The following is a 72,089-nucleotide window of genomic DNA, read 5'->3' as shown; positions in this document are numbered from 1 at the left end:
ATGGTAATTTAGATCCTGCTAAAAAGAGGATGTACTTAAAATCCTCACAGAACTCCTATTTTTAACCAAGTTGTACCCTGATTTACAGAACAAGATTTATTCTGACTTTTTTGCGAGATACTTTCTGATTCACAGACCACACAAATATTGAAAGTTTGACTCCTAACTGGACTTTGAGATTTGAAACTTCATGAGATAATATCAAACACCTAAAATGTCATCATGAGATTAAGAGACTTTTTTTTACCAGCCAGATTTTAGGGTGGCTTAATCTGAAAGTAAATCTTGTTTTAATTTGTACAAATGGCAGTACTTCTATGTGCCACCAACCTATTTATGATTTGTATCCTATATGCTGCAGATGCCATCAAAAATCCCGGTTTTTAAAATGATTTCTCATGTCATGGACCAAACCCATTTTTATTTGGCTCAGGGCAAAGGGAAGAATACAACATTGCCATCAACAGATGCACCACCAAACAACCCAGTTCTGTCTAACTTGGTTCTTGACATCTGTGTGCTATTTCTGTCAAACTCAATCAAACTGAGTGTTAATTTTTGAAGCAAAACCCCTATGATCATTTCACGTGTGATGTAAGCCAGATCTAACCTCACGACCGTCACAGGCCAGATGTCAATGACCCAATTTTGCATGCCGTGCAACCCCCTATCAGTAGCCATCGCTTTCCCCATGCCTCATTCCAGCTCATGTGGATGACTCATTCTTTGTGAAAGCTGTTACAGATACCGAATACAATATTTATACAAAATACAGCCTTGTTGCAACTTTAAGTAACTTAAGATATAGCACAGAGTGGCAAATAGATCCCAGAGCATATGTCAGGTAAGTATAAAACCTCCTGTCCAGACAGGAATCTAATTTTAGCAAATCCAGCTTTCTATGCTTTCACGAAGCCCTAGTCCAACTACAATTGAATGCAGAGAGTCCCACATGAGAAGCTTCAGTAAGAAATTTGTGCTTGGCTAATGCAATTATGGAGCTTTCCCTAATTGCTCACTCACTTGGAATACAAAATGGAGTAATCTGAGTATTTCAGGGCCTTTCTACTCCGATTATAGTTTAGGCTCTACTGGGACGAGATTTTGACCTAGATTTCTGCGTTCACCTGAGCTGAACTTTGGCTGTGATGGTTCACCAGCCTTGTTCTTCTTTGATTTCTTTTTCCTTTTTGTGTTTGCTCCTGAAGCAACGAATGCAAAATCTTTCAAGTGCAAATTTACTGTGTGTTTTGCTAACTAGTAAAGAGAAAACCAGGCCAATCAGAGACTTTAGACAAACTGGAAAGGAGTCATGTTTAATGAAAGGAAAGGGGAGGAGAAGGGTCAGAGTTACTTTGCCCACTGGTGGCAGCTATCTGTGTTTTGATCAGCAAGAGCACTGTATAGTAAGTTGGGAGAATGTCTTCTCTCCAGAAATGCACTTATTCAGAGTTGGTGGCAGCCTGAAACCTCTGCATATTTGTTCTCCTGATCGCACAATCTATTCTGCTTTTGCAGACTTCACCTTTCCCCGTGCAGAGAATGACTTTGGGTAAAATGTCTGAGGGGAGCATCCGCACTTTTTCACAGTATATCCTTTGTGGGATAATAGGGGGTTCACAGCTCACGGTGAACCTCATCTTGCACAGAAAAGACGTGCAAAGGATGCAGTGAGAGAAAAAAAAAACAGTTTAATAGACGTAGTCATGTGCAGGATTCAGATAACTAAATACAATAGGAGAGCTACAGAAGTATCAGCTGATCTGTGAAACTGTTGTTGGCTGAATTCAGTTCAAGTTAGTTAAAGGACATGTTAACAGAATGTTATATTGAAAGGTGCAGATCCCATTTAAAGCACTGAAGGAATCCTACTGCCTTATTAGTGCATAAACTATTTAGCAGAGCTGAATGGAAAAATTGGACTGGGAAAGAATTAGTCTGTCCATGTTTTGGTTCCCTGCCCCTTCTCATCTTCTGACAAAATTTTATTTAAGTTACATGTTTTTGATAGGTTTACTGGAATACTGATCCAGATATTGCTGGTCTCCCAACATATTTTCCTTTTGTGGTTTTTGTGTAGTGCAAGTCCATATAAATAGAAGATGCTTGATTCAGCTCTCTTGCGCACCAAGCCCATGGAATGCAAAAGGTTAAACGTAGTGAGGCTGTGACAGTGAGCTTTGGTCTCTGAACGCCAGTCCAAATGCACAAATCTATTTTTAGAATATCACATTTCCTTTCAGTTCTTTCTTTTCAAACCACAACCGTCATGCAAAGGCTGTGAGGTATATTACAGACACACACGGCCGAGAAAAAGATCGCATTAGCAGTGAAACAATAATCCCACTGCCAAATGTACAAATATTCACTAATAACCGCCGCCATCCTGCAGGCCCTGAGGAGTGCTTCATCTTCTTCTCCTGGCCTGAATTTTGACAGAGGGCTTCCCTTAAATGCATCCGCTTGGCTCTTCACATCTCCTCTCATCCCGCCTGGGCTCTGCATCTGCCTGAGCAGCACCACCGGTGATGCTCGTGTTGCACCAAGGGGAAAAGCAGAGGACAGGAGGCTCTCACATTGGCTTTTCTTGAGGCTTGTCTCATGATGGTTATTGGTAGGCAGCAGAAGACATGATGTGCATGCTTGCCTATGTGCGCAAGTGCCAGATGTTCCCCAGGTGAACTGTCCTGCCCTGGGAGAGCACCATAAACCGTGCTGCGGAGACCTGAAGGGAACAGCTATGAAATTAATTGATGCTTTCATATAAAAGGCATTTAATGTAAAACTGATAAAACCATTAAATGCATATTACGACGACTGCTGTTGCTTTATGCAGGCAAGAGATTTATTTGGGGAACAGTTTCCTATTGCCTATGCTGTTATCAGTGAATAATGATCAGGTGGCTTCATGCCTACATTCCAGGTAGATAATAAAAACAAAGCAAAAGGATTAATGTATTTTATCTTTTTCTCTTCCATTTCTAGGTGTGTGACTCCCCGCAGTGCTGCAGGAAAGCAAATAAGAGCAGTGGAATGGATCTGATAGTGCTGCTCCTGCGTGGCTGCGTATGCAGGGTGCTGATGCTTGTAAAGCTGTCGTCATTATATAGCTGCAAGTGTAAAGAACCTGTGTGAACATGCCAGTCCATCAGGATGATCTCAAAGCACATGTCTGCCAAGGTACAATCCCTGTAGGAGAGCCCTTGAGTCCTAAAACCAAGTCTCCAGCTGAAGCCTGTAAAAACTATATTCTTTGGATATGTGCATATGAGAAAACACAGGCACACGATTGCTGAATTGTCTGCCTATAGTGAACAGGATGCCACTAATCACTTAGAAGGCAAAGAAAACTGTGTTATCAATTTCATTAGGAACAGGACAGCAAGACTTTGATTTTCTTTCTGGCTCCCCAGTGTCCAGCTCCACAGAATGACTTGCACTATCCATGTGGGTAAACTATCAAAACGTGTTCTTATTTTATCCACAAATCAAGGCACCAGCTGGGTGACTTTCCATTTTTCTTTTCTTTTCTTTTTTTTTTTTTTTCTCTTATTTTTTTCTTTGTTTGCTGCCCCATCCCTGACTTGGAGGGTCAAATCCATGGCAAGTTCATTTCTGGGCCAACTCTGCCAAATTATATGATGTGAATTAATGTCTACTAGAGCTTGGAACAGCAAACTCTGATTTAAGCTCTTAGGTTGAACTTGTCTACAATCGTTGAGGTGAAAGGCCAGTTCATACCCATTAATTAACCTAATCCATCTCAATCTACTTTATTTTATATTTTTTAGAGTATGTGACCCTAAGAAATATATTTAGATAAAGCAATGCTGTTAAAATCCAGGAACATTGCTAAAGAAACTCACCACCCACCATTGGTTTATACTAGAGATCACTTCAACCATTTTTTAAATGCTAAGAACTAATTTAATCACGTTATTTGTTAGTGAGTCCCAACACACAGAGCATTTTTCTATCCAACTGATTCAAATAAGCATTCCATTAATGTCAGGGTTATTTTTGATTCTGACTTTTACTGTGTTTGTAGTAATATCATTAATAGGCATGCATTATTGCTAGACTCCCCCTGCATTTTCTTTCTACCTCCTCCCTTATTGTGACTGCAGCACTAAAACACATGAAAATGAGGGAGTGCAATTACATTGTGAAATCTGAACCTAAACACGACCTCTAACTACAGCTCTTAGGGGCTGGTGAGTATGTAGCAGCAGGCACAAAATATTCAGAAAATTAGCAAAGTTCAAACTTTATCTAAAAACATATGGGAATTTCTTAAAAGAATCTAATCTAAAAATAGGATTAAGACATATTACCAAATGTCTGTCCCCTAAATATTCATTTTTAAACTGAAGATATTTAATGACTGTGTAATATTTAATAAGTTATTAGTTGACCGTAGAGGCTTCTGAAATTGAAATTCCTTGGAAATGTCTATCACGATAATAATTAATAAAGATTTTAAAACTGCATCTTCATTGAAATGATTTTTCTGCCATATTATAAAATCACATTTTTTAAAAGGTCTGTTTTAGGGTTTTTTTTAATAATATACAGAGAAGAGAAAATTGTTCACGCTATAAGAATGAGCTATCTAAAGCTGAGTAGAAATGAACAGAAAGAAATCACAAAGGGGTTGTGGTTTCATTTGTAAGAATGAGATAAGTGTCTAAATATTTGTCATTTTTTATCTGAATGTTTTTATTCTAGAAAACAGTCTACAGAGTCATATAAATGAAGACGAGCTGCAGTTGTACTAGCAGAAGACTTCCAGGACAATCAGGAATGTGAGCACATGCAGATAAGCTGTGATCCAGTTTCAGGTTTGGATTTCTATTCCACTTTTTTTCTAAAACAGATCCACATTTGGGTTGAGTTTTTGTCTGTTGAAAATGGTGGCAAATTTGAGGGTTAAGACTGAGGTGGATATTAAGAAGTTAAGACCTGAAGTTAATACAAGTTGAGCCCAGAAAGAAGTTGCCTATCACAAGATAGGCCAAAGTCAGAGTTCTGCTGAGATCCTGAATCATTAACTGTCCTATAGAGAAGATGCCAGATGCCTTAAGTGAAGAATACCACCAGAGTACATTTTTTGTGATGTTTGGAGACTCATAGATGAGAGGAATATCAGAAGGATATAATAATAAGGATATAAGAGGGTTTTATTGGATTTCCTCCTCCTCTTCCCTCTTCTAATTAAAGTTTTTGATAAGTACAAGATATCTGTAATTCAAAACATAAATATTTTAACTGCATTTATAATTCCTAGATTTCTTTCTGAAACTGAAAGCTATATGTAATGTTAGTCATGTGAACTAGAGCTGCACCACTAAAAAACTGGTGGGGAAATCTGATGCCCTTCATCAGGAAAAGAGATCTTCTACAACACAGAGAGGGAAGGGCATCCAGCCAGGATGATAGAAGCAAAAATATTGGATTCAGGGAAATCTGTGAAACTCCTCTTTCATTTCCAGGATTTTATCCACTGTTGTAGCTAAAGGCAGGCTGTGAAAGATGAGAAAGGGGAAAAGTAAGGGGAAACTAAAGGAGCTGTGGCAGACTGGTAGTAACATTTGGAAATGGTGCTGCCTTCTTCCTCCCTTTCAGACCTGCTCAAGGCTGGCACATAAAAACCTGAGGCACAGCTATGCCTAGGGGGAAAATAGAGCTGACGTGTTTTACGGTTGTTGTTTTGAGTCACTGATAAAGCCAAGCACCAGGGAATACTTTGTTTGAAGCATGTGTGTGCTCCATTCTGAGCAGGATGGGAATTATCGGTTTATAAGCCAATCAGATAATCATGATGCAGAATGACTGGCAAGGGTGATGTTGATATTTTGGCTGAGGGATGAAGGGGACTGTTTCTTCTTCCTCTTCATGTACCTAAAGTCTTGGCTGTCAGCAAACTTGGGAATCCAATACACATCCAGGTTTTTATGTTTTTTTCTATTTTATTTTTTGTCCAGCCAGAGTAATTAGTTATAGGAAAGAAAATACAGTGTAGGCAAACATTCTTGGAGAGATCTTTCCATTCATTTTTTTTTCCTTCATCACTTGCCAACCTCAGGCAGAATGCTCTGCTCTTGGCTTCTCAAGCAGGAAGAGAAATAAAAAGATAAAGGGGACAAAAAGTGCTCTGTGAGGAAGACACAGCACCTCATACCTAAATCCGTTTGCTTTCACTGGTGAGAGTTGGAAGACATCAACCTGGACTGAATGCAATCACTACATACACTCTGTGGGGTTCGATGCCCTAATAATCTACAACACTACCCACAAATAGACAGCTAATAACAAAAATGAATGCCAGTCCAGCAAACAAAGTGCTAGGCTGAACTCGACAGGAGTGGATTCAAGCCCATTTCTACAAAAGATACTGCAGCATAAAGTGAGCTGCTTAAGATCACAAAGATATTTACAATTCCAGATTTACATTGAAATTACATATAGGAAAATACTTAGGTATAGAACATACATTCCTAATTATCAGGATGGGTCTGATTTCCTATTCTCCAATTGGTTTTCTGAGTGCAAATAGCCCTTTTTGGGATCAAACACAGCCCTGTGACAGAAATGGTTTCGTTTGTGGTTCTGCAGCCTTTGATTGCTAATGAATCAGTGCCTTTGCATTAGACATTCTACTTAGCTGGACCAAACTGGGAAGGATGGGCGAATTTTAACTGAGTCATTATTTTAAGAAACAACGTCTTTCTCCAAAGTTATTATCTTTGGGTGTGTACATCTGTTTGCTCCTGTGTGCACTTGGAGGGTGACTATGATCAAAGTTAGCACTTCTTGGATAGTATCTTCGCAGCTGATGCAATTTTGTCATGGCCAATATGATTCACTTGTATGAGAAATAAAAATATAGAATAAAAGGCTTTATTTGCATTCCAGATTCCATACAATTTTGCCTTACACATTCTTTATTCTGGCCCTATCTTCTTCTTGAGTTGCCAAACTAAAGTTTTGTACGGGACCATTAGAGAAAAAGTGAAAACAAAACTTTTATTGACAAGAACACTTTTTTTCTCTCCCTCTTCACCACTGGGGCCTCAGCTAAAGTGACCTGAGGCTAAATAGGCTCTCAAAGAAAGCCTTCTTGCCAAAGAAATGTCATTGCTGTTAAACAGTACTAATGAATGCATAGATTTAGAACCTTATTTACATTGAAATTTGTTTAGTAAGCCAACTTAGGTCTGAAAATTGGGACAAACTGTTTCCTCAATAATTTAATAACTCCAAAGACCTCGTCCATTTGGAAGAGCCAGAGTCTCACCATCCACTTACAAATGCAAAGTCACGTTTCCCAAAATTAAATAAAATGCTAATAATACAGTAGTTCCACATATCAGCAAGTAAAGTGGCTTTTAGCTCTGTGTTCAGCTGGAGACAGAGTGAATAACAGCAGTCAGCTTACTCTGTCCTAAGCAAAATGGTTTTATTCCATCAATTGCCTGTGTTTCAAGTGTTCTGAAGGGTTCACATTTATTTTCGTAACCTTCCTGAATTTGGCACCCCTTGCCAGTGCTGTTGGAACTTTCAAATCAGGAGCTATTAATTGAAACAGGCCAATTAACTCGCTTGGGTCACATTCCCTATCCGAACTGCTTTTAATGGTGCCACCCATTTTGTAGCAAACAAAAATCTATAAAGAAGCAACAAGGTCATTTACTTCAATGAGAGCTTTCCTGGGGAAAACATGTGTCTACTGGTTACCCAAATATGGGACACTCGGGCAAAAAAAAAAATAACATACCCATCAGTCAGATACGTCTCTGAAAGATATTTCCCTTCCTTTATAAAAGCCAGAAAACTTATTCCTATATCTTACAAATCAGTGTTTCTGCAAAATATGTTTTTGGTTCTAACCTTGGTCCATAACCTTGGTGCAGAGACTTGAATCTTTGTCTAGAAGGAAATTTTTCCAGAGCATGAAGAGCATGGAAACTACATTTAAAATCTGGGTCCAGATAGATATATAAAGTAATTTGCTGCCCTGTCCCTTAGGGTCAGAACTGAATTTTTGGGGACCACAGTTATCATCTAATGCAAAAACTGAAGGCTGCACTGTTTCTCAGCTTGAAGTTGAGTACTTTACTGAATATAATATCAAATGTACAGGACCCTATGAAACTTAACACTGCCTATGCATACTCTCTATGCCGCTGTCATGGGGCAAATATAAGAACTCTCCACCACAGATAGCTTGTTAGGCTTTGAGGTCACAGCATGGACCATCACCCGTCACTCTGGAGACTGCATCTTCTGCACTAGACTACACTTATTACACAATGAGTTGCAATCCCCAATTTATCAAACTAAGATCCCCCAAACAAATCCACCTTTCTTCACTGCAAGCTACTAGGAGATACATTTTTGAAGCTGAGCCTCTATCAGAATATGATATTACATGACACTGTAACCTTTTTCCCTCCAGAAAACCACCCTTTATGAATAAAACATAGGTGACCTTTAAAAACTTAGCAGTTGTACTAGGTGATTGCATATTAACAAGCTTTTTGAGGAACTAGGACAGGCACTGTATGTTTCAGTTAAGGACAGATAATAGAACTATTCAAATAATTTATTATTTTATACAATACAGGGAAATGTAAGAAAACTACCTCAACAAGAGTCTGCTTAAATTTTTGTAAGTATAATTTCATATAACTCCCTCCATTCATCTAAATTATACAGTCACTGCTAAATGGAAGACTTCCTTTGAAAGGACAACTCTGATTCTCCTTTGCTTCAAGTTTATGAACAGTGATGGTTTGAGGCTACTTGATCGGACAAGTTGCAGTGACTACCAAACATTTTTATAGGCAGTCAAAGGACATTTAAGATTTTCTGCCTTCCTTTGACAAGATAAAGGGTTTGGTTACAATGAGGGAACTGCTTAGCTATTACAGAAATTCAAATAATTATTTTAAAGCAAAATATTTTTGGGCCACTCCTAAATTAATCAGAGAGAATCTTTAGAAACTACACACAAATGAAAATGATGATAAACCATGCCTTTCTGCCTTGAGTTGAGTAGGACATACTTAAACATTTGCTATATAACCTACTTTCTCTGAATATTAGAACTATACCCAGATACAGAAAAAAAAAAAAAAAAATACTGACATTTGTCATTTTAGCATACAGGTTCCTTGGGATTTGTGAGGAGTTCCCAAGCTTGGGAGTGTTGGGGATGTTCCTAAGTTTTGGGAGTATCAAGTGTGGGTAACTTTTCCTACTGCACACAGACCAGACAGTGGTTCATCCTTTGAGCAGTGGGAGAAAGGAAAGGGAGAAGTGTTCCACAAGACCAATCTGATAGGTTTTCTCCAATGTGTCATTACGGTGTTCCAGAGCATCTGTGTTCCTGCCTTTCGAACTGGATGGGAACACAAAGTAATCAATTTCAGTTGAGAGCACTAATTTATCACCTTGCCATCTTTTATTGCAAGGTAGAGAATTTCTCTTTTCTACTTTCTAAATGCAAAATCAGGACAATAAAGTACAATCTCCCCCTCCCCTCCTTCCTCCAGCTCTTCTCTCTCCATATTTGTTTATAAGACCTTGTATTAAAATAAATGCACTGAGAAGCAGAATGATGATCCTCCATCATTCTGCGTAACAGGGTAACAGCCACACCACTTCTCCCCAGAAAGTGCATAGGAAGAGTTCATATTTTAGCCTCTTCTGTATTACAGAGAACCTTTTACTTAGACACACTCAGCTATTCACCAAACCATGTCAGCTATAGAAAATAAGCATCCTTTAGCTCATCTCCTATGAAAAAAAAAGAAAAAAAGAAAAACAAAAAAACACATTTTTTTCCATATCTTTGGCATAGATGCATTCTACAAAACCAAATGTTAGTGTGATGGACCCAGCCTTCAACTGCACATTGCAACTCCACATCCAAGAGACAACCTGAGCGAGGATGTGAAAGTAGGGCAGAAGCTCTTCCACGGGGTCTTTTGTGGGCACATGTGAGCTGGCTCTGTATGAGTCAATACAGCTTGAAGATATTTAGCTGCAAAAATACAGAGCCAAGTGTTCTAGGTTATAGCTACTCAAGCTATGGGCCACGCGAGTCCATATCTAAAGCAAAAGACCTAGTATGGTTTTATTTAACTCTGATGCCTATAAGCACACAGCACAGTACAGATGAAAGACAGACAAACTTCATGGGTTTTTTTTGGTTTGTTTGCATGTTTTGAGGGGGAAGAGGTTCTTTCAGATCTGACCTTCCCAAATCACCACCTCTTCCTACTATAGCTTTCAAATCATATCGGAGCATCCCCAGTTTTTTTTCCGGCTTTTAGTTACGTGGGTCTGTCTAGTCAAAACCAAACACATTTAAGCCCTCATATGTATAGATGAATAGATTATGTGCTTTCTGAACGCTTAAACATATGTCTCCTGATGCAAGATGGTAAAGGGCAATGTAGAAACAGTCAAACACTTCCTATTAAAGGTAACTAATACAGCTTTTTCTTGGTGTTCATGTTGTCCTGAAACACTATTTACTGGAAACACTATCAATTAACTAGTTCTATTTGTACTTTTCCTTGTTTCATTTGCTGTCCTTTCAGTCTGAGGACCTTTACTGTAAATGCTTAAGTCTTTCATCATCATTTTGCTTAAAAACAAATCTCAGTTTATGCACATAGATATATTTGCTTATTTTCAGATTCTTGCAACCTGGCATTCCCCTGCCATTCCTAATATTTCTTTCTGGGCCCCAATTTCCTAACCAAAGCACATTACAGATCTGATGCTTTCCACGGCCTAGTAGCACATCAATAAACAAAAGATTATTGTGCTTTGTCAGGTTTTATTTTGTAACATTATGGGAAATTCTCTGCTGCTCTGGATGAGTGCATAAACTCTTATTGCTTGACAATTAACAGAGCTAGTAATAGAAAATGCAATGTAATTTACCTTAGTACAAGGGATTTTGGTTAACAAAAATTAAACTATTGAACTCTCCTCTCATAGGAGAAGGACATTGTTTCATTATGTGTTTCTTTGTGTTTCTTTCTTTCTTTTTTTTCTTTCTTTCTTTTTTTTTTTTTTTTTNTTTTTTTTTTTTTTTTGTGGTTAGATAAATAGAAAAGACTATACTCAAAAGCAAGGGGGTGCTGGGCCTTGGGTGGATTTATTATGAAGGCTATATGGAATTCTTCTAATGTGCTTGCTTTGGAACTGGACAAAATAATATCTTTGCAAAATAAGCATGCTGTAGCCTTTCTTGTGATACAGAGAGAGTTCACCCAAATAAATAATGTTGAAGGGGGAGTTCCTTTATATGCCGTGCAATTTCAGTGTGCTGGAGAGTTCTTGCCCATATAGCTGAATTAGGAAGGTCAGTGCTCAATTCTGCCCTTTAGCATCATACATTTATAAATGTGAGGGGTTGTCACATTATTCTGAGGACCAAACTGCTGGTCAAGTGCACCTCCGAAGAGGAGGCATCTGCACTTTGAATCTCTTTGGCCTATGAAGGTCATTTTTCTTTTTCTTTTCTTCTCTTTTATATATATATATGTGTGTGTGTATATATATGTATATTTCAGACAAGAGAAAAGAATTTGGGCAAAGCTCCCTATGTCTTTAAATCCAAGGGCAATGGATTTAAGGTCAAAGAGAATCAGTATATAAATGAAGGCAGGATACAGGTGAGACTGAGAAGTGTCTAAATGCCATTTCACCACCAAGGACATATAGGAAAGCATTCTGTAAAATCTGGGGTCTGGGCATTAAGCACTGAAAGCACAGCCTTAGCCTGCATATTGTCTATTGTGAACCCGAACAAATTCAGGGCAACTTTTCTCTATGCAGACTGTGGGAATGGAAAGATTTCTCACAATATTTTTCTGAACATATCTGAGGAAGAGCCTTCCTGAGAAAATATACTTCAACACTGCATATTTTATCTCTCTCCCTTGAATAAAAGTTAAGTTTTATCTTTTAAAAGACACACTTTGACCCATTGCTATTTTTAAGCTGAAGAAAGGAGCTAATCAAATTTAAAGACATAATAATTAATTTTTTAATGACCTCCTCCTTTTGTATAGCTCCTTTATGCTAGGGCTCACATCTGAGTCTCAGATGAGGGAGGGAGGAAAGGCTGGTCTTTCTTTGCCTACCTGTCTGCCCAGCCATCATTTACAGTCTCCAGCTAGACCATGGATTTTGGAGCTCAGAGTCAGTATGTCCTCACCAGTAACAAATCAAAATTTAAATCAAATAAGAGAGTAAAATTTGGTCTTTAAGAAAATGAGGAGTGGCTCACTTAGTGAAGATATTACATGGATATCTTACCAAGTTTCTGGGGATTTTATACTCCCAACTTTGGAGGCAGCAGAGATAGTCTCATCCTAAGGTAATAATATTGCTCTTTCCTTGGGTCATGAGTGTGCACATCGTTGGAAAAAGTCGAGAAAGGTTTCAACAACGGAGTAGCCCAGAGTAACCCTGTAGAGTTGAACGTGGCCTTTTCTAGGGAACTAGGTGTATTTGAACAGTGGGCTTTGTCAGCAAGGCAATAATAGCCACACATGGACAGATAATGATGGATGTTATGGAATTGTGAATTGGGGTTTAAAATTGTGCCCTCCTGCCCTCCAACCTCCTTATACATACAAACAAAACAAAGCGGAGTTTGAGGTGGAAGCATTAGACTGGATTGGCTGAAAAGCCTTCCTGTTCCTGGAGGGGGTATCAGATGTGTTGAAATCGCCTACTTGACCCTTGCCTAACCTTCAATCCAGAACTTACAAAGTGGGACAGAACTAATCCCAGCAAGTAGGTTTAAGCAAACAGACTAACAATTTACGACCACTCAGAGACTGTCACTTTCCAAACTTTCTGCTCACACATGTTTCAAAAACCCATTTAAAGAAGAGATGCATTTCAAGGAGAATACGAAGCTCCACTTCAGATCCGGTGAAAGTCTCCTGTTTCTTAACCTGCAATGAACACAACACCCCTTGCACTTCTGAGAACGTACATGGTGCATGACTTTTCCAGAGTACAACACTATGATTCTGTAGCAGGTTTTCGTCCTCTCCCCATCTACCTTGGAGACCTAGTGTTTCACATTAAGCCATTTGCCATAATGTGTAGCATTCTTAGTAGTGTAAGTAAAAGCAAACAAGCTTTTAGTGGTGGATTAGTGGTGGATTATTGCTAAATTTATTTTTTTTTTCTTTTTAAAAAGTGCATATGGAGGAGCTAGTGTAGCTTGGAAACCTCTAAACCCTTCCTACCTCACCTTGGAGCACAGAAGAAAGAAAAATGAGAAGTCAGAATTCTTCCAAATCTGGCAGGCCAACTGGGAATGTTTGTTCGTTCTTTTGTTGAGTACAGGTTGCACCAGCTCTACAAGCTTTATCTACTGATGACTTTCCAAGTAGACCTCAGAAGTTAAATTGACTTATAATATGGGAAAGACATTTTACCAAATGGGTAGAATGCAAGATGATACTTGTTATGGAATAGGCTCCTGATACTCAGATATTACTTTCATCTACCCTTTAGATTCAAATTGTGATAGTGTTTCTCTAATAGGCTTTTTTTAATTTTATTTTTGAGTTCAGTAGAAAAACCTGAGATTACCATTTCTTATCCCTGAACATTTCTGAGCATTTTTATGTGGTTCTGTCTAGAAATTTTAATCTAGTGACTAAGCTCAGCTACCAAAACTGAACTCCTCTCTCAATTTAGGGCAGTTCCAGACCGATTCTGCAGCAGGACGTTGTGCCTTGGATTCCTTTCTGATGAGATCCACTCAGATATTATGATGATGGGGACCATATACAATATAGGATAGACATAAACATGGAGAAATTATGATTGCAGGATTTTTGAAGAGGTAATTTTCAGTCTTGCTGCAAATATAAAGTTCCTTGTATATTTTCTTCCTTGAGATTCCCCTTTACAAATTTGTCCCACCAGAATGAACTAGAACTTTGTTAGAAGGTTCATCAAGGCCAGAAACAATTCTGGCTAAGTAATAAACTACATCCAAAGGCAAAAGAAGTGCAAAACCAGCAGGCATTGCCATAAATTACTAGCAAAAAAGCAAATTCGAGTTATGCAACTCTTTGTTTGCCTCTTTTTTATAGTTAGTTCCAGCTTGAGAATCTCTTTTTAAAGAGAGCACTAGTGAAATACCGACAGCCTGAAGCAGAAATGAGGAGCTTGTGAATGTTTCCCACTGAAATATACAGTGAGATCATTAAAAATACAGTCAATTTTTTTAATAGTAAAATCATTTTAAGTTTGCCTGTATGGTGCACATAAATCTGGAAGCCTGAATTATTGAGAGTTATTAAGCCTAATGCCTTGAAGCCTGTACTGTTATTCCCTCTGCACTTTCAGAGGCGATGCTCGGCTGCCTATGGATCCCAGGAAGACACTTTCCTCTCAAATGTGTCTGTTGAAGCCACTACACCTCCTCTGAATCCCTCATCCCTTCCTCAGCCCTTCCCCAAATTTTCCCTGGTAATGGATCTGAACGCCTGACATTCAGAGCATGGGGTTATGGTATGAAGAAAAAAGGATCCCAGAAAAAAAAAAAAAAAAAAAAAAAAGTAGGGGAATAACAGCAAGTCTGCAAGTTAAGGCACCAGGTGTGGAAAGCACGAGAGTGTGGATCTCCTCTTATCTGATTCCTTCTCCCATTCTGCTTCATGCTGAATCTGCCGTCTTTTCTGTTTCTCATTTTCAGTATGTGATTTTGTTGGAAGTAACAGGGATCTTTTTCCTCCTCTCCTTCTGGAAGACATGCCGAAGAGTGCACAGAAAGCTCATATGACAGTCTTTTAATGGTATATGTGAAAGCATGAGGATTTTAAAAGGAAGAGGGAACATACTTGCAATTAAAATCACATGCTCCATCCTGTAAATAGACTTTCACTGGAGGAGTCACATCTCAGGCACATGCTGCAGTACTTCCTGCACATGGCTCTAGCTGTCAGGAAACTCCTTTCTGGTAAAATATTTACACTTCCTCAAATTATATGCAGAGAGCACCTTTCTCTGAAGTAAGGCAGGGGAGACAACTCAATGGACTCTAATTCCTTTCTACGATTTAAGCTCTTTAGAGCAAATGAAAGCCAAAACAATGCTGACGTTCCAGTTGCCGGATTAGTTTAGCGGCATCACGTTTCTGAATTCCAACGCAGCCTGTCATGATCCAACATGCACCCAGAGCTGCCCACACGCATGGTCGCACCTCCTTTTCCCATTCCCAATCCTGTCCGTTCTGGAACAGAGCTATGGCTGGGGATTGACCCTGACATGTAGTCCCATGGCCTGGCACATTAGAGCTTTCTGCTCATTGCTTCTGCTCAGGGAATGAAAAACCTCACCCAACCAGCGCTCCTCACTTTGCAGCTGACATTTATTTCCTTAAAAGTGAGAATTCTGCCTTCCTTTGGCACTTACAGGTGGTTGTTGCCACTCTAGGCATCTGGGCAGAAAGCATGACTTTGGAGTGGCAGGGTTGTTGTCAGCACAAGACCTGCCCAAACACATGGGCTACTTGCCTTGGCTTTCTCGCAGCGACTGAGCTGTTTTGGGTTTGTTGTAACCATAGTTTCCCTGAGTTTTGCTGGCACATCATTATTTCCTAACTCTAACGATGAAGAATTGTTGAATTCTAATTGCAAAACTGAGGCAAGTGTATGTAAGCTTGTCATAAGCAGGCTGTTTGTAAAAACCTTGTCTTTATCCCCTCCCTAAGATTTGCTACTGTATCATAAGATGTTCAGATTTATTTTCATTCCTAAATTGTTTGGAAACTTTACATTGCCCACATAAAATACAATTAAAAGGATAATTTCTCACTCATTTTATGAAGGTTAGCTGAGTTAAGGCTTGACATTAGGACTAAAGAATTAGGACTAAAGAAATTACTGTAACATGTTTTACAGAGCATCAGAAGTAACATCTCATACATCTTTCTTCACTATTAATTTTTATCTTCTGTGTATTAGGTACTTATGCCAAATTTTCAAGTCTCGTCCTTCACTGAGATCTTATCAATTGGAAAAGTACACCAGCCTTCAAGCTTTAATGTTAAGCACATTTCCACAAGAAAGTATTGCTTTAACAAGGTTGGAAAATGCTCTCTTTAGAAGAGCAATTATCATTAAAGATTCATTATCAAAAGAATAGTTACCTAAAGTAGAAAAGTATGAACAGTCCCCCGGATTCATTCTCCTGACAAAGTGTGACAGCAATCCCAAGATGAATATATTTCAAAGACTAGTACAAATTTGGTCTGTCTGTCTATGCATATCTAATCTGCCTATTGTTGAACTACCAGATTGGGCAGATCTTTAGCTGATGGCAACTGGCTAGTGCCTTTAATGAAGATACGCTGATTTGCACCATCTGGGGACCTGTTGGTGCATTTTGTGAAAGTTGTAAAGGGTTTTTTTTTTTTTTTAAATTTTAGGTCATCTTCTTAAAAGGATTAACTTCATCAACATCTTAGAACTCAAATTGAACCTTCAACTTGAGACCATAGTTTTGTGTGCTTTCAAACCTTCTGAGATTCAGCCATTGTTAATTTGTAGGCACATGTGGTACAAAACTGTGATTTGCTTATGTCTTTATCATGAATCATTTACATTCCTCTGCACCATTTAAAGCCCTCAAGCTAGAGGTGACCCACGTTCTCTTTGTTTATGATACAGGCTCTGAGACTTTGGGAAAAGGAATTTTTTTTAGTACCTAGTTTACTTCACAGCAGATTTGGGAGGATCTATGCATTAGGATTTATAAAGGCTTTAAAATCTTTTAATTAAAGATAAAATAAAGATATCATTTTAGAGTGTGTGTGTATACATATATATATATATAATATATATATGTGCACACACATTAAACTCTAATGATACATGGTCTTGTCTGTTTCATCTTTGAGATAAGATTTGGGTGATTTTAGTAGAAGATGGATACAGTAGATTGAATATTTCTCAGTATTATTACGTTAAGTCACAATGCACGATTTATTAAGAAAATAACAATAAAAAGAAACTCCACTTTGCCAGGAAAAACAAAATAATTACAGTAACCAACTGTGCTGGCTTTTTCTCAGGTCAGAGCTGGGCAGGAATGCCAGACCAAATTATAAAGTCCTTCGCCAGGCACAAAACTCTCAACAAAATCAATGGGAGTTTGTTTAAGCATGATTTAATTAAATCCTCAGAATCTGGCCAGTTATCGGTAACTTTGGTCAGGACGAGAATCTTAAGGAGACAGTTGTATCTTTCCCATCTCTACCATTATATAAATGTTATTTTTGCTAGGATATCTTCCTTCACCCCCACCCCCCAAGCAGTTCAGAGACAATAAAACACCAGGAATCCCTGAAGAGTGGTAAAATGCTGACATGATTTAAGGAGGAAGACTCTGATAAGAAGATAAAAATCTAATAAACAGAGTCTGGAGGACCTTGGCAAGTCTCAGCTGCTTGCCAGTGTAAGCAAAGCCCCTCCCAAGGAAAACAAAGGGAACCTTAATCTCAAGGACATTCCACTCACAAACCATCTGAAGGAGAAAGTCAAGGCCACGACCTCTGCAGTCTGAAGTTATGAGCATACTGACAAGAAAATATTTGACTTGGTTCAAGAAGCAAAATCGGTCGCTAGATTTTTTAATATCTTTTTTTTTTTCTTAATAGGAGACAAAATAATGCAGCCCTATGTTATGTGTAAATACGTATATATACCCACCTCTTCTCGCTCTTAAGTGAAACAGGTATTCACAAGCATATGATACATGTATATTATTTTTATAATGCATAGTATATACATTGAATCAAATATCTACCTCCCAAGACTTCCCCAACATAAATAAGCTCATTGCACATGACCACAGTATTTTTTGACCAGACAAGACACAAAGTCAGCAGATTAAAACGTTGCTTCTAATACTGTAGCAATTGGGTTCTGGTGTACATAGCTTAAGGTCATCTAAAGGCTTCCAAAAGATACCTAGCTGTAATTAGGTACAAGGAATCTAAATTTGTTCAGATAAGTCAAATGGAAACACAAAACTACTTTGACGACGAAGCCAAAGTTTCCTTAGATTGCAAAGATTCATCGTCTCCTTCAGTCACCATCTGCCTACCCTTAATACTCCCTCTGATGCCCTTCTTTAGATTCTTCACTTCTTTTTAGCATCAGAAATGGAAACATTAGCAACATTTGGAAAACGAGCTTCCAAAGTATATATGCGAAATATATATTATTCCCAAATATATTTATTATATATATATATTTCCTTTTTTTTTGGGTGTTACTGGAAGCAAGAGAGATCTGGAATGAGGTTTGGCAAACTTCTGCAACCATGACAATCCTCCTGCCCCACAGTGTTTTTCTAAAATTTCTGTCCTGACTTGAAAGCTAGTAGGGTTTAGATAGAATAAGAAATTAAATGTAGTCATGGCAATGTCTCAGACTCCTGGAAGACATGAACTCTGCTCTTGTAACTCCTTGCTTCTTGTCATTCAAGTTTGATTTGGAGAAATACAGGTGATTTTTTTTCTGAAACTGGCTCTGCAAACCAACAAACCGGTATAAACCTCTCCCCTTCACTACCTACTGAAATTTATTCCTAGAAATTTTTGTAAACTTATCTTACAGAAAATTCTGCTTTGGCGCAGAGAATTAGGAGCTGGCATGCCACTCACTACTGGATCTCAAGCTAAATATTTCATAGAGATTCTGAATGCCCCATTTGTTTCTAGATGCTGGTTACTTTATTAAGGTTAATTGTACTGCCCTGGAATGTGGCAACGAAGCATGTTATTTATACACATTGCTCCCCTCGCATACACACACACACAGACACACACATCACCCCCAGGTTCCCTTACCAATGCTTGGCACTTTAATTTCATCTCTGGATGCTCTGATCTACTCAGACCTGTTTTGCCAGTGGAACCCAGTAGAAGTGACTGGAGGTATCAGATCACTAACAGATATTCTCAGATGCTCTCTGCCTGTCCAAAAAGAGTCTGGTCTGAACTCTGCCCCTCTTAAATGGGTGTAAATGGGTATATATATATATGTGTGTGTGTATATACGTATATATAAAACCCATGAATAGGAACAAGCCTTATTTTGCCAGTGCAAAATGGTGGGGGAGCAGATTGTAAAACATAAAGAGAAGCAAGGATGATCTGTTAGACAGATAAGCCTGACAAGCAGAATTCGGGTTCAGCCTGGAATTAGGCTAGCATCCGTCAGAAGTCTGAACTAATCTGAACTGAACCCTGCCCCTCCAATAACCTGCCTTCTTGTTGTGGCACCTGATGACATTTTCTGCCGTGTTGTGTAATGACTTAAGGGCTGTAATGGGTTGCATGCTGTTAAATGTCATCAAATGCCATGAATCATAAACAATCCTGGCTTCTAAACCAGAGATTAGGGATATTTATGAAGTTTAGTCTCAGTTTGGGTTTTCCAGACCCTTGAAGTTCAGAGGGTTCCTTTTATTCTTCCTTTTTTTATTGCACAGACTGCTTCCTGCTGCTGTGATTGACCCTGCTGCTAATATACCCAAACTGCGGAGCTTGATGTTAATCCAAAGGAGTTGAACGTCTGAACTGATTGCCTGCTGACAGCCAGTGTAAAACTCAAAAGCATGACTGCAGATATTGAGATTAGATATCAGAAGAGGAAGAAAAAAAAAAAAAAAACAAACAAAAAAGGATGCAACTGTTTCTTCTCTGTAGAAGCATCAGGAAACAATCCCTATTATCCCACTCCTTAAGTGCAATTTCTGGTTTCTGAAACTTTGCAATGTTACAAACCTTTTATTGATCCTATAAGAATGAAAGCAGATACAACAAAGACGCCATAAAGCGCAAAGATAAAAGAGGAATAAAAGGGACAAGACACTTACTGTTGTTTATTATAGCCTTAAATGGAATTAAGTTAAAAAAAAAAAAAAGAAAAAAAAAAGAAAGAAAAAAAACCCTAAACACTGTAAACAGCAGCAAGGGGGTGCAAAATGTAGCTCTGACTGTAACGGTCCGTACATCCATACATACATTGATTCATATTGTCACTCTCATATGCTCAGTTCTGAAGATCCGTATTTTTGTTTTGCTTTAGGTGCATTTGCTGGAGAAAGGACTGAGAGTTAAACTTGTATTCAGTGTGGCTCTACTGAAAGAGCTAAGGGAGTTGTAGTAGCAACACACACACACACACACACACACACACACACACACACACACACACACACACAAATATTCTCCAGTGTGAATGGATGATTTTTCTGGCCATGCGATATTATAAAGGTTGATAAGGGGCACAAAACTTACTGCTCCTGTTTGGATCTGTTCTCTCCATTCTGATTAATAGTCCTTAGATAAAGCATATCTGGTTATAAGTGACAGACATCTTATGTCACCTGTCCAGTTATCAGATGCTGTTCAAGATGAATTCTCAGAAGTCTTATTTAAATACAGTTTGAACCAAATGAAAGCCAAATGGGTCAAATCCGTATGGAAAAATCCTGTCTTAATGGGTCTGTAGAAGGCCTGATTCTACCCAAAACTGATTCCCAGGGACCTAACCTTCTTGTACATTTATTATAGCAAGCAGCCATGACACTGAACAAGTGTAAATATTTATTAATAATGACAAATAATTTTGAATCTTTCACACAAGTGAAAAAGAAAGTGGCTTCTACATAAATGAACAAGCAAATGTGTCTGATAGTGTAAGACATTACTCTGGTCATTCTAAAGCAACCATTATGAGTTGCATGTCCCAGTGTCAATTCCCATGGACACCTTTAGAAATTCCATATTTGTGCAAGTCATGAGTACCTGAAAGCACATTTCTGGGATTAAAAGTAAACCATTTGTATTGATATGCTACTCTATTGCCAAGCCGAGCTCTTAGAAATGTACACAAGCATCCATTCCTCTTCATCTTTCCCTCTCCAACACTACTTAAACTTGTATTAGGAGTTGAGGAAGAAGTCAGAGGTGGGTTTTGTGCACAAATCATCTCCTGGCTGAAGTTTTTGGTGGCAGCCAAGAGAGAAGAATGAAAAAAATTAGAAAAATTTCAATTTCAGGACCATTATTATTTTCATTAATCATAAGAGGCGCTGTCACCCCTGTCCTTATTCTTTAGAGGGAGATCTATTATACGGTCCATTTAGTCCAAGCCATATTACCTCATATGTTTTCCTGGCTGACCAAATAAGACTTAAGAGATAAAACAATTTACTGTTCATTATGATCCGTGTCACTGGAATCAATCTATTAACCTACATTAACTGGATATGTGACGATAGCTCACATACACGCTTCTCCGATTTAAAAAAAAAGGAAAGTGAGGGTAAGAGAGGGGCTGATGGGAGGGGGGGTAAAAAAGGAGAGAGAGAGAGAGAGAGAGAGAGAGGGGAAAGGAAATCTAGGCCCATAAAGTGCAGCAGACGTATAATTTGCCAAGCGAATACAACTTCATTTTCCAGCGGCCACTGCTGTGCCCTCCACATCTTCACGCAGCCCCTGACCTGTGAAGAATTCTAACAAATTGGCTTCTATTGTGAAGCCAAAAGGTGCCATCAATGAAGGGACGGTTCGCTGGTCCTAAAGTATGATGGGAAATCGTAGGCTGGAATAAAGAGCTGCAGTTTTATGAAGTTAACCCGTTGAGGTTAAATCCAAGCAGGGAGGCAGGAGCGGGCTCTTGCCCCATTCAATGACTTAATTGAGAGAAGGGGATTTATTCAGATGCATTGCCCAAACTCAGGGAAATGTCCCCTGCTCAGCAAGGTAGAAGAAAACTCATTTTTCCTTGTCATGCAGCCAAGGCAACTTCTGCTGTGTCATGGTACAGAATCATTCTCTTTTATTCTTTGCTTGATAGTTTGTAAGCATCTATAGGGAGGAAAGTGAACCGATAGGTGGTCTTTCACAAGCTCGTTTGCACAGCAAAATAACTGCTGAGTAAACAGTCAATGAGTTAAGATAGCACAACCTCTACACAGCCCAATCAGTCTATTTACTCTGGGGCTGAGGTTGCTTATTAAGAATTCAAATGGATGCACCTTCTTTTTCAGAACCTCCTCCAAGATCCTGAGATCTTCTTATGGTGGATGGCTAGAAGATGTTATCTTTGTGCTGACTGTCTTGGGATTACTATGAGGTCCTCTCAGGTGCTTCTCCCTTGGAGTGGAGGTAACTTCTTGTTATGCAAGTATTAGCCAGGAGTTACTATATTTTATTCTTTTCATGTAAGCCTCATGGATTTCACTGAAACCGTGAAGATGCTCTGCTTGCTATCTCTGTCTTTGTATTTATCAGCAAAGTGTGGTCATTCATGAGTACATAGATTTTGGGAGATTGGTAATATTGCCCTTAGCCAGATCTCAGGTAAGTTCCGTTGACTCATTCACACTCTGTTGGTTCAGATATGGGGCCAAGTATCCGGGTTCTACTCAGACGTGTTTTCCCCTTAGCCATGTGGCCCCCGACATTTGTAACTTGAATTTTCCAAGTGCAGAATGAGAGTAAATCTACTTTGTCCACTTTGGTGAAGCAGTTTGAGATGCTCCTTGTGAACTGTAGGAGTGATGTTCAGCAGGGTCAATAAAATCAGAATCATTGACACAGCAGTAGCTTGAGAGTCTTTTAAGAGAAAAGAAAGGCTATGAAAAATATTCCTTCATCCTCAAAGGCATACTCTTTAGAACTAAAAAAAAAAAAAAAAAAAAAAAAAAAAAAAAAAAAAAAAAAAAAAAAAAAAAAAAAGGCACTAGAAAGCATTATTTATTCTTAAGACATTCTTGCGAAATCTGTACCAGTCCCTGTGGCAGAATAAACAAGGGAATAAATTTTCCAAGGCTGTCAATCCAAAACTGTAATTTTTCAATTAAAAAAAACCCAATAAAGTAAATCAACCTAGTGACTGCTATATAGTCTATAATCTATAAGGGCAGAACTTGAAATACCCCAATAAGGGAAGACTTAAATTCATCTCAGTGTAGGTGAAAATCAGTGATAACTGAGTGAAGCAGACAAGAGGAGTAGTGAAGTCACAAATATCTTTCCTTGAGATGCTGGAGTACTCAAGATAAACAGGGATGTTAATGTACCAGAGGTCTAGTCACAATAGGTGAAGGAAATAAAAGCTAGGAGTCTGCTAATGTCATGGTTCCAGAGTTTATTCCCTCTTCAGAGCAAATACCATTGCGATCTCAAAATCTGAAAATTAAACCAAAAGGAAATGTTTGTTCTTAGGAAACAGCAATTCGTTACTGAGAATGGAGATATTTAACCAATAAGTGATTGCTTAATGGCCCATAGGACCTTTTCTGCAGCTACGAAAACACTGCATGTTGTTAAACAACCAAGAATACCTCTTGAAAATGCCATGCTTACAAATAACATGATGGATTATTTGCTGCCTCTTAAGTGTCCATAAACAGACAGACACTCCCCAGATGCCCTGGCCTTACAGAGCACTGGGACTGAAGTGGGGTGAAAGAGAGAAAAGGGAGTTTGGATGGAAGAAAGAGTGTCTGGCTCCTCTTACACACCTCTGTCATGACTTACAGCCTGTTCAGCCTGCCTGTCTGTCCATGGATTATTTTAACATGGGTGTCTTGATGTTGAGCGAAGGGGAACACAACCTTTTCCTTTCTTCAGAATAGAGAAGTTGTTTTTGGAAGAAGAATGTCGCTATGAGACTATATTTCCAGACTGCTATAGAAATCTGATTTAACTTAAATGTTTTTATGGTTGTTTTAAAATCTTCTCTATTTCTCATGAGAAGTCCAGGTTCAGGTCCAATCCAACCAATAATTCCAATAAATGTCCACGTTCTTGCAGAGCAGAACAGCAAGTACCAGACATTAAGATCATGGTGCCCAGCCTTTGGTGAGCACTTCCAAACAGGAGCTCTGACTAGAGCTCCATGACAAGATCTGCTGCTCAAAGCAACATAAGATTCAGTTCTTCTGCCTGGTCACAAACATCTCTGCTTAATCCCGGGCATCTCCAGCAAGACAACTGCAGTAGGAACCAGGCTAAACCCTAGTGTCATGTGGACATGGAGACACAAAGCCTGGAGCAGCTACTCCATGTGCAACTTATCAGAAACATTAACAATGACATAAATGACTTGTGGCATTTGAAAATGAAGTCTGTGTGTGAGTCTGTGTATATACATGTGTCTCTGTGTAAACAAAACATGCAAGTTCAGAGCTTCTAGTGAGATGATTTTCATTTCTCGTTCATCCCAGGACATTGCCAGAGGCTCCTAATTGGAAACATCCTCTTTTATTTCTATTCTTTTCTTAGCCAATGTTGGCACAGAGGAACATCCTGAGATGTTTCACTGTGTCTTTTCAGACAGCTAATTTTTATAATACTGCTGATTCAAGAGTCTAAGCTCTGTGCACTTACAGCCAAGCAATCAAACTGCAGGGGCCGAACATCCTGGTGCCTTCACCAACACAGGAACACAGAAAGAAAGGGCCTTTTTGGTTTTGGTACATATGGTTGACTGGTGCAATAGGCACTGGCACTTTCCTAAGAAAGCTGCTATAGTAAAAGAACGGCTCAGCAGAGCTGGATTTTGTTCCTTTATCGAGATCTAGTCATTCCAGCAAAATTGGTATTTTATCCTTAATATAGGTAGAGGGAGAATTCCATACTAACAAAACATGTTCTCTAGTTATATATTAACAAAGGCAGATTTGAGTACATATAAGCATATTTGATTATCAACCAAATCAGCGATTATTTGGCTATTATTTCATTTTAACCAAGCAGAGTTGATTGTTCTGGTAAGACAAGCAGATATGAGTCCAGCAAGGACAATTCACTACAAGAGAGGACAATACCCTCCCTTGAGGAGAGGACAGAAGAGCAAACAAATATGAGATAAATGATAGTCCTGCTGCTAACTATGAGGTGTTCAGATGCAATAGTGACAATATGAGCACATACATGGAACAGAAAAAAAAATAGAATAAAGACTGTAAACACGTATTTTTTTTTCCCCAAGGAAAACAAAAAACAACAACAACAACAACAACAACAACAACAACAAAAAAAGCATAAAGATGCAAGAAGGTGGCAACTAGACCTGAAAAAGCAACAATAGGATTATCACAAGGTAGGAGCACTGTAAGTCAAGGCCTTGAACCACAGATCAGGCCGTATAGACATATGCTAAAGAATGGGCAAGATGTTATTCCACCATGAACTCCTCCTTCCCCAAATCACCTCCATTTTTTGTTCCATAGACACAAGGAGAAAAGATTAACTCTGTGGTCAGATAACTCCACTGCCTCTCTACTATCTCATTCGGACCAATACTACAGCATAGAGGCACAGTTCCCTAATGAGCCTTATCTGCAATAGCTGATGTGTGGTAAGTCACTCCTATAATAGACTTGAACCTCTCCTGCTGGAAATTTCTTCCTTATTTTTTTTCCACCTCTAAACTATTGAACTTCTAGTAGAGAAAAAGCGTGTAAGAGGGAGAAAAAACTGCCTTCCGGAAACTCTTTAAAGTAACCCCACAGGAGACATTTGAAGCTCCGATGAGGCATCAGATTCTCAATTACTGAGGTACACCTTTTAACATGCCCAGAAACCGACTTGCTGACATGCTCTGAAGACTATATGACATGCCAAGGTCTGCTGGCATCAAGCCTAAATGTCTCTCCCTTTTGTGCTCAGGCCTTCTATTTGGCATTAGGAGATGTTGTGTTGCCAATGTCAGTCCACCTGGATCACGAACAATGCTTCCATTCAGGTCCCAGCATTTAATCGGTAACTAGCATCACTGGTATTTTCATTCAGTACTGTTTCCTTCAGCTCCAGCTCCAGGTGCCCTGGAACAACCACTGATAACAAGAGAGCAGTTGATTTACTTCTTGTTGTAAGGACATACCAATAACCTGAGCAGAGCAGTAGCACAAGGCACACGATTTGTAAGGCAGTTTCCATTTGTTTTGACTGCCAGTGAGTAAGAGAGATGCTCAAGAGGATTTAACCAGTTAGTAGAGAGATCCATCTGCTGCCTGGACTTTCAGGGTATGCATATGGAGCACTACTGTAGCCCAAACTCCTACTGAGACTTTCCTGGTCAAAACCCTTGGGAGATGAGCTAAAGGAGCACTTTTATCTGCTGGACTTCATTCTGGTGGGAAGTCCACCTTTCGTCTTTGTGCTGTGTTTCAGGCAGACAGAATAATGTTAGTGACTGCCTAACACACTGGTGCTAATCACACAAATCACTGGAAGATACTTAAATTTCAATATTACCAAGCTTAAACTCTCTGCTGCTTTTATAAGGGCAAAGTTCTGATGCATCTTTACTCAGTAAGGCTATGTGCTGGGCAATAACTTTAAATTGGCTTTGATTGACTTAAGATGTTGAACATTTTGAGGACTCTTCCGAGAAGGTCGGAAGGAAACAAAGAATTAGATATGTCCTTAGCATACTTTCCTGCTTTTAATAGAGTTATGCTGGGGCCTGAAATGTCCATCAGAAAGGAGGGTTAAGTTGTCTCCAGCTGACGAAGATGAAAAGAATAATTTAATGGAGGTGGTAGCCAGAATGCAGTGTAGGGATGAAAGGACGAGCAGTAACTGAGACTGAATTTAAACAACTCTGGAGAATAAAATGATCCTTTAAAAAAAAAAGATAATTATGTCTTACAACAATTACCCTGGCTATGAAGCAAAATTAGCATAGTCCTTTCTAATTTAAATGTGTTGAAAGTGCCTGAGCATGACAGCAGAAAATTACAAGGTTTACGACACGGGCTTTGGTTAAAGTGATGGCAATCGGATTATTGTAGCTTTTTGTCTGTTGATAGTAATGATTGCAAAGTTACCTATAAATATTAACTGTTTAGTACTAGAAGACTTTTGTTTTAGATGGCTAAGATATACCTCTCCTAAACCCTGCAAGATATAAGTTCCTGTATGGGAAACAGTGTCTGAAGAATCAGAAACTGACTGGCTAATTTTGGTCCTTCATTCTAACGAGTTGGGTCAAACTGGGTTGGCATGAGGGAATAAAGACTTGTGAGTTTACAAGTTTGCATAAATGCTGCCTTGCATACATTGCTTTGGAATAAAATTAGATGAGATGGGTATCACAAGGTATGATATTGCACCCCAAAGTTCATTGAATGCTTTCATAAATATTCTGTGGGGGAGTCTGTTCCCATTCCATGTGAATTTAAACACCATGATTTATATTTGTACTAAGAGGATCAGTTACTCAAATACTTTCATTTATTAAATTAGCTCTGCACAGTAAATTAATATGATTTTTTTGTTAAACAACTTTACAACTTGGGTGGCTTAGAAAACAGAATGGAGATCAGCTGTTTCCTATGGAATCTTATTTTCTTAACCTCACTGAATCTCCTCTGCTTGACTTATCTATATATCTACATACAGATAGATATAAATTTTAGTCTATATGAGGCAAAAAGCATATGTAGATTAGAACTCTGTTCCAAGTATGAGTCTACTTGATTCATGCATAAACTGATTTGCTCTTTACATTTTTGGTTCTGACATTCAGTTTACTTAGGTTCTTGCCTTACCAAGTTTAATAAAAGCTTTCTCTCTCTTTTTTTTCTTTTCTTTTTTTTTTTTTTCCGCCTCCTCTCTCCTCTGGCAGGATTCCGGGAAAGAAATTCCGTATCACTGAAACTGTGGCTTATTAAGTTAATACAATACATAAAGAAAATGTACTGTATTTTAAATAGATCCCTGATAAGACACTTTGCTCTGAATACTAACAAGAATTTGGTTTCTCTTTTTGTCTGATTCAAATGATTATCAAAGGCATTTATTTTTTGTATGTGACATGTTGTTAAATATGTTAATTTCCTAGAAGCAGTGTAAGAAGTACAAGAGCAGCTGCGTAGGACACAGTTTAAAAATAACAAGGCTGAGCTCTTCTTGAGAATTAGTGTGGTCCAGTGGGTAGGCAAGTAGCCTACAATTCTAGACATCTGGGTTCTTCTCCTAAATCTGCTACTGACCTACAATTTTCCACTGGGCAAATGATTTCACCCTTGCTTTTCTTTTCCTATCTATGAAATGACTGAAATAAAATATTTCATAAAAACCCAGTTTTGTATTGTTATAGTCCAAAAGCATATGGCAAATGGAAATGCCTGATTATTAAGGAGCTAGCATGATTTCCAGGGTTATTAGTGCCTGCTACAGTCCTTATATTTAAGGACCTTAAGCTACAGTCCTTATATTTAAGGACAAAATATTTAAGCTGTGTCTTCATGCAGTTGGAATGTAGGACTCAAAGTCTTAGCAGCTAGAATATGAGTGGACACAATCTCATGCTCATTACAAGGAAAGAGTTGTAATATAATGTATAATGTTGTATTCCCCCTCCCATGCTGGCAATGGGAGTATGGCCCATGTTCTGCCATGCCTGTGTCTGAACTCTAAGTCTGGATGGTCTATGAAGAAGGCAAGTAGTGGATCTTCCTTTTCTTTATGTTCCTGGATCGGCCTCTGTTCAAGGGCATAATTCAGCCTATAACAATTACTGAAGTTTTACCTGTGCATGTCCCATTTCTTAATGCTACAGTTAGACTGGAATTCACTTGATATCATTTCCCTGTGTCATTCCTGCTCTTCCAGGCAAGCAGACTTGTTTCATTGTTTAAAGTTCTTATTACAGTGCAAGTCAGAGGGACTTGGATACTCCTTGGAACTGAAAAAACAAACAAACAAGCAAAAAACCACTACAATCCACTAATCCACTTACTTAATCAGCCCATCAGCACCTTGATCAGCAAGGTGTTAGTGCACCTTGCAGTGTCTTGTTCAGTTCGCTTTACTCTGAACAGGAATTTAAGGTATTCCTGACAGGAGTCTCTCATTCCTTTTCAGCAGGATTGGTTCTGCTGATAGAAATACCCTGAGCAACACATATCAATCTGCCACTTCCATTTGGTGCACAGTATAATGGGCAGTCTGTTAATTCACTCCCTGTAATTCATACCCTCAGTTCTCCCTATAGTAATTTAGTTGGTGAAAAAAAATAAATAAAACCAAATAAATCATAAAGCATCACCAGTGATCATGATGACACTCTCAGTAGGACAAACCTTGTTTTCATGGCCCAATTTTCTATTATACTGAGGCCTTTTACAAATATCTAGAAAAAGAAGAAAAAAATCTAGAAGTGGATGTAAATGTGACTAGATCCTTTTTAAAACTGCTTTATAATGCCTGTTATGTAGGTGTCTTAGGGTAAGTGTGAGTCAAGCCAGTAAAATTTTGAGTTTGTTTTGCCATGACGACTTCACTATCCCCTGACTGAAACCTACATCAGAAATCAGGAAAAAAAAAAAAAAAAAGATAAGAAAAAAAAGAATCTCCTTCTTAATAAAAGTAATTAAGGAATGAAAGATCTTTCTAAGGATGCAAAGACAAATTATTGGGAAATACATTCTGAAGGTGATTTTTGTTTCAGTTTCTATTCATTTTATCACTGAGTTTTACGTTTGCAGTTATTTAAGCTGTCTGGGAAAAGAATCTGTACATAAAAGACGATTAGTTTTTAAAGCACTCTAGGGTTGGTTTTAGGAGGAGTTTTTTGTTTTGTTTTAACTTGTTGTCAGTAGGGTTGGTTTTTTCTTCCCCTCTTAGATAGAAGACATAAACTGTAGCTCTTAAATAGATGAATGCTGAGAATAATATTACTGAAGATTTCTTTTCAGAAGGAAAGGCAAAACAAGAAAAGAATAAGGAAAAACAAATCTATGTCTTATAACAGTCATCCAATGATACTGAAATGAAGGGCCAAATGCTCAGTGGGTGGAAATCAATATACCTCCAGTGAAGTCCATGAAGCAACATCGTTTTGCACAAACTAAGGGATATTTTATCTATCTGTATGCAGCATTAAAAAAAAAAAAAAAAGAAAAAAAAAAGAAAAAGAAAGAAAGGAAGAAAAGATTAAAGCGTTCTTGAAAGTGAATGAAGTTGATTCTCAAAAAAAGAGTGGGGTTTAGATGTTGAATATTTAATTTGCTGATAAAAGGACGCTGATATCCAGCATATAGCTGCCATAAATAAAAAAAAAAAAAAAAGAAAAAAGAAGAAAAAAGAAAAAAAAAAAAAAAGGCACATCTTAAAAGGGAAGCAATGAGCAGAAACTGACCTTTCTGTGAGCAAGCAGATGAGAGAAGGTATTTGGCTAATCCCAGCTGTCGCTGATTGGTCAGACAGAACCGTGTTGAAAATGTCTCCATCTGGGCTAATCTGCTCTCAGTTGGATGAGCTGAGGCCTTCAGAGTTAACCTGACATTTAACAATAATTACCCTTTCGGATGACCCCAGCCCAATCTCCTGCTCTCTTAGAAATCTCTCTTTTTTTGTGTGTACTCCCAAACCCCTTGACTCTTGTGTTAGAGATAGCTGAAAAGTGATGATATGATAATGAGAGATGCTATACACACACCTGCACGTGTGCACGTGCACACACATGCACAAACACAAACCCATATTTAAAGCACAGCTTCTGTGAGTGTAGTGAGTGCTGAGGAAAATTGCTCTTGTCTGAGCAATTAGTCCAATTCTTGTGTAATGCAGAAGGGGAGATATTAGGAAAATAAATAAATAAATAAAAATCAGGGAGGATAGTTTCCCAAATTAAAGAGTAGTCGTGCTTTCTCGAGAGTCTTTGTTTGAAAGCTCTAAGTTTCTTTCTAGTACTTGGATGTCTCTTATCTGTGGTGGGGAGAAATGGTGCATGGAAATAGGTTCAGATAGAAAAGCAGAGTTCAGAGGTCACAAAGGCTAACCGTAGATGAAATGTGGCTATTTCTTTTTACCTGAGGCTGGCTTCATCTTTTCTCTGAAAGGTCATTGTGATAAAACAAAAACACATCTCAGGAGAGGAATCATTTATCTCTGCTCAGGTTCTCCTTTCCATTTTGGTATTTTATTTATTTTTCTCATCTTTAGACCACCTTCCTGTCAGTGTTGCTGCCTTCCTGGCATCAAGGAAGCCCAATGATGAGTTCTGCATGTCGGTAGAAGCCTGGCCTCATTACATTTATTGTCTCTATTTTAGTTGGAAATCACGTCCAGAAACTTGGATGATTCCCCAAAACACTCTAATTTATTGGTGATGAGCTGAAAAGTTTGAGAGAATAGCCGTGTTAATTGAAAAAGAACACGGACAAGTCTATATGATAGGAAGCTCACTTCCAGTGCTTGATTTTTGTCATGTCTCTATTGTGATCATACATATATCTTATCTCTACCTCAGTTTCTTTATTTGTCCAACTAAGATCATAATAGCCTTTTCATAAAAGGGCTAAGAGATTAACTTTAAAGCACCTTGAAATTCTTAGATAGAAGGTGGTTAAGAAGAACTTTATATTTATATATGATATATCCTCTTACATCTTGGTTTGGATCCAATAACCAGCCTTAATTACAGTAATTATAGCTCTGGTCACAATCAGAAGCTGGAAGTGAAGTGAAGGAAATCAGAAAAATACTTAATCAACCCCCTAAGCTAAACTTCTTCATGAAAGGCTAATTTTCTCAATTTCTAAACAATTCTCAGTTAGAAATTCAGGGTCACATTTATGTCCTGACTTTGGATCATCTCATCAGCAAGCAGGAGCTGCATTTGGAACTGGGTGTACGGACAGGGTCATTCTCAGTTATTCACCACCAATTCTTCATTGTAAGTTCACTTCTTATCCAGAGGATAGATCCCTGAGTATTCATGGGCAAGGCCCCTTTGACTCTGACCTACAAATGAAACACAGTTCTGCGTATTTTCATGATGCAAATGAACAGTCCATTTCACTGAACATAATTCAAGTAGTTATCACTTGGCAAAAATCTCTGCCTATGCTTTTGCCAGCCAAGCAAATTCCAACTGTATACATGCCCAATGCTTGATGATAGCTGTGGTGGCATGTAGATGAGCACAAGCTTGGAGATTGTGAGCCTGAGACTTCAGCAGTTTGTACATGTATGAGATCTGCAATTTTCTCAAGTCCCCAGGTTAGTTTAATTGCAAGATTGTCTTTTTTTATACTTCAGTGCAGTTTCATATTTTTCATGTGTATTCAAAGGGTGCATAGTGGGGAATTCTCTAGGTGATCCTGCATATTCAAGGGGGTTGGACTAGATGACCTCTGGAGGTCCCTTACAACCTTAAGCATTTTATGATTCTATGAATTCTTTTATTTAACTTTTTAAATGATCCTTCCTGGATGCAGCTTTGAAATGCATTTGATGTATTGAGGTAAGGACATTTACTGCATCCTTGGCCCTTACGTTGCTACATCTCTGGTGAACTTTCTACAAAAAAAATTTGATGTTAGATTTGGAGATGTTAATTTTTTCCCCTTCTTTCCCTTTCCCCCCTGTAAGGGAAGAAACAATTCACCATTTCAGCATGATTAGCAGATGCCAAAGATTTTCCTTAATGATGAAGAAGCATGAAATTCCATTTTAACTAGATATTTTTCAATTGTCATGAAGATAAGTCCACAGTGCGCTTGAGTCACTGTTAATTGTTGCTAGTCTCACCCATATCTGATCAACCAGTTCTTGCCCTTATCGACAAAGGCAAATATTCTTCAATAATTGGGACTCTGTGGATCTAGTTTAACCACAAGTGTCTGTTAAAGGTATGGCCATTTGGATACTTACAGTATATAAATCTGTCCTTTAGGCTGTCTTCGGAAGATGTCATCAATTATTGCACAGTGAAAAACACACAGACACACATAGATACTGAATGCATAAGTATTTTCTCTTCCTTATTCATATTAGGTATTGCTTTATCCCCTAAATAAACCAGAAATGGAATGAGATGAGGAAGAGATGTGTTCAACCTTGGAAAGAGATCACAATTTAGCCTTTTGATTTATTGTCAAGGACAATATTACCTCTCTTATTCTCCGTGAATGACATGGTTTGAATAGTACCAAGAAGGTTGCTAACCCTAGTGATCAAGAGCACAGCAGTGTGATCCAACTCAAATATACAACACTCATTCCTTGTAGCTCACCAGGGTTTATTTTAGTTAAGTGATGTCAGGGCTGACTTTTATTAATTCACATGATTCCTGCGTCTGAAATAGACCAATAATATCAGCAATACACAGTAGCAGATTGGTTCCTTTAAGTGTTTACCTCTCCTCTGTAGAGGAGCTATATCCCTTGACAATGTAATTGAGCCGTGTTTTGCTTCAGCTGATTTCCATCCACAAACAGTTTTGGAGTTCAGGGAAGAGATCACCTTAAGCCATTGAATTCTCCACTTTCACAGTCAATTAGTGATGGCTGCCAATATGGAGGAGGGCAAGGGATATGGGCTGCCCTTGAGAAAATGTCATACGGTGCTGATGTCATAAAATAATAATACTACATACTAGGCGTCATTACTTTTGCTAGTACATAAAGGCATCTGAGCACTGGAACTGCCTGGCTGTGCTGTTTGCACAGGCTGGGTCAGGTAAAGCTGTGCTACTAGAAATGCAAGTTGCACAGCCCGTGCCATTTGGAAAAACTGAAATCTAATACCATGAGGTTAGAGTTTACAGCATTAGTCTTCCCATTATCCAGCCCAGATTCTCTGCCTGGGTAATTTGGCCCAAGTTTTTTGAAATCAATTGAACTACGAGGGTACATGTTATTCTCATTTAATGCCCTGTGAAAATCTGTCTGACCATTCCTCTGCACAACATTCAGATACATACATACATACTTTTTATTATTTTATTGAGCTGTACTAAATTTTATAACTGCCTGAATACTCCCAAGCCTTAGGAAATTCTGCCTAATCACCACATAGGCAATAACCATTAGCACAGTGAAACTCAGAAAGATAGACTCACAAACACAAAATTCAGTATACAGACTTCTCTTATTATGATTTATGCAGGATGAGACACTAAACTCGTGGGCGACTCTGGCCTCTGTGCTATTTATTCTGTTTCATAACCAAAGTCATTAGCTGATCTAGCTGCGGAGGAGAAATACACAGGTAAAAGGAAAGAACTGTCTGTGCTCAGACAGACAGCAAACATGTATCACTTTCCTTCCTTTTACTTTTATTTTTTTCCTTTCAGCTTAAGTCACCCAGACCTTGTCTTTTCGGTAATGTCATAATCAGCAAGCTGAAGGCAAGTCTGCTGATAATTGTTCTTTATGTTGCTCTTTGTTTAGTATCTGATTCAATACATCTGCGTGGACACCATTCCATCACCTTCTTAGTAACAGAGGTGAAAAAAATCAATGGCAATCAGATTACCTTGTTAACAGAAAGGCTAAAGGGCCAGTGTGTTAAGTTCACAGTGCATCACCTTTCATTTAAAGCATCTCACTTGTGGGGTTTCTCCTTTTTTTATTATTATTATTATTTACCCTTTATTATTATTTATAGCATAAAGCTATTCTCAGCATACTTTGATATAATGACATTAGTTTTTTTCTCTGGTTAGACTGGACGGCTGTGACATCTTTTCTGAGGTATGCAATATTTGTTTTGTTAAGATAGCTCCGTCTGCAGGTCTGTGTTTCACATATGGGTCAGACCAGAATCTGGAAGCGGCTCAGCAACTTGTGTGATTGCATGTTATTTTCCTGAGCATTCTAGGTGTAAGATTTAGGGGTACTGCTGCAATCTGGAGTATAGAATTGTTGTTCTTGTTTGCACTCTACAAAGTTGCTGTGTTACCTTAAATATATATATATATATGTATTTATTAGATCCTTCTGATGAAACATAATTTACGTGACTACCTTATGCTTTCTTACATAACTCTATTTTGTTGGTGGTGTGTGGNTTTTTTTTTTTTTTTTTTTTTTACTCCTCTAAGACCTTTCTTACTGTTGCTGTTAAATCAGTGTCAGGTTCTGTATCTGAATTGGCCACATATCTGTTGTGGATAAAAAAAAAGAAAAAAAAAATCCTCTTGTGTCTGCCAAAGACTCCAGTTGGTTAAATCTTTTGGAATATTTTCTAAGAGACATAGTGTAGTGTAAACTTTATTAATCAGACTGAGTTATCGCAAATTGGTATCACACAAATGAATGAGCAGAGTCTTTCTCAAAAAAGCTAGTATCTTTACAACTATTACTTTAGTCATTTTCATCAGCTAAAGAAGCTTTTTAGGATGGTTTGGAATTAGACTTTTTAATGATACTGAGTTTTTCATAGGTTGAATAACAAAACATCTAGTCCTATGTCTGTTATTTTCATCTCTGTCTTCTGAAACCAAAATTGTGCTTAAGTAAGTACTTTGTAGATCAGCTGGCAAAGAATTATTTCTGGTGAATCCTAAAAGAAAAACAAGAGGCAGGATTGGAGGGGGGGAAAAAAAAGAAAAGAAAAAAGGCATATGACTGATTAAATTCAACAAGGTCTTCATTTTTCTTTCCTTGCAAAATGTTGTTCAAGTATCTTTCAGCTCTAACCGACTTCTAGGTCGGATTGCACGTAACTATTAGAGACCTCCTCACCACAGATTCCCACAGCTAGAGTCTTTTCAATTAATTAAGTGTTGCAGAGGTTAGCAATGATTTTAAGTTCTGGAATGAAATTGCTTTAAGAGGTGGCAAATTCTTTGTGTATTTTCTCCTCCTTCATCTGGATTATGGCTGTCAAAAGTAGAATTTTGTCAATGTATTAAAAAGAACCATGCACCTAACAGGCTCAAATCAATATGTACTCCTTTGTTTTTATGGGAAGACTGAAACGGAAAGCAATTCATAGCTAACTGAGATGAAAAGTTTGCGTCTGCAACTTTGGAAGTGAGAAAAGTCTGAAAAGTGCACAGACTATCACTCAGCAAATTGGCTGTATCAAGAGTGGGAAGAGGAAAACCAGGCTAATCAGACGTTCAAGGGTGATGAGTGATTTTGGAAGCCTGATGCAGGCATGCACCTCCTTGCAGGAATCCCAAACCGGTAGTGTTTATTGAGTTTCAGTTCTAATTTCCCTAACATTTTTTCCAGTGGTGACTTTTGAAGGCCTGAAGTGTGTTCCCAACCAAATACTCAAATGCTACCCCAAGGTCATGAGAAGCAACAGCTTTAATCTGGCAAAGAGCATCCACCCAGGCAATTTCAGCGCTAAATTCCTCCAGCAGACAGGGAGAATTTACAACTTTGGCCTGTTCCAGACTTCCCATAATTACTGATGCAACCCTACACTCTTGACAGCAACCACGTCCTCCCCGGCTCCATGTAAGGAGGCCTATTTTGCACCCAGTGTTTTCAACTGGAAAAAATCCCAGCTCCTGGTAGTAGTCCAGCTTTACACGGCTGTTTAGCGTTGTGCAAGTGGTTTCTGATTGTGGCCTGTTTGACTATAGTAGAGAGGAAATGATGGTGGAAGACAAGAATATATATAAAAGTAAGAAAACCTTTCATCCTGCAAATGGGGATATGCATGGCCACAAGGAACTGCTTGTACTGATCCGCTTGTGGGGTCAGGATCTAAGCTTTGGCGAATAGAAGCAACAGAGATCATTTGCTGTGCAAGCTAGAATAACTCTTTGAGAAATTCTTAGCACATTACATGGTGCTTTTGCAACTGATACAGAATTTCACACCTGTAGTACACATTATCCAGCTTCCAAAGACAAGAGAAAGGTGTTTAAGGCTGATCTATGGAAGCTGCAATATCTGAGCATTACACTTTCCCTTTACTCTTCTCATACAAGTGTCTTTGCGGTAAAGCACCAAACACTTCTGTGAACTTGTGGAAAACCTACAGCGAGTAAAGGATGCCCTCGCCCTTTTACGAGACAAGCTTTCAAGGACAGAATTAATTTCTCTATCAATGAAGCTTTGAAGGGAACTTAGGATTTATAAAGTGTGCTGATGGAGAAAGCAGCACTGCCCACAGCAGTTTGATTTTTCTGGCTCAGGGAACCAGGCCCTCCAGAGGACACTACCTCATGCCAAAAGCCTGGGCCAAAAGGACAGCTTTTGGGGGGAAGAAATCTGCCTTTTCCCATACATCAGAGATGCTAATATGCAACTTTGAATGGAGAAAACTTGTAAGATTCATGGATTTTACTAATGGACATAAGCTATGTCCACCTGGAGGGTCTTGTAGGTGTAGGAACTGCAGCTCAGGTGATTGGCATTTCTGATTATGCCAGGTGAGATTTATTAAGTGCTATAGAAGCCAGTTGAATCTTTTTTTTTTTTCTTTTTTTCCTTGCTCTGATAATATTGTTAGGTGGGAAACTGGAAGAAAAGTTACAGAGTTATTGGCATGAAAGAAGGGAAAAAATATATAAGGAAATTACGGTTAGATGGAACTTGCTTCAACAGTTTTGTATAAGAACAGTAACTTCTCGAGCTAGAAATAAATAAATATATATATATATATTTTAAGTATCTTTTGTAGAGGGGGAACTTAGTTGTGCGATCTGGGTCTCCTGCTAGCATGGTGGCCTTGGCTGTGGCATTGCATTAAGTAGGGCTATTCCTCTAAGGAACAGGTTTCCTCTAAGCAGAGGTTTGGTGCTCTCCAGGGGGATACATGTGCCAATGCAACCCGAAGACTAGATTCATGACTCTGGCAAGCTGACTCTGAGTTGTACATGCTCAAGAGATGCCTCTGGTGTCCACAGAGTGGAGAGGTCACTTGTAGACATAGACCACAGCATGTTTTCTCTCTGTGCCCTGCTTGCTGGAGGAGGGCAGGGGCTGTACAGCCCGAATTAACTGCAATAGCAGCCCCCAGACTTGATGCCCAGCCGAGTTCTGTCCTCACTTACACAACTGTAATTTAGATTTTGACCCAAGATTTAGTTTGTTATTAAGGCCATATGTTTCTCATAACTATGATTTTTGAGCATTAGGGGCTTTTTGTTGAGAATAGGAATTTTCCATTATTGAGCAAGACTCCACTGTGAACTGCCACTAACTTAGCTTCGTATATCTTCAAGGGTGTGGAGAGGGAAGGTTTTAAGGATTTCTAAATAGCTGGTTTAAAAGCTTTTTCTTCTCCTGATTTTTCTCATTACAAGTTGATATTAAAATAAATAGTTTCATGAAGCTTTCTTCTCCAAATTGAAATTAATGTGTTTCCCTTCTTATGAAAGGGACATATCTTTATATTTTTGGAAATGAGAAATAGCCAATATACTTGCATATTAAAAACCAGAGCAAACAACAAAAAATGAAATACAAATGGATAGAGGAGTCTATTTATGAACATGACTACAAATGCAAATATTTTATAGGTGATTAAGAACCATTAATGTTGCTGGTCGTAACGCAATGGATTTCACTGTGGTAATGATGAGCAAAGCAGAAAGCAGCTTAGTTTTTATTTTTTTCTCCAATCTTTGTTGCGTTGGTAGGTTTACCTAAATAAATAAATATGTACTACAGTCAAGAAGGTGACATAGTCACTTCTCTGATCATGATGATCCTGATTCAATACTTCAATACCAGTTTGAAAGCTGTTTCGTAGAATAATGTGGGTGCTGCGTGCTCCAGATGAGAGTAGTATGTCACTCAAGGTAATGAGACCTCCCTAGAGGTAATGTGAACCAGGGTCCCACAAAAGTCTAATGACACCAGATTTAATTGAAAGATTCTAGCTGGTGAACCCATAAATTCCCTTAACCATAAATAGTAATATGGAGGCTGGTGTTCTGCACACAAGTAATTGCTTAATGGTATAAAGCATTGCAGAGAAAAGCCAAAGTCGTATTTTTGCTATTAGGGCCAGCAGAAATCAGTTCCCTTGCTTTCTGGTTGGAATATCCCATGTATTTAAGAGATTAGATTAATAACAGTCTAAACTAATTGTGTTTGTGGCTGGGCTGACCTTTAAATATGTTGTGGTAGGATGAGCCTAGGTCTTATTGTGGGTTTCATCTTTGTTTTAAGTAATGGAAATACTCACAGAGTCTGGAAAACCACAAAGCCATCAGTGGGACTCACTCAGTCTCAAAAATGTGATGCTTCCCAGCCTTCTCTGCGGAATTCTAATGTATTTGTATTTCACTTGCATGATGTTTCAAGAGGTGCCACTTCTGAAGGTAATGGGGCTCCACATGGCAGAGTTTTTCAGGAATGTCACCCCTGCCTGTCCGACCTTGGCAGTGCTTGGCTTGGCATCCATACAGACACTAGGTACTCGTGGAAAATGCTCCTACCTTTACAAAATAAGATGTTTTCTTTGGGATGGAGATTATCTGCTTCATGGTAGACCCACAGCAGACTTTGCAGCTTCTTCCTTATTTTCTTCCATATGTTTCTGTTTATAAATTGCTTGCATAAAATACCATCTATACCCTGCAACTCTTTGTGCCAGCATGTGTGTGCATGCAAATTCAGCTTGTATTTTTTGCAATTTCCGAAATGCACCTTGCTGGGGATTTTTTTCCCCTATTTTTAGTTAATTCTCGACTCCTTAAAATCACATTAGAAAGGTACTCTGACACAGTGTTTCATAGAAAGCACCTCAAGATTGTTTGCCGAAAGGCATTATGATATGCATGTGCTCTGTGGTGTTTTAACGAGAGCATATCTATAAAATAAAAGCTCCTTTGTATATGAAAATTCAAGTTATCTACATTAAAGCATTCTCCCCACCCCTGTGTATAAAATGTATGTAACTACTACTGTCAGGAGGAAAAAAAGTGCATTATAGTACCTAGGGTGTCCCTTCTTCACATAGCAGCCACCCCTGGACACGGCAGTAGGTTTCAGCCTGATGGTAACGATTAAAGATCAATGTAAATTATGAAGATGAACATTCAAAGCTTACACAAAAGCACATCCACTGGGGCTTGCCTAACAGCGGAGAGAGGAGCAAATAACCATCACAACAGGGCTTGCTCCCTTGGCTTGCGCGCTCTTGCAAGCGTTCACAACTGAACATTAAATATGTAAGACCAGAGATATTTCTATTATCAAAATGCACTAGAGCTATGTTTTTGTTTATATATATATATATATTTCCCTATTCAAGATCTCTAACTCCCCCCATGTTCATATGCACCTCGCCAACACTGCCATATTGCACAATGTATTATCATGGTAGGTCATATTAGAGCCACGCTGCCAATGCTATTCCAGGAAGAGAGCTGGCATGAAGAAAAGATGACTGAATTAGTGGCCAATTGGGACATTTTCTGACCTACTCTTTAGGAACCAAGTCCTCTGAACTTTCCCATTATCCTTCGGCTTCATCCTTTTAATAGGGACCAAATCTCCATTAACAATTGAACACCGACAATAAGTGCCATCAGGAAAAGGAAATTCAATTTTAGTGGGGGATGACAGCCTTACCTTTTCGCGCTTAATTGGCCGTATTGTCTCCAAAAGTTAATTGGTTACTTAGTCCAGGTAGTTAGTAAAATGTTTAGCTGCGTCAAAAAGCCCAGGCTCCTACTGTTAATGGGGCATGAAATGGAATGTTTGATACTGCAAATAAAATCAGTGATATTCAAGGATGTTATGGTAGGTAATGCGTTGAAACTGCCATTTAATGGGTCCTGGAAGATTAGGGTAGTGTCAGCTGGAACCGCCCGGTCTCTTTTCTGACATTGTTAGTTGCCTCTTCATTTACTTAACGGCTGTCTGCACTGATTACATAGGCATAAAACTCCCTACAAAAAAACAACAGAGACACGCTCTATTAGCAGTCCAATTAGAACTATTTGCATATTACAGTTCATTTCTGCTTAAGTGAATCCCTAATACAACTTTAGGAAAAAAAAATTCTATTGTCATTTAAAAAAAAAAATAAAAAAAGGCAAGACAAGAAAGGAAAAGCCTTAAAGGTGATCTCTTCTCTACCTCTTATTCCTCACCAGATAAATTTAGTAAAGGTCTATAAAAAATAAGAGGTGGAGGGGCAGTCTGGAGGTAAGAGATTTCTACTGCTGGCTTTCCTGATGGTGACTTTTTAATATATCGATAAAAGGCACTGGAACTTTTTTACATGGCCATTGTGGGGCTTCTCTGTCCATTTTTCCCCCCTGCCTTGATTGTTTCTCACTATTCCTCTTTTTCTTAGTGTCTTTTCTTTTTTTTTTTTTTTTTTTTTTCTTAGAGAGATATATATATCCTAAGGTAGATGTTAGATCAACCCTCACCTTGGGTTTCTCGAGCAAAGCAGCTAATGTGCCTGGGAATGGGCCTCGTGAGGAAGCACACTTGATGCTGTACAGCTCATGCAGCCTATTAGCAAACGGTGGTAGATGATCCCCCTCCTCTCTGCAGCTCCCCCTTCCCAGCCTTAAAGGTTGGCATTAACGGGGAGGCAATGCAGCCTTCCAGCTCCTCTCAGAAATACTCGTTGGCTAAAATTTAACCCCTTGTCAAACAGARGAGACGAGTTGGCCATGAACTGGGAGCACTGAGTAAGTCCTGCTGTGTAATCAGTCGCAACTTTCTAGTGGTGTTTTGTCTGGAGAATAGCATAGTGAAAGAAACATGGGATGGAGCTGGGAATGGTTCTGTGTGCTGGAGCACTTCCTTTGCTTGCCTATAGAATGAGACACTGTGGTGGCAGCTGTGTAAAAAACACTAAAAATACTACCGGTAGTAATAGGAGAAAATAATTTTGTAGTCTTCTAATTTCAACTTCTGCATGGTCTGCCRAGCCTTGCAAATGCAAAGACCTCATTTTAAGGTGGTAATTACAATTTGCCTACATGTTTACCCATGAGATAGGTGGTTTCCCATGAAAACCTGGGCTCTGACGTACAGCAAGAAGCTTCTCACCTGCCTTGTGCTGACTGGTTCATCTCTGAGGGTCTTTGAGACAGACTCTCTGAGTGGAAAAGCCAAGCTGCTTGATTGCTGCTTGGATTAGAGGCACCTAGAGCAGCCCAGGGGAGATCTTTGATGTTCAGATGCTAATGTAAATACCGACAGAGTTATTTCCAAAGCTCGCACAGCTGAATTCCTTTCTGCATGCAGACCTAATTTCACAGGTCAGCCAACCCACCTCCGCTATTATCTGGATTTAGCGATTAATAGAGGATTTCAGTGGTTGACGGTGACAAATAGTGACGAGGAAAGGGAGGGAGTGCAAAGCTCTTCTGAAGCAAGGTATGTCTTTAGCAGGGCTTCCTACCCCAAACCATTATTTTTACATTGACACTTAACTGATTTTAAACAAACCCAGCACCAAAAAAATCCCTTRATGCAGAAAGTGGGATTCCCTATGCCCCAGTCCTTGTCGTGCATGCAAGAGGAGCTGCAGTCTGCAGTATGTGCTGGGTTTATGCCCTGTTGGGTCTTTTGTGTCCGGCCTCCTGCTTTGGAGCTCACCCTCACCCAGGGATGGGTACTGGGGGACAGGACTGTCACCACGCAGCCAACAAAACAGYTGCGTGTTTGCAAAACAGGCTTGGATCAGTAAGCAGTGAATAAGGACGGGTAGTGCTTCCCACTGCTTTTACCTGGATGTGCATTTTTCTTGTGGGCATGGAAAGAAGGGGAAAACCCTCACATGGATTTTATGGAGCAGTTTCTTGCAGATGAGATGAACCAATGAGCAAGATGATGCTTTGAAAATATTAATTTTCTTACCAAAAAAAAAGGCAATGGCAACTAATATTACTTTTCTAAATAAAACATCAGCTTATAAATGCAAATTCTGTTCTGTTTATAGTCATTCTCTAGTCTTTTTTTTTCTGGTTTGATGTAATGTCTAGCGAAGTAGCAATTCATAGAAAAGATGAAATAAATCATTARTCTCTGTTTAGTCTACTTTTTACTTATAGCAATAGTTTCTTTATTGCTGAACCGAATTGATTGCTAGGGAGGGTCTGCTTGCACACTTCTTTGTGAGTAAAGGTGGCWTTTGGGGTGCAGAGGAACTGCATAAGGGTTTGACCTGCAGCATGGGAGTATGTGACTTGTTCTAAGTGCTACTCTGCAAATAACAGTAGATTCAGCAAACCTTTTCATTTCTTTCTTTTCCATTATTGATATTGAAGTAGCAGAAGGTGTATTCAAAAAACAAAAAACAAAAAACAAAACAAAAAAAAACACTGTAAATAGTTAATTGCAACAGAAAAACCTGCTAAGTTATTTGTTCCTTTTTTAGGGGCTCTTTTATTTTGTATTTCAAAAATGAAGGGTAAGTTGCTAGTGTAGTTTGTTTTTTTCTGTTACTTTCCTTTTCTAATCTTCCCGTGATATCCAGCACTGATAAGGAATGTGTGAGGGTTTATTTTTGTGTGTATATRTGTTTTTTAAAAAATATTGATATTCTAAAAAATCCAGATTTTTGACCTCAGTATATCTGTCAGGGTCTGAAAAAGAATTGTTRAGCAGTTAGATTTGCTAGTTGTTTGCATTGCAAAGTTTGGTGAGCTTTAGCTGTGTACTGGTGGCTGGCAAGCCCAGGAGCCAAGAAGTTGGCCTCGTGAAGAGGACACATGGGTTAAGAAGCTCTAGGGTCAGCTGAGGCCAGGAAATGCAGTGTTATGTGGAAACCAGTTTGCGTGAGWGCTGGAAATGTAAATGAAAATACTGACATCTCTGGGTCCAAAGAGAAATCGGAGCAGAGGCTGTTCTTTGCTATGGTATCATGCCTGGCTTTTAGGAAAAAATGGATCTTTTTTATTATTTTGTTTCGCTAGCAGGAGTTCTCTTTCTCCAGTTCTGGTTTGCCAGCAGGAGATAGAAAGCAATGGAGTTGTGGAGTTTGATCCTGGCTCCAAAGCCTCCTTATACTGACCTGCAGTTTAGCAGCAGGATCATGTTACTAATGAATGCATGTTTGAAAGCAAATAAAATAAAAATATTTTACAAAACTCAGGCCAGTTTCAAATACTCAGGCAGCTGTCTGTGCCCATCACCTGCCAGTTTATGGCTTTAACTCCTCTCTCCTAACTTCAGCTCCTCATATTTCCCAATTAGGAGTAAGTGAAATTTATTTTTATTGAAAAAAATCCACAACATTTCTAGTATTTTTGTCCCACTGAGAAGAAGAGGGAAAAAAAAAAAAGCAAAAACAATAACAAAAAAAACAAACAAAACAAAAATAAACAAGGAAAGATTGTATTTTTCATTTATTTAGTTGCTGGCAAAACAGAACTGTTAATTAAAAATAATTTAGAATTGTGGCAAATGTGATAGGAATATTGTAGACTCATTTGCAGCTGATTCACATCCTTGACCATATAATTGGCCACCTAAAAAGCTATTCCCATATTTATATGAACATGGGCACACACACACACAAAAAAAACACACACAAATATATACGCAGATATGTATAATGTATATATATATATATTCTCTATCCTTAGTGAGTGAATCATTGGTTTCCAAACTTGTTGCAACACAGGCTCCTCGTTAGCATTCTGAATTGACTGTGAGCAACTGTGTTTTCATGAGTCACCCTGAATCTTTACATTCAAACTGGTAACGGGAACAAAGCTTCTAATGACCACTCTGAAACTTCCTGAACTATTCACACTATCTGATCATATCTTCCCACTCTGCTGCTCTGGTTTTGCTTAAAAGTCATACTGAATGCCTGTGTCTTCCCTATTCCTGGAGTCTTCTTTTGTTGCTCTTCCCTAAGCTCTGACCAGTGCTTCCCCATGCTCTTTGCTAGGAGACATCCAACACGCATCCTTGAACTGCAGGTACACTTGTAATGGGGTTTTGGCAGTCAGAGCTCTTTGTAGCCAATGGCAATTTGATGCACATGCATCTAAATGCATAATTTGACTCCAAGAAACCCTACAGTTAGGCATGGGTAGCAAGTGTTTGATTACCTATATGTACCTTTAATTATAGCAAGGTGGATGTAATTAAAAAAGAAGTCCCTGATTCACTGCTATGTTTCTCCATTGAATTCTGAAATAATGGAAATGAGCAGAGTTGCACCATCGTGCAAGTGGAGCAATGCCACAGTGAGTGGGACCCAGCAATTTTCTCTAGCAAATTTTGGTAGACTTGGTAAGTCAAAGAGTTGAGGCCTTGCAGAGAAGTGATCTTTCTATATATCTAACAGAAATCCATAGAATGAACACACATAAGCACACACTACATTTTCATCATTGATTAACCAATCTCATTACCTTTTTGTCAGAGAAATAAGTGGCAGTTTTATCTAACAATAATTTGATCCCATTATTCAGTACAGAATATTCCACCAGTTTCAAAAGAGATGCTTATTAAAGAGGCCAGCTACTTTCTATCAGTGTCATGCATATGTAAGTAACCAGAGCTATTATATGGCATCTATGACGATGGGAGGACAAGTCATAAACACAAACATTCGCACACAGCTCTGTCTCCAAAGCTCCTGTTTGCCAATTACAGTAATGCTGATGACATATCTAGTTTAATGCACACAGCATTAAAATAGTTCCCCCTTTCCTAGGAAAATCTAATTACACCAAGCCCAAGCACTCAATCAAACCTGTTATTCTGTGGCTAAACAGCCCAGTGTTAATGCAATTTGAGGAGATCCAGGCCGTGACTGGGAACGTCATGTATTAACAATATCTAATGGGAGCTCCCGTCGGTAAATGAATATGCTAACAAGCAAGGTCGCTGCTAAATCTAATATCTTTAAGCTGTTTAATTCCAAACAGTCCCTTAATAAATCAATTGACCGGGAGAGCTGATGCCCCTATCAATTATTCAAGAGGGCAAATAAATATTTCAGATGATTTGATAGGAAGGCTAGTGCTGGTCTTATAGAAAGCTTTGCATTTCATTAGTGTCTTGCTAAAAGTTTTATAATGTGCAGAACACTGGTGGTTCTCCCGAATCTAGAAGTGTGGGAAAGAGCAGTGTGAGGCATCCTGCTTCATCCAAAAGTCTGCCTAGGGCTTGATGACAGATGACATGGGAAGAGGTGGGCAAAGGGTACAAATAGCACCAGGCTTCCGAGCAGGAACTCCTCTACCCAAGGAAATACGGAAAGGAAAATGAGAGCACGTYTTCATTTCAGGGCAATCCAGAAGAAAAGTAATCTAAAGAAGCTGGGATTAGTGGTTAATACCATGTGACGTGCTGCCTWTTGTAAAAGGCGGGGAAGTCGTTTGTGTTTCGGTTGGATTATTTGTATGTTTATGTTAACACTGAGCCAATATTCAGGTTTGCCAAATGCAATTCCCTTGAAGGAAAAGCAGAGTTATTAAAGAAGGTGCTGCCTGTAATTGATCTGCATTAAGTAAGTGAAGCTTGAAAAGTGCTTGAGATACTTGGATGGAAGAAGTCAGGAGTGCAAAATATTATTCTATAAGATCAAAGTATTATTATTGTATCTGAAAAACTGCTGATCATTTAAACATGTGGTTTATTATAAAATCAATAAAGATAAAGTTACAAGAGAAAGGGAGAGAAAATGTACCTGTCACTGGAGAGCAAAGAGGAAGAGGGAAGTCCCTGAGGAAGCTTCTTGTTTAAGCATGTGTAAATTTGCTTGCTTCTATCTGTTCCATTTATACCACTAATACAGATTAAAAGTTGATGATTACTTATATAAGCATTGCAGTTTATGAAATGAAACCTATGTCATGAAAAAAAAAAAAAAGAGCTTATTTTCTGGAAAGTATCCAATAGACCAGTGTTCGAATCTGCATGTCCCTGGGATAAGACAAGATCCACATTCCTGCCATAGCTCCCYCACCCAAAATGTCTTTTCCATAGCGATGTCTCCTTGTAGGAACAGGGGGAGCAAATAAGCTTAGGATGGAAGTGTATTGGTAACAAATTCATTAACACGGAACCTGAAGCCTCCCACTGAGCCTCGTCTGCATGGAGAATATCTAAAATGAGCTCCTTGGAGCAACCACGAGCAAGGGAGCGTCTGTCCAGCATATGTCTGTAGATGCAGTGTGAAGTCCTGCAATAGTCCACCCTGTATGGGGTGGGTTGGTTTGTCTCTCTGCGGTGGGCTGATGAGGAGGGGCAATCCAAGACGAGCATCCTGCTCCTCCAGAATGACGAGCTGGATGCTGCTCTCTGGAGAGAGTTTGTGAAGATTTCTTTCACGCTCCTCCAGCTCTGCATGAGGGATTGCCTACAACGTGAAGGGAGAGGAGCTCCATCCACAAGAATCCTACCGGTAGGAAGGTGGTTTAAAAGCAAGAGGTAAGGAAAGTTTTTAAATTGTTTTGGACATGCAGGAAAATAGTGTGGTTTCAGGTTGGTTAGAAAAGCATCTGACACTCCAGACAGGGTCTTCAGCAAAATAGTCTGGCTTACACCTCCTCTAGAACAGGCTCTTGGTTTCTTCTGCTTCTTCTCCCTAAATAGTAAGATCCATATAAAAATCACTGAATGTGGATCTTCTATGGCAGCAATTTTACATTGCAAATTGCTCAATGAGGTATGAAAGAGGCATCTCAGCTGCACAAAATCATAACTTAAATGTTTGGTTTAGTTTATTTTCAGCTTCATGACTCAATGGAATAGATCCTCTGCATGGCTCTGAAAGTAAAATCCGGTCAGGTTTGAAGTCAAAATCGGGGGTTTTAACTCATCATTTAGTAACCTTTTCGTTTGCTTCAAAATTCTATGTTATCATATGTATACTACAACCAAGAGTGTGTGCCACAGAAAATTGCATGGGAAAGTGGAAATGGGAATTAACCTGAAGGTTGAAGATTTATAAAAAGTATAAGGTACTATGACCTAAAGGAATTATTAACTATACATAAAATTTGAATCCCAGAAGCTGAGATGCCAAATGAGCAGCTTGGATTATTTTATTTTATGTCCAATTTCTACCCATTTCAAAAATAAAACTTTTAGGAATAAAATCTCTGCTTGCATGAAATAGTGGAACTATATTCCTGTTTTCAAGAGGGAACAATTTTTTAACCTCTTGCACAAGCTGCTTCTATTAGGGGGAATCAGCAGCCCTAATATTTGCTAAGAAAAATAGGAGTAAAGTCATATGAGAAATGTGAAAGCAGGATTTCTTTAAAAATATATTTTCCTTTGAAATAGCAGTTCTCAAACATTTTCTGACSAGCTTTAATTTCAATTCATGATAAGTCATTGAAATTCACTTATTCTTGGGGATGTCAAGAGTTCTCAAGAGAATTAGTGGGGGTTTTATGAAAATGTTGGTGCAGAAAAACATTGAAATTATTAATTGTGTTGAATCTTGTGTATCTGTCTTAAGGGATTGTGGAGCAAGTACATGACAGTCAGTTCTGGCCATTATTGTGCTCTTCATATTYCTTCGATCCTGGTTGCTTTATACATCCATGAAGGACAATGGTTGTTGTAGCAAGGGCAGGTCCAGTGATGCTCCTCTACCTATGGTCTAAGTGAACATGACTATGCTGATCAGTGAGAATAGCTTCTGCTGTTGCTGAAAGGTGTTATCAAAATGTGACCCCTTGCAGAAGTATCTGCAGATGCTGTTGACGTCACTTTTGTCCTTCTGTTTTATTTTTTTTTTTTTTAAGAAATATATAGAGAGAATAATAAAGGGAAAGTGTTCACCTAGCTCATTCGCAAGGTTCTACCTGCCATCCCTTATGCTCAACGAGTATGTGAGGGCACTGTTAGGCTTATGTGCATGTAAATTACCTCTAACTGCACATCTCTATTATAGGCAATTACACTAATGTGCTGGAATGATACATTTAGTGCCTTTAGAAGACAGAAGCTGGGTGGAGGGCAGACTGATTTCAAGATCAGTCTGGATGGAACAAAGAATGGTATTTATTTGGCAGACCACTGGGAAAGGCTTGCAAAAACTGTAGGATAGGATATCATTAACCATATGATAAGCGAGGCTTGCTATTTAGGAATCCTTTTGTGCCTTTTTTTTTTTTTTTGTAATAATTTTACCTTGGATTATTAGACTAAGGTTGGGAACTACTACTGTTTATTTGTAGAAACTCAAGAAAGATCTGGCATATGTGCCAGATACTGGGTTTCATCTACCTAGTCTTTGACATGATTTTGATATCAAAAATTTGAGTTTCCTTGCTCACACTTGTAAAACAGATCCACTGCAGTGACCACTCATGAGGCAGGAAAGGTGATGCCAGCATTGTCAAAATACTTGCCAGCAAACCTAGGAAAGGCACCTTTCTGGAAATGAACAATTAACTGTCCTTTCCTATCTATGCTTTCATCAATGTGAGATTGGACTCCAGAATTGCTCTTTGTTGGACAGGCTCTTTCAACTGAAAATAAAAAAGCTGAACTTAAAAGAGCAATGATTTTGGGTGGTGTCCTTTGAATGCAGAGCAGAAATCAAGGGATTTGATATTGATATTTGAAGCTCAGATGGGAGGAATGGCTTTTCTTGGCTACAACTGTTATCAAGGCAGATCCTTGAGGTGGAGAGAAAGAAGTTTCTTGATTAAAAGCACCAAGTCTTCCCTGACTGTCCCCTTGCAGAGTATCACCATGGCTGTGGGCTCCTTCTTCCACTAGCTTATGTTCTAGGCCTACATTTACTTCTAGAGAATTTGGAAAGAATTGGGAAAGTYGCATCATGTCACCTCAGAGGTTTAAGTTATTCACACTCCTGGAGGTCAGGTAGTTGATATTGGTAATATGTCATGATTTTTCTATTTTTTAGTATTATTTTTATATRTAGTAATTTTTCCAGCAGACTCAAATTACAGAGTTGGTTTCTCTTTCAAATACATAAAATTAAGGCAGCACATTGTTATCCAATAATGCAAAATATCTGGATCAGAACAAGTTAGATAATTTGTACTACTGGAAGCAACTAGCCTAGGTACCCCAAATTGGCTCATATAGATGCTTAGTCAAGTGAGGGAAAAGTAAATAAGCAAAAGCAAGCAATCTGATTGTCTTCTGCCTCTACGTTACCATAAAGAATTAGCACTTGTTTCCATGGCAGCTTAAAGAAATCCTGCTCCCTGCGACTTAACATAGGACACCCTATGAGTATTGTGGTGGTTAAAAGTGACAATAAGCATGATGGACACGTGATAACAAAAATATATAAAAATGCTGGCCACTCAAAGGGYACAGAATAAACACACTTCAGAGGGCCACTGGCCACTGTGATGTGTTAGGAATATAAGGCACAAGGTACAAGATCAAAAGGCAAAGCATGGTTGTGTATATTTGTGGGCTGTGGGGAGAAGAAAAAAGAGTGGATGGAGGGAAAAAGAGGGGGAACCATTGCTCCAGATAGGGATAAAAGGCTAAACACCTTTGTAGACTCTCTGAAGAACTTAGCAAATTTTTATATCAAGGACTTGCTTTTTAGAGGAATTTGGTTTGCATTCTACTGGCTGCTTTAAAGAGTTTTTACAGGTTATATTTTGGCTGTGCCATGAGGGGGTTTCTTCCTGATGTCTAATAAATACAGAGAAGAGATTCTAAGGGACACACATGCTCATGCACACTGACATATACATGCATGCAACTTAGATGTCCAGCAGGTAAATGCAGTATTTTGTTTACAAGGAGATATTACACTGGGAATCCTGTTAGCAATCAAACAGTCTCTTGGCTGGATTTAATAAACTGCAACCAAAGGAATTATCCAAGTTATTCAATTCAAGTTATTCAATTGATATTAACATTGATATTAGAGGCTTAGCTGTGCACTGTTAGGAGCATCTCTAACTTCTGTCTATCCTTGCTCAGTCAAGTTGTTTAAAATCAAGAGAGAAGCTTCTGTAGATGCTGGTGCATTGTGAATTRTGGACAATCTTTGTGAAACTTCCAGTCCAAGTCCAAGTTTAGTTCCATCACTATGCTCACATATGAATTTGGCACTATGAGGAGGAAAGGCATATCTTTTTTCTAGGGAAGAAGGTTCTGATCCAGATGTGTACATATGAAGTTAGGAAGTATATGGAAGAAAACACAGTAAAAAGAACTACAGTATTTCATTATATATATACTTAAAATATTAGACTTTTTAAGAAGTGGATAGATASTTAATATCCTAAAAAATGTTGAGTTTTTGTGCTCTTTGGCATACATTTTTGAGGATTATGCAATATATAATGGCTAATTTGGCTAATTTTGTCTGTATWATTTTCAATGATTCACTAGACTAACCAGAAGTTTGGGTTCTGATCCCAAAGAAGAAAATACACATCTGGAATTGTGCTTTGGTCAAATGTCTTGTTTCTGCAAGATCAGAAAATCCCACACTAATGCCTTGGCTTAATTTTAAAATGACTTCTCTTTTTAACTTTTTGAACTCTCTTTTTAGCTTTTATCAGTCATGCTAACTGCTTACACATTTTATAACTCTTTCACAGCTTATTTAAACTCAACCATTTTCCAATCCTGCATTTTTATCTGGAGACAAATTGTTTAGCACTGCTATGATTTTCACTGTCTCTTGCTCTCTGTGAACTGACTTTGTTTCATCAGTTCTGTTCCTTTCTGGAAATATCTGGCTTCATTTTATAATACTATTTTTTCATATAGTCAAAACTCTAGCAGGTGAAGGAAAAAAAAATGAAGATAATTTAGTAAATAATGAACATGGGGATGACATACTGTTTTGCTGCAATGAGGAATAAATGCACTTTATTAAGTGACCTTTCCTCTAGTGGTTGGCAAGAAATCATAGATAATAAAGCTCTTACTTGCACAGGGTTTTAGTTGAGAGGGGGTATTGCTCAAAAAAAGTCCATTCCTTTATTAAAACTTTGTTGCAGCAACATCAATTTTGGCCAAATTGTGTTATTGAGACTATTTGTGTTGCAGTTTTATCTTTCTTTCGATTTACTTATTTTTGTAAATCTTGTGATTCAATTGCTGTTGCAAAGGAGAGTTTAATTCCCCAATACTTCCCTGATTTGCAGATGGTTTTCTGGGGTTTTGCTTTACTTTTCYATGTCTTTTCAGGAAGTGTATGGTGATTGCCATGAATTACACCAGGATCAGTGTGCGTGTGAGTGCTAGCTGGTTGTGCTTAGTCACTGATTTCTTGTATGATCTGATTAGTTGTGCTTAGTCATTGATTTGTTATAAGTGAAATAATCAGCTTTGCATCTGCAAGGGTTACTGTGACTGGTGTTGGACAGGAATGTTTCTATTGATGTCAATGTATTAATGGTCTAATCCAAAGTGGTTGCATGTGGGATAAYGTTCACTGTGTGCCTATGGCTTTGGAGTGGATGATCTCAAGGAAGGAAATATCCTTCCTGCATGATGTGTGGAGTGTCATTGTACCATTCAKGTTTGTATGATTTAAAGATTTTACATAACAATAGGAGCTTTAGATCTGGAACAAGTTTCCTTCAGTTATAGTCATGTTATCTTGCTTGAGAAGACAGAAAGTATTTGCTCTGAGTACTCTGCAGATGCTCTTGGGCTGGGCAGAATAGGTTGCTTTGTGTTTCTTTCCACCATATCTCAAAAAACTAAGGATATTTTCCCCCATGAAACCTATACTTAGGACTCCCAGATGGGAGTTAACTCCCAGATGAGAGTTAATTCGATTTATGAGCTAGACACCTCTTCTCACAGGGATAAGCATGTTGCTCAGCATTCACTGTTTCTTCAAAAAACAAGTTAAAATAAATCAAAATGATGTAAAGTCCTACAATGAATAAAATTCAGATCATGTTTAGGAGAAATTAGGAGTATAGATTCATGTCCTCCCYTCTCTCTGAAAGCGCATGAGAAGCAGCAGGGGCTTTGTGTCTCTGAGGCCAATTCTGCGTAGACGTGAGTGAGAAGACCTAGGCAGAAGATTGTCCCATGTGTCTTGTAGCTCTGGAGAGCAGAGCCTGGGTTAGGGACCTGCTCTGAAAGCTCAGGTTTGAACCAAGCATTGCCAGGTCAGTTATACCTCTAATGTCAGGGAATATATGTACGTATTTTTAAAGGATGTCAAATCTCACCTTAGATATGTATGTRTGGGAATAGCTATTAGTGAGGGAGGCAGACGGAGGAATGAGCATGAGCCCACAAATCCATTTGGAAGAACTCCTCCTATATCCCCCCCTCTACTCAGTTTACTAAAAGCATCAAGGAAGGGAAAAAGAAGCAGAGACATAACATGCAAGTAGCACTTTTTAATAGATTTTTCTTCCTTTTCCCCAAAGGGTTCAGCTGCAGAGAAAGAGTGGAACATAATAATCTTTAGCATTTATGTAGCACTTTACATTTCCAAAGCTCTGTACAAACATTAACTGATCAATCTTCACAACACCCCTGTGAGTTAGGGACGTATGATTAACCCATTTTACATTGGGAGAAACCATAACATTTCGGAGTCTGGTTTTCCCCACCCCTCCAGAGGTGTGTGGTCCTTGCTCATCCCACCGATTTAAGCAGGAGTTATYCCTGGCTCTTCAGAGTGTCAGGTGCCCTGTGACAGCCTCAGGACTGCATCTCCAGTCTGTGGCTTGTGCTCCAAGGAATCTGCTTGTGATTTCCCTAGCCATGGGGCTGCCAGTGCTTTGCACTGCTTTGCTTTTCCACCTCCTTGCAGATGTGGGATCTGTGAGTGGAATTTCAAGAAGCAAAACTATACCTGGTTTACATACCTGTTGGAATACTGCAAAACTCTCTTTATCTGAGATCCTAGGGAAAAAGCTATTATCCCAATTCTCACCTATCCTCGCCTCCTTCTTTCCCACCTTCCATCTTTACCCGCTGTTAAAAAMCCTAGAATGACTTAAAAGGGAAGGTAGTCCTCTTTTGAGTGAAAACACACAAATATGACGATACACCCTATGCTGGCAACCAATTTTTCCCTTTCTTTTTTTGGATCTTTTCCTGATAATTTTCTATGTTTTAGAGAAAATATGTGGACTACGGGATAAATGCAAAAATGAATATTTTTTTTCTTCTTGCTCTTTTTTCTTTTTCTTTTTTTTCTTTTTCTTTTATTTTCCAGCACAGAAGTAGACAGATGTTTTTAACATGGTATCTTGTTGTGAAAGGTTGAATTGTATTAACTTTTTAATGTTCCCTGAGTTTCAGTCCCCTGAACACATCTTGCCTCCTATGGCAGAGCTCTGCCTTTGCAGGCAGTGTGGCAATGTTGCTGTTTTGTTTTGCCCTGTGTTTTGCTCTGAGTTTTTGTTATCACGAGCCACAGGTACATTCAGCTGAATGGCTTCCCTCTGAGAGAAAAAAATGTACATTCACCAGAGAGAATACCTGGCTGTGGTGAAGATGAAAGTTTTCTCTACTGTTATGTCCTACAGGCAGGGATGACTCCATCTAAACGTGAAACAMCATCTCAACCGAGATGCAAGAGGACTTAAACATAGGACCTGAGCCTTTTGGCATCCGCTACTCTGGACTGAAGCCCTGGCACAGACCATAAAAACCAAATGGGTATAGACAATGCACTTTACGAAGACAGTGTCTGGCTGCCTATACTTGAAACTCTTCTCCCACCAAACGTCCATTTCTCCCTCAGGATAAAGCACCAGATAGTGCTGTACTCAGTGGAGATGTTCAGAGAACGTTGAATTTCATTACAGGAGGGGTTCCTTGGTCTTCTCTATTGTAAATAGTCCTAAAGAGACTTAAAAAAAAAAAAAAAGTTTTAAGTAACAATTTAGAATTCAGAACAAAGTTCTAAATAACAACTGAGAACAGCAGCAAAGATTTGGTCTTCCTAATGTCATTGCTTTGACTTTTTTTTTTAATTTATTCATTATTTATTTACCTAGGAATTATAGTATTAGCAAGATGCCCAAATCATGATTGATACCTTATTTCTACAAAACAAAACAAAAAYYCTGCCTTTTCTGCCCTGGGGTATGGCCTGTAGCCTATGGCTTTTTATCTGTATTATTGAATCTTCTGTTCTAGGGACTGTGCAAAACAGATTTTCATTCTGAATGCTAATCAAAAGGATGTGTTAATTAAATATACTCCTAATCAAAACTAGTTTGAAATGAGACATGCAGGGCAGAGTCTGCCCCTTCTGAAGGTAATGAGAGGTATCAAGGGGACTGGATTTTTTTGGAGGGGAACCTGGCCCCTAATTTAGAGCTAATAATTATTGTCATGAAGCCTTAAAAAAAAAAGATCATCTTCTTATCTACTGGTAGAGTCCCTCCAGATTTACACTGTCGGAAAAGGGGCTCTGAATTTGGTCCCTACTACTTAAAAATAAGTAGTTGCCCTTTAAGATGTAAATCTATTGAAATCCAACCTTAGACATTGCCAGGGTCACTCTGCTTATTACTTTATGACATTTCCAGATTAAAGGTGCAGTGGGGGCTCACATTAATTTGCTTTATGTTTGACTAGAAATGCTTCCCATCACTATTAGAGCACACTTCGAGCTCTCTTCATTTTAGAACGCTTGTCAGTCATTCGAGAATGATATGCCCTACGTCTGGGATGAATAAGCACATCATATATTAGGCAGAGGCTTTTTCTCTGGAGAGGCTCAAGAGAACTGACAACTAGTTCCAAGGAAGGTGAAAAACATACAGAAACCCAGCAGCTGAATAGGGGAGAAGTGGGGAAATATTCTCCTAAGGAATTATCCACTGAGTTGATTGAAAGCATCCAGGCAGTTGTCTTGGGAGGGCAGTTCTTAAAGATGCAGATCTGGGGAAACAAGAGGAAATGCAGTCCAATACTTCCATGTACATCTCTGTTCTGTGGTATGTAGGAAAGAAGTCCTCACTAGAAGCCTGTATATGTCTGTGCAAAATCTGGGCGCAGAGCACCTGTGGATTTAAAGAGAGAGAAATTGGTATTTTCCATATTAAAGATGGTCATTTTCCTTTTTTGACTTTCTTTCTCCAAATTGAAAAATAACTTGTCAAATATTTCAGTAATTTCTATCCTGAAATCTTGTCTGATTTTAATATCTATTTAGAGGTTGCCTGTATATTAAACCTTTCAGAGGTTAGAAAATTACAGTTCTGCCGAGAGGATAAGAGAGACAAAGTACTTAGTAACTTATTGGATGTTAGTGTTTTTGTGTAATAACAGAGGACCCMTCTCATGGGCAGAATTTGTATCTTCTCTTCAATAGGTGAAACATCTGCCATACAGTTTTTCCTTATGCTGATGCATTGGGGGAAGAGGGAGCTCAGTCCCACAGTCATCTGTGCGCTGAGTGTTACATCCAAGTCCTCTTCATGGTTCTTGACCAAGTCACCACCCAGTTCAGATCTATAGTAACAAATGTTTTGAATCAATGTGGCTGTAGCAAAAACTGTTTAAAAAAAAAAAAGGTAAAAGGGGTTTTGGCATTTTGCTTTTGAACTTTTGGGGTTGTTTGAACTTGAAGCTCAAAGGCAGAGCCTGAAATGCCCTCTTCTTGGAAACAGGAGGTCTGATTCAGCGAGAGTTGAGTGAAGACCTTTTCCTTTGAAGCCACTGAATTTTAGGTACCGATACAACAAAGCAGAAATCAACATCTTTACCTTTTTGCTGAAGTTAGTGGAACTGTCTGTGAATTTGATGTTAACCACCTACTTTTAAGTGTTTGGCTGTATTGGCTGCATTGCATTTTAGAGAATGGGGTCCTACAGTCTGAAACGTGCTGTAGTGGTAGACTTAAGGCAATTTCCGAATATCTTCTCTCCCTTCTTGCACCCTCATGGTTGATTTTTTTTTTTTTTTTTTTTCTTTGTGGATTTCTATTAGTAAAACATGTCAAGGTGATTATTTTTCTTTTCATTCATTCTCTGAAAGCAGTCTCTGGGAGGGTTTAATGAGAACATGGCTAAAATACCATCAGAAGTATGACATTCCAGTAGAGGAAAATTAGAAATGTAATGAACAACAGAGTCCCTCAAATTKTTTATGCTCAATTAGCTGTGCGTTATTATGTTTATCCTTATGCCATAAGGATTTTAAGTTCCCAACTGATTTTTGTTGCTGTCCACCATTAGTCTTGACCAATTCATATCTCTATCTTTTGCTATTCTGTCTCTCTAAAAAATATATGTCCCCTTTAACTGCAGGTTCATATCCACCCAGCAGCTCCAGCTTCTCTGTTCTCAAGGGAGTCTGCCTCTGTTTCCTCCTTGAGATGTTATCCTAAAGCACTTTACAGTGCAATATAAACTGGTAACAATTCATTTTTTTCACAAAATAAGTGTGAAAACTGCAGCAGCCAATTGACTTGTGCATACCCACTTTCAGCTCTTAAGTGCTATATTCCCTCTCACTCCACCCTCAGTTTAATATCCTAACCTCAGTGATCCACAGCATTATATAGCTTAATATATAGCTTAATCCATTCCAGGGATTTTTATCTTTTCTTATATTAACTTATCCATAGATGATCTCTCAGCAGTGGCATATGCTGGAGACAGTCATTTTTAAAGCCATCTGTAGCTGGTCCTTATGTGAATACTGCACCCTGAAACTCATGATTCCTCTTCACGACTAATTATTTCCTATGGCTTTTAATACTGTTTCAAGTCTTAGAATAGCTCTGAATGATGATAGACATATATTATTATTACAGGTTGTATTAAGCAGTCGTAGCTCAAGTTCTAATTACATTACCCTTCAGCCAGAGCTGCAGTAACACTTGGTTTGGTTCTTGAGTTTCTAGGAATAAGCCAGCCAGCACTTCTCAGTCAGACTGCAAGGTCAGGGTGAGAGGAACTTTTATCCTTGTTTTCTTGTAGGATCTGGGGGAAAATATGTTGAAAAGGGACAAAACCCCACTTGAAGTGAGTATTTTAAATGGAGGGCTCTAAGTAGGCTGCTTGCAGATATTGTGCTCATGGATGTCCAGGGATGGTGGAAGGAGCCTGATTCTGCACCTGGTGCAAGGGGCGACCCATGCATTGGGTGCAAGTGATGCCCATGCAACAAGAGCCAGTGGGGGTGTTCGGGAAGGCTGAAATTATGGAACTGATCTGCAAAGGCTCTGGGCAGATGACTAAAGATTTCTGAATTCATCCAGCAGAARCCAGCAGGAAAAAAAGCTCTTTAGTTTCTCTCTGCAAAGAAATACTATAATTATTGTATTTTTTTGTGATTTTTGTCACAGAACTATCTTTTTAAGGAGTTGCCTAAATTCTCATGTAGTGGGATTAGTACTGTGTGTATATTCTGCTTATTTTTTTCTTTTGATGAGGAGGGGAAAATTCTAGTCCACATAATCAGTGAGGATTGAATTTGGGAACCTGAAAGATCTCAAAACCAAGACTCAGTTAACAAATATTTGACTTTTATTATTTTTAGTCTGTGGGTGGCTAGGGTCGTAGTAGTTACATGGCTGATGATAACAGTTCTGCTTTGCGCCTGTAATACATTTATTGGCATTTGGTGGTTGTTTATAAATCTTATGAATAATGTTTTTATGATTTAAAAAATGAAACAGAAATATGACAGACATTTCTTCAAAAATATTCAATATAATTCCTGTGGTATTGAAACTCCATATGCAAACCATAAGGATATGATTTGATTTTTTTATGTTCCATTGTCTTAATGTCCAAATAAATAAACAGCATATATAATAAAGAAGTTATTTCTTTTTTCTTAAACTCCTTTATTTGATAATCTCAAGCAATATAAACTACTAAGGAAAGGTTTTATTATGTAATACTACACAGCAATATAGTACTACTGGTTCTTTGGGACAGTGAATCTCTCTACAGTCCCCAGAACATTTTGGTTTCTACTATAAACTTATTGCAATCTATTTCTCCATTGTAGAGTTTTCTTACAGTACCCATAAAAGTCAAGCACCTGATACCAGAATACCTCATTTATATAACAATTTTCATTCCTCAGTGTATGAATTTATGTTATGTTTGTGTGCTCCAGATTTTTTTTGCATTTGTCATGTGTGTATCTGTGAAAATCAATATTCATGTTTAGCAGCAATTAAGGATTTTCAATAAGCATTTGAAGATAAATACCGCTTTTAGGGATTTTAGAAAAAAAAAAAGAAAGACAAGGTTTCTCAGCTTGAAAATGAATGAAAAGTGGGGTTTTTTTGCTATGTTAATTACAATTGACAAAAAGTAGGATCCTTTACTCCTCCTTTTCTTGCTGCTAATTCCATCCCTKTCTTCCTCTCTCTCCCCCCTCAATTAAACTTATGAGAGTATCCCCTCCCCTTTTCGAAAGAAGCTTTTAGATTAATCATATTATCTTAAGGTTCCAAATCTCAATGCCTGCGTGACCTTTCTTCCGTTAGAATCCATTATCTTAAACTATCACAATAATCCTGGCTTTAGGGAGGGAGAGCGGGAAGCAGGAATCAAACCTAATAGATGGCAAATAAGATTAATCTATGATCTAAGTGCCGATTACACTTGGCCCTGCCCTTGAACACCCAGGTGTAACCTTGAAATTCACATCCGCTAAGACACTGCAATTGGATTGCGGGTCCCCGAAGGCCTGGACGGGGCAGCTGGCCAAACTTTACCCATTATTCCCCAGCRAGACATGAGCTGTCTCGGCCTGCAGCTCTTTGACTTGTGGAATTTGGCAGCGGAGCAGTCGAATGTTTGTTTTGGGATGTTTAGCATTTTTTCAGATAAAATAGTTATTTTCAGGTCCTTAATTTTTGTTTGTCAGAAGCAAGCAGCCAGGGAATGGGTGAACTTTTACCTGGACCTCACAAGAGGAGAAAGCTCCCTTTGCAAAATCTGATAACTCCACAGAAGAAAACAGAGATATTTTCTTTCTTTATAGGCTGACCTACGGACCCTGCCAAAAAAAATGTTCCATGTGAACTTGAGTCTGCAAGGTCCTCGTTTTCAGTTCCGAATACGCCGTGTTCTGAAAAAGGACATCTGCGATAAGATGGAACTTGGCATCGCTAACTCCTGTCCTGTGATTGAAGYAGGCTCAGAAGAGGCAGACCCAGAGGTAATTTTTCATCGAAGAACTTTTTAAAGCCATTATTAAAACTAGCATAAATTTCCTCTGTTGCTGGCAGCTTCAACGGGCAAGACAGGATTGATTTGGAGGTGGCAGCTGAGCTCTTTTATCTATTTATATGTAAGGCTAACTTCTCAACGGGGCTGGAGCAAGCAGGAGTTTGCTGACGTGCTTGAACCCTGCCTGTGAATGTCAGCCGGGAGGTAGCAGCACTGTTATGTTGCAATGACCAGCCCCAAATTTCTGCTCTGCTTGTTCCTGCCSCCCTACAACAATATCCTGGTGATAACACATATAGTGATAAAGCATTAGAGGGAAAAGTAGATGCCATAGGAAGAAGCAATGTGTGGTAGCGTTAAGGGACCATCCTCAGATGGACTTTTGGTGATCAAAATTGCCTCAAAAATTCCCTCAAAAAGGGAAAAGGAGGAATAAAAAAAAAAGGCTCTGGCAGTGTCCCTGGCCTTGCTGCATCAGAAGGTCTCCAAGGCACAAAATAGGGATGAAATGAGTGCAGCCCCAGCATCAAACCTTGGGGAGCACTGTGAGCATCCAAGGCTCTCCGCACCTCGGGAGCACTTTAAGAGGCATCCACCATCGTGGGTGTTTTATGGCCCCCCGGCTGGCTTGGCCAGCTCACRAGGACCTGATCCCACAAGTATTTTAAAAGCTCTGCTCCTGTTACCTTGCGGAGGGCACATGAACAGCATGGCACSAAGACTGGCACAAGGCCACATGCCAAGAGGCTGACCCGGTGGCACTTGTGGTGTGGGATGTGTAAATAAAACGGGAGATAGACACCTGGCCTGRCTCTTATTTGCTTTACAGAGAAATCAATAAGGAGAGAGAAAGGAAAAAAAATAAAGGAGAAGGTTTCAAAATGGACTGGCCAAGTGGACCTTGATCAAAAAGTAAATTTGTGCACATAAAAGCTAATTAACAGCCGTGCTTCTTTGCTGTCCATTTATGTGTTTGTTCCTGCTGGTGTCGGAGGTGCTTGTGGTCCCCRTATGTTTTAGAAGTTTTGAAGTGTCCTGAAATGCTGGACTCYTCTTCTACCACATGCAGTGATCAAAATAATTAAGAACAAATCAGATTTCTGTTAATTTTACCAAAAAAACCCACCAAACCTCCTAAAGAACTTGAGTTTTATGGGCATTTCTCTTAACACTCCCATGGGCTCTGCTTCCAGGCTGCACTTGCTGAAAACGGGAGAAATCGCAGTCGTCTCTGGCAGCTGATCCAGGTTGCAAAGAGCCCTGAGCTCAAAGCCAGGACACTGGTGGGAAGACAGTGGGAAAAGGGAGGATGTTCCCTCACGGTGACGCACGGAGCTGCRCCAAGCGGCCAGAGAGGGTTAACTTGCACTTGCAGCCAGCAGCCTCATGCCATTAAGTCAGGGAGAGTAATGAAATTTCATTTAATTTGTCAGGAAGAAAGTGCTAATGTTAAAAGGCATTTAATAAAAAGGGGGAGATTCTTTGAAAGGAAGCCTTTAAGTAATTACTTCAAGTGTCTTAGGCCTCCTCACCAGAATATTTACATTAGTGTCTCCCCGCGCCAAAGTGTAATTAAATTAGTGCAGCATTTACATTCCATCCTGTTTTTTTTAGAAGTGTGATTTTATTAACAATTCCCCCCCCCCCCAAAAAAAAAAAAAAAAAAAAARMAAGTCTTGATCTAATCAAATCAGGTGTTAGCATTTTTTGATTTTTTCTTAGTGTTCTTGCTGAGAAAACTAGTGAGGAAACTGGCTGGGAGAAGTGGAGGGAGAGGGGAGAGAGAGAGGGGGGAAAAAAAAAAAAAAAAAAGAAAACTTCATCTGGCTTTTGAGTTCATCTTGGAGAGATGCCATTAATTTTATCTGCCCGGGAACTGATGTGGAAAACTCTGGCCGATGCTGTACAGACTACCCAGGCCTCCTGGTAGAGTTTGCAGCATTAGTCTGATAGTCTTTGCAAACCACAGAGGGACAAATGTGAAGAGGAGAGAAGAGGGTGGAGAGGCTCTGAACATGGCATCAAAGGAGAGAAGTAGAGGATAGACTGGGATCTGTCTGCCCCATGGACAAAGGGCAAAAATGCCTTAAAAACTCAACATCAGGAGCTAGGAAGCTGCAAAATATTAGAAAATCTGTTTTGCGTGTTTTGCATGAGGAAAAAAAAAGGCTATATTTTGAAAGAAAAGCTGTGTTTAGTGCTCCTTTGGGGGAGGACAAATTTCCCACCTTTAAGAAAATGAGATGTGCTTCATTTGCCTGAGCTTCATGGTAAACACAAATTTAAGAAAAGACCGTGCAAATTCACAAAGTATAAAGTTTATATGGGCAAGTTATCTTTTTGTGGCAGAGCTGTCTCAGTTAAGGAATTACCAGATACAGAATAATCAGTGCTACTGATACAGAACGTACTGAAGATGGTTAGCAAGAAGAAAAAACAATAGAAWTTTTTYTCCTAACAAAAGAAAAAGAAAAAAAATATATAATTTTGCAGATGTTGAAATGTTTTGGCAAAACATGTATGGTTGCATAAAACTCTACCTCAGGAGTAGCTGTCTGACCATGAAATRTTATTTCAGCCAAAAAAAAAGAGAAAGGTGTTTCCATCACAGAGTAACTAATGTCTTATGCTTGTGAAAAGCAGCTGGGGGACACAAATTCAAGTCCCTACGAGAAATCAAGCAAAACAGAGATTTAAACATAACTCCAGTTTTTCACCGCGTGCAGAAAATTGGTTAGTTGATCAGTTTTATTTCGTGCAAGACTTTGCTAATTAAAAWTATGTTTTGAGTTATGGTGAATGCAAATAAACTGAGGAGCATTTTGTAGAATTGCCTCTAAATCTGCCACCGTGAGTCTGCAGCTCTAACCTGGGCTGCTGGCACCGGTCTGACGCACGTCTCTGCTGTATCTTCTTGTCAGCGAGGACTTTAGCCAGGGTGTCTAGTAAAATATATACAGCAGTTACAGAAATAGGCTTTTTAGAAAAAAATTTGTGCATGAAAGTTGCGTTTTGCTGGAACAGTTTCAGGCGCCTTCCCTAAAAATTGGTTTTCACRGTGTCCAGTTTAAGCTTAAGTGCCTCTGAATGGAGAATGTTGCAGCATGAAGAAGCCTTGCTAAACTGAAAAATTAACATACCCAGCAATTAAAGGCTTTCTCTGCCCTGTATTTGAAAGATTTTTCTGAAGCCRGGATTTTCTGAAGCCAGAAGAACTGCAGATGAGAAAAATGCCCTGCTTTTGCCTGTCTTCATGGTGGAGGTGGCCAGGACTCAGCGCGAAATCAAAGGCAGAAGCAGATAACAATAGTGGGGCTGTGGGCATGGGAAGAACAGGCTCCCGCGCTCCATCCGCACAGGAATGGCTTCCTCTTCCCGTGGCACAGCGGGTTCAAAGGGAATCCAAAACTCAAAGATCCCAGAAAAATATCTGATCTAGGGGAAATTGTTCGGCACAACGAGGACAGGCTGACACCCTCCGAAGGAAAAGAGGAAAAAACTGTAAAAGCAATGCGCTCCCCTCCTTCCTGCCACGGCAGAGAGGCTATTTACAACTTTATATACTGACTTGCTTGGATTTTGTCTGATTTTATTTTTTCCTGTGCTTTGCACCCTTTGAAGCGCGACCGACTGCAAGTTGTGTTTGCAGCCACTGCAGTTGCAGCAAGAGTCTAGCACGGGGACCCTCATGGGAGCAAAGGAGCAAAAAACATCTGTGCGTAAGGATGGTCCGAGAGGTGAAGGGGGCTGGTATCTCARGCTGCTTTTTGTGTCCTGTTGGACCGTTTTTGGGTCAATCAGGGCATCCACAGGTGCCTACATCTTCACTCTTACTTTAAAGGACATTCATGCCCACCCCAGTGTTCACAAATAATTGAAAGACTATTTAAAGATTGGCAACATGGGTTTTATTTTATCCTATTTCTGATTCCTGGGGTATGAAGTTATTGAATGCAGGGTTTTAGCTGTTGGCCAGCAAGTGAAGCATTCGGTGGGAAAATGGCAATTGCTGGGATTGCCACCGTGTTGGTCTGTGCTGCTAATTAGACCTGGCACTATCAGCAGCTGCCAAGTCAAAGATTGCTGAATGAAGCATCTATTTACACAGGAGGAAAACTGGTGTTTTGGGAAGGTGAGGAGCGCTTTGTGCTGCAGCCGTTTCACTCGCCTGCTTTCAAGGCAGAAGATTTTCAGRCCAAACTGCCCAGGATAAATCTCCRCTCTTCGCAAAAGGGCTCAACAATCTGGAGAAAAGGGAATTTGCTGAATGTGGAGAACTCCTGAAAAGCTGCATGCCTCCTGGAGATGCCTAACTAGGAGCTAATCTCTTTCTGTGATCTGGTCTTCTCTCCCTTAAAAACACGTTTTTTTTATATGGCAGAACAGCTGTTGTTGCTTCTGTTGTGATGATCTGGGTGAAAAGTTTGGTAACAGAGAGGGAGGTTTTAAAAAAAGCAAAAGACAAAACATCTCCCCAAAATTCTTCTCCAAACCCACCCACTGAAAAAGTCCTTCTGCTCTGGCCTTCCAGGGACAGACATAAAACTTCTAATGCTTTTTAATACAATTAAAACAAATGCTGACATTATTTATAGCTAAATTACTGGCAAGAAAAACAACTAATGACCAAGACTCACATTGGTAAAAAAAAAAAAAAAAAAAAAAAAAAAAAAAAAAAGGAAAATCCTAAAGGGAATGATTTGTAAGGATGTGGTTAAACCTATTTATACCCTGGGTTCTATTTGTTTTACAGCCAGCGGTGCACGAACAACATGAAAGGTTATCTTTGACAAGGTTTTAGCTATTATTTTCTTCCAGTGAAATGGTATTTCTTGAGAAAAAAAGGTCTTCAGAACAAAATAACAATAAATCCTGATTTAGATACATAAAGCTGCCATCGATATCACATAATATCAGTGTTCTTTCTCACTCGATACAGGCGTTTTTAAGATAAATGGTAAAACTGAACTGGAAATCCATCTGGCCAGCTGCCTGATCTAATGAATAACCCCACTTTGGCTCCTGCAATGTAAGCAGAAAGAGTTCTCTCCCGGCCGCTTTCGTCTGTCATGAATCTACAAGACAGCCGACATAATATCTGGGCGACAACAGCGTGCTAACAGTGCAGTGACTTCCATTTTCTTTGCTTTCTATTGATTTTCACTTAATAACTGGCGAAATACTAAACGTCCGCCCTGAGTACCTAATAAATCCTGCCTGAGCTTTTTATTGAGGAGAATTTAATAAAAACAACCATTGCGGCTGAGGGATTTTTCTTCTGGACAGAGCGCAGGGAAGGGGTGGGTGGCGCGCRTGGGCACAGGGGAGGAGACATTTGAATTTTCTCCCTTTTAAGAAAAGGGTTTTCCCCSTCTCTTCTCCTCCCTGCCCTCTTGAGGACCCAGGTTCTATCTTTTGAAGGGACCCAGTTACTCCASTTGGACTCTGTTTTTCCCAACGTGCAGACATGGCCATAAGCCACAGAGGAAGGAGGCTAGTTGCAGCATGATGACTCTTCCATAACATTCAACCCACCTGCCCCAGCTKATTTCTTAAACCTGATTTCAATTTTGCTAATTGTCCTGAAGGCTCATTAATTKCTGGGCGCAGGGGCTGTCAGAATCATACAGTAACACGCTTTTTATTGTCCCCTTTTACAGCTATTTTATGTCTGACACTTGACACGCAGGTGTGAAGATCCCCTGTCAGATTGGTTGGCTACTGTAACAAAACGGCATTTTTAAGTTATACGAAGTGTTAAATCTGCATCCAGTTAAAAACAGAACAAAACAAAACCCAGTGGTTTATAAGTTGACAATTAGTCCTAATTGTTAGCTTGGGAAAAAAAAAAAAAAAAAAAAAAAAGCACTAGAAAAACAGAAGTAAAGGCCAGAAACCCTCCTTGTTTTGCTGTCCAACAAGCACGTGCATGTATGTTGATATATATGTTATATACAATTTTCTTTCCTGAGGATGTGTCAGGAGAGACTAGGACAACATTCATAAGTACAACATATTATTTTCCTCCYGCAATGGTTCTTTTTTTGCCAATAAACTCCACAGAGTTCCTATTATACAAAGCTGCTTTTTTWWWAAAAAAAAGCATTTGACAGTTTTTATTTTAATTGACACAGAGGCAGTTTCAAAGTCATTGGGTTTAATGAACATTCATTTTAGCATTTGCCTGCTCAAATTCTCTTATTCCCAGCAGTTCACAGTAAAGTTTATTCCAACAGTTGAAATTAAAAAAGGAGAGAGAGAGAGAGAGAGAGAAGCAGAAATGTTGAGGAGCTTATATAAAAATCTGTGAATCTCAAGTTTTGCGCAGCGCTGTTATGAAAACTACCCAGCCATGCAAAGCAATAAGAGGTTTAATTACTCCTTGGTTGTCCCTGTGCTGCTCCCGATGCGATGTGTGGCCTTGCAGAGCCCTGGCAGTGAAAATTGAGGCATGTGGGTGGAGTTGAGCACCCGTTTGGCAGCTCGGCTTCTTGTTTTTCTTTTCCTTTTCCGTGTCTTCTTGGTGTCCCTCACTGTCTCATTTCTGTGATGGGGTGGAAGGCTCGACAGTTTGGCTTGGAAAAGTCTCTGGTAGATAGCCCTTACTGAAACAGAGATTAAGTCTGCCCTGGGAAATGGGACTTAAGGATGGACAAACTGATAAAACCRTAAAACTACATAGACGGAATTTTCCCAAGCAGGGATTCTTACATTTATTTGAGGTTCAGTGCTCATTTTAAGGCCCCTGTTTCTTCTTCATCACATACTTTAATGGGGCAAATCCGTAAGAATAATTAAGTACTGGAAGTCTCTTTTCTGCCTTATTGCTGCATGACATTCAACAGATGAAAATAAAAGTTACATTCCAGCAGGATGTGATCAAATGTTCTTGTATTGACCAGCCAATAACACTGATGCTACTGGACATGAGAATTTGAAAGCCTCTTTCCTAACGTAAAATCCGTCTATAATTTTTACCAAGCTGATAACAGAGGAAGAAACACTAACAGTATCTGAATTGAGCAAAAGCATGACAGGCCATATTTGCATTCTGCATGGATTAACTGGTCTTTTAAATATTTATTTGTGTCCCTGTGCTCTGAAATTTTCCAAACACTTCCGATTTGACAGACTGGGGAATCTGYCTGAAGCTCCAATTATACTTGAGAAGATACATATAAATGATTTGACAAGTAAAACATTAGCAGTAAGTTATATACCTAGCAAGATTTTGCAAGCAGCAGTTCATAATTCATGATACTTCAATCTGGACTTCATGTAAATTCTGTATGTGTGGGATCCTTTAATTGGTAAGCATAAAGGTGTATTGCTATTCACCTAATGTATGCTATTGCTCAACAAAAGGTTGTTGTAGTGAGCTCTGATTGTGACAAATGATTTACTATTAGGAACATTCTGTAATTATTGTTCAGTGCTACCACAGACCAATACATCATTAACATGATAGACGACCTTTTATATCAGCAAAAATAACTAAATTAATAAAAATGGCTTCATTCCAAACCCTGTCAGGAAGCCAATACTTGAAACAATCAAGTATCAGTGATACCTGAAAAGACTGGAGTTATATTTTTGTTAAGCAAATCTTGTTGTTTGCGTAGTAACATTGGCATGTGCTGTAGRACATAAGGCCAGATTTTCAACTGGTGTGAATCAATGATCTAATTAATTCTACTTATGTGTAGAGTCACCACTCCACATCAGTCTGGGGTGTGATGTGTAGGATTTTATTGTGCTGCTAAACGAAAGAGTACAAATGAAGTATTAGAGATTTTTATTTTTTCTTTGAGAATTCTGGGGATTGATGCAGGTGTGTTTAGACACGTGGGTTTTTCAGGCAGTTTCTCTTTTCAATTACATTCATCCAGATCTAGTGTGACTCCCCTAAATCAAATATTTCCCCTATATTTACCTCATGTTCACATGTCACTGGGGTGCAGAGAAGCCATCATCCAATCCAAAGAAGAGATCTTTCTTTTTCAAATCGAAGATCTTATTCAAATCTAAGCTCCATATCACATTTTAGGTTTACTAGTTATTGTACTTTCACTTTTTAACTGTTTTTTTTTTTTTTTCTCCAAATACTTATCAAAAGAATGCAGTTTCAGGTGGAAAATACTAAGCCGTTCACTCTGGAGATTGTCGACCTTTGCAGAATATATTTAGCTGGAATACGTTCACCAACTTTTGCATCTGCCAAAGAGTTACCTGGGGAAGGGTTTCTAGAGGACAACTCAGTTGGAGGACTATGACATGCTCAGTATGTATTATTACCTTTTGCTTCTTTGCCTCGTTCAGCTGCAAGATCTGTGGTTAGATCACAAAATACTGCTTGCTACCTGACTTGGTTTACTTGAGCATAAATTAAAATCTCACAACGTTTTTCCACTGACACATGCTTAAAGAAAAACAAAAAAATAAACAATTAACGTATAGGTCAGAGTGTTCTAGCAGGTAAGGAGCAAGATTTTGGGACTTCATTCCTTTGGCAGCTATGCTACTAATTCACTGTATAACCTTCAGCAAATCCCTTTATTGCATCTCTGTAAAATATTGGTAATGAATTTAGATTTTGTAAAGTGCTGGGAAATCCACAGATGAAAAGCACTATATAAGCTAAGTGTTATTAATGTGATTCACTCAGTGAAATGAAATCTCTGTTGAGCAAAATACTGTTCTGTAAAATTTATATTTAAAGTTACATATTTTACAGCATCAAGAGAATGAAGGTTGTGTCACTGTTTCCAACATATAAACTATATTTAGCAGTTTATTCCTTGGCTTCTCTCTAAGTAAAAGAAAACAGCTTGATGTTTAAAAATAACATTTTGTAGGCTTGACGTCCATAATTCGGACTGGGGTATTTTTAAACAATTATTTAAAAAGAATGAAAAATCTCTTTCTACTCATATAGAATAAATTCTAATTCCCATGAGGGTCATATTAATGAGGATTAGCCATTTATCTTGAATAGTTATTTCAATTTCATATGAACATTGCTATAGAAAAATGTTTCTTATGTCAACTATTTTTTCTCTTTGCTTTTAATGCAAAGCTTTTCATTTACTGTTGTATCCTGTAACAGTGGGGTAATGTTTGAATGGGAGACAGTACAGATTTGTAGCAAAACCTCACTACATTTACTTCTGAGATGGGCTAATTTGCAAAATGTTATATAAGCAGCATAAATGCAGGGAAGTGTATTTGACTTTTATTAATCTTTTGATTGTATTAACTCATATTTTCAGTAACTTCTGCAAGGAAATGGGACCAGGTATTTGTGTTTTAACGTAATATTCCTCCTTCTTCTGAAAGAGGATGCTATCATTCCTGCTTTTCCATAATACACTTTCAAACATCTTTTTATATAAAAAACTTTTGTTTCACAGTGGCTCCTGCCAGAAACACAACCCAGTTTTTTTTTTTTTCTTTCTTTGTCTTGAATCGATTAATCAATTATCACTATTATAGGAGTCTAGGAAAGGAAGAAACCTCTTACAAAACTTTGCCAGAGGATACAACTAGTCAAGAACAGAAGAATCTAGATTCCATCTTGGAAAGAATGTTGGTGTGACTCTGCTAAGAAACAAGTATTCTCTCTAAGGACAAGGCATGAGACTGTCCTCATTTGTCTCATTGGCTTCTACTTGTTGTCACTTTGCCAGTAGACACTAGAGATGAACTCAAAGTAACCTTAGACATTACTTCTTATGATGAGGTCAGACCAAATGGAGACCTTTTTCTAGTTCTGGCATCTGGATTGCAACTCTAAGCTCCTACCATCTGACTTTTTTTAAGTTCTTCCCATTAGCTACGAGTTTTTATCTATAGAATTATGTTTTATATGTTAACATATTCAAATTCCCTTCCAGGATTTTGAAGAAGCATGGAGGCACTTACTCAGCTATTTTCTTCACTTTTTATGGTGTGTCCAAGCCCTGATGGATAGGATGCCCCTAACTTCCTGTGAATGTCTGACCGCTAGACATTAGCTTTACAAAATTCTGGAAGCTGTAGTTAACCTGGAAAAGCATAGCTCTGACCTGGAAAGAGAGAGACCTGAGAAGAAAATATTAATGTGAACTCATCGGATAGAGGAGGTGAAGTAATGTTTTGTGAAGGAAGACACAGAACAAGGCCTGGAGCCCTAGATCTGTTTGAAATAGGATATGGTGCTAGCATGGACTTTCTTTGTATTAAGGTCTGTAGCTGCTTCTTATTCCAAAATAATATTACAGCATGGCATGGCATAATATGAACAGAAAATTTGGTAGGTTTCAGATAAATTTTGATCTCCAACAAGAAGAAAAGGCAGGCCTTGATTTTTTGTGCAGTTCCACAGAGTTGTACACAGACAATGAGAGAATCTTATAACCGATTTTCATTTTTTGAAGAGGTCCCGATTTCCAAGACTTTAAACTCAAAGAGCCTTTCTTTGTCCTGTTCTTCTAGATGAAGGTTGGACTTTCTCCTAGCAGTAGGCAGTGACTCTTTGAAATTGTTTTCAAAGCCAAATGTTGGCGGGGACTATTTTAGGCCTTGTCTTTGCTACCTTGGCCCTATCTGAAAGGAAGAAGTTTGCCCTTGAAAGAGACTTAAAGTGCTATGATTCACCGACTTGGAAGAATTGCAGGATGCTGACTGCCTCAAGTGGTGCCTCCCACTGGACCAGTACATGCTTCCTTCCTCCTTGTCTGATCGAGCCATTAAGAAGTTAGTCAATTCCCCTTAGGTTCCTCCCAAGGAATCTCCAAAAAGGAAATACCCAGCCCTGGAAAGGTAATTTACCTAGACAGGATTCGAAAAGCAAAGTTCTCAGCTAAGGGAGACAGTCCCAGATCCCATCTGGCTGTGGGAATGCAACTTCATAAGCGCTTTATCCCTTGAGCGTACAAGCTCATCTGTTCCACTGAGAGGTGTCCTACAAAAATCCAAAGTACTTGGAGATCCATATATTACTGTATGTAGCCTGTAAGAGTCACATATGTGGCATCTCAGTGATCTCTGAGAAATAGTCCTGTGGCAAAACAGCATCTTCCTCCTGAGAACAGTTTGAATCCTCATCTGTGTGTGATGCCTCCTGAACACAAGCTATTTTTGCCTTGGTGGAGGCACAAGTGGGAGGAAATGCCAGCTATCCGTCTTTAGGGACTAGCTGTAATTTGCTTCCTTTGTTCTTCAGGAGCAGATCCCCAGCTGGTGGGAAACAACATTTTAGAAGAGCTGCACTTCTAAGAAACCAGGTCTAACGTTTGCTGCAATGGTGCAGCCTACTGCTAARAAACCTGTCTTCAGGCCAAAGCGTATTTTAATTCACTCAAACACAGTGATGCCATTTGAAGTCAAAGGGATTTCTTGGCTTAGGAAAGCCAGCATGACATATCCCCTTTATGGTAAGAAACACACTTCTCAGCTTCTCCAGCTAGATGCTTATCAGAGAATTTTCTTTTTCTTCTTTGTGTTTTTAAAACTCAGTTTACTCCAGCAGAAAATGCACTGGGGTGTGATTTATAAGGGCTTGAATTGACTGCTAAGTTCATATTTCACTATGAATATTTTGTGATTTTAGAGACAAGGTCTGAGCGAGTTTCCAGTGCCCCATCCCCATGTGAGGAGAGCTGATCTAACCTGGGAGCTCTTGAGCAGTTCTTAGGAAATGGGAACACTCTAACACTTAGGCTATTTGGTCTSCTGGGCGTTATTCTAAAAATGACAGTTTTAGGAAACATTTTCTTCTTTTTTCCTTCTGCGAGAAAGACACAGCATCAGGAGTAACAGACTGGCTACTGGWCTGAGACCACCAACTCATCATGAAAATGAGAAAAGCTTTTAGAAAATAKCAAATGATCACACTTTTAATCCTTAATCAACTTGGCTTTGGCCCTTCGGAAAACTGCAGCTTGATATACATCTCTTCCCACYAATTCTCTCCTTCCCTCCCTTCCCACTATGGGCTCAACAGCCCAGACAGAAAATGTCCTCATGAAATAAAACCAAAAAAATGTTATCTCCAAAATATGAGTATATCGAAAAGCCTCAACAACTGTGCGAGCATATTTGCAACACCTGTTCAGTCCTTAACCAGATGCCTCYTTGTTTCAAGGTTCGTGGATGCTTACCTGCCTGTTTGATACACCGTGTTTAAAACATGTGAAAAGATGCAGCAGGAGGAATTTGTGAAGATCCCTATTTCCATGCTGCTTCTGAATTCAGAAGCAGGAGCCCTGAGGATCTGATGGG

At 38.9% G+C, this 72,089-nt stretch overlaps 1 long non-coding RNA gene across 2 annotated transcripts; it reads left to right on the top strand.

The window, feature by feature from the left end:
* Positions 1-34,430: 34,430 nt before the first annotated feature.
* On the top strand, positions 34,431-65,063 carry LOC112948316. 2 transcript variants are annotated; one of them, XR_003249587.1, is made up of 3 exons: positions 34,431-34,578; positions 59,641-59,817; positions 64,768-65,063. It is a non-coding gene; the product is annotated as an uncharacterized LOC112948316 (long non-coding RNA). The 2 variants fall into 2 exon arrangements; XR_003249588.1 differs by lacking the exon at positions 64,768-65,063 and adding an exon at positions 63,937-64,403.
* Positions 65,064-72,089: the final 7,026 nt, after the last annotated feature.

Source organism: Nothoprocta perdicaria, unplaced genomic scaffold (genome assembly GCF_003342845.1).
Source record: "Nothoprocta perdicaria isolate Ctin4 unplaced genomic scaffold, notPer1 scaffold_26, whole genome shotgun sequence".
Taxonomy (NCBI): Eukaryota; Metazoa; Chordata; class Aves; order Tinamiformes; family Tinamidae; genus Nothoprocta; species Nothoprocta perdicaria.
Note: the sequence above shows the minus strand (reverse complement) of the source record. Positions and strands in the feature narration are given on the sequence as shown.